Raw genomic sequence first — 71,067 nt, 5'->3', positions numbered from 1 at the left:
GGTGAATTTCTAATGAACTCCTGCTGCTCTGCAGAAACTATGTCCTAGACCAGTGTTTTTCAACTTTTTCTGAGCCACGGCACACTTTAACCTTAAAAAAAATCCCGCGGCACACCAGCATCCAAAAATTAAAAAAAAGGAGAAACTCATAGTCTGTATTGATCTACAGCCCCGCCACAATTGCACATGCATTTTTGAGATAATTGTTGCAGAAAAAGCTTGAAACTGCAGCTGTTTTTTTCTAAAAGATGCAATAAAAGTTAAGTTAGAAGATTTAAAAACAGTTTGTGTGTTCGTTAGTTTCAAGACGTTTAACAACAGATCTCCTTTTGCGCTGTCACTCTCACAACCCAATGCATCATGGGAAATGTAGTGCATAAAACGGCCGAAGATCGGTTTTCGGAGCTTCATTGTTTTGTTCACTTGTTCCACGGTCTGATACCGGATTCTGTGCAAAGCTACACCGCTAAAGACGAGCTTTAGCTGGTATTTCTGTTAGAACTGAGCGACTTTACGAGCTAAATCGGGACAAGGAAGTGAAGACTTTAAGCACTTCTGATTGGTCAGACCGATGACATGTGATTAACCCCCCCAACACGGGACTTTTCCAAAATACAGCCGAAGGTACAGCTGAATCGCGGTACGTCATTCTTATCAAAATGTCTTTAATAAAATAAAATAAACGCAAAGAAAAGGTATTTTACGATCTTTTACATTCCTAACTCCTCAGTGTTTTATCAGGATGTTTGGATGAACAGAGAGCTAAAATCCTGGAGATGGGAAATGTTTTTAGATCAGTTAATGAGGGCAATTTCCCACGGCACACTTGGCCATCTCCCACGGCACACTAGTGTGCCGCGGCACACTGGTTGAAAAACACTGTCCTAGACAATGACCAACGTTTTGGGATTTTGGCTTTAAACAGCCTGATCATAATTAAAAGACCACTGGAAACACTTTGACAATAGATCAATAGATGATCGGAGTTGGACTTTAAAGCTGTTAATAATGCAAAAGTGGTTGGAAGGTGGATACAAAGAGGATGTGCAGAGAGTGCGAGTACCTGACGTCCCAGTTCTCTGCGTCCTCCAGGGTGTCTGGAAGTGGTCTGTCCGCCGTTTCTGGAAGCGCCAGCGCCAGGAGAGCTCCCAGCAGTGGCGAAGTGCCAAAGATAATGAGGGGCGTAGCAGGGCTGTGGCTATCCAGCATGTTGATGATGGGAGCCAACACACCGCCCATCCTGGCAAACATGCTGGAAACACCTATTCCTGTTTGCCTGTGGGAATCCCAGGGACAAATAAGGCGGGGGGGGCTTTGCCTTCACAGGAGTCCACAGTGAACAGAAACAGCTACAGGTCCTACCTTACCACAGTGGGGAATATCTCAGCTGTATACACATAGATGATGGCAAAAGAAGCTGTAATACCGAACTTCCCTACCATTGCCAGACCAGTCAAGACATTGGGATGATCTACAATCACCAGGGAGAAAGTTATCCAACATTTGAGTCCTGAGGTATCCCAGGAACACTCAAGACCGTCAGCCTACCTTCAGGGACGGTGAGCATGAGCAAACAGGCCAGCCCCCCAACGGCCAGGAAGCCGCTCAGGCTGAGTCTGCGGCTGAAGGGCAGGAAGATGAGAACCAAAGAGCGAGCCGGGATCTCAATCAACCCAAAGACAAACTGGGTCATGTAGAGGTTGGTGCCCAGCCTGGATACACCAAGGGAGAGCCCGTAATACACCAGAACATTTACAAACCTGAGGGGGGAAACAGGACTGTGAGAGGGGTCGGAGCCACCACATCTACCTTAACCACGCCCACAGGACAACCCACCAGATGTAGAACAAGATCACTGTCCTCTTTCTCATCTGTGGCGTCCGGACCAGATCCACAGCCGAGTGACTTCGCTTTGATCCGCCTAAAATCTCCCACTTCTCAACCTGACGTCACAGAGAAATACAGATATTCATGTTTCTCAAGTTCACCTTGAGATACTTATTTATTATATAAAGGCTGGAAAATGAAAAAGAAATAAAGAAAAATTACATTTTAATAATTATATAAACAGTACAAATATTTAGCAACATAACATTTCTATGTTTCTTACAATTCAGGTTTTTTTTCTGATTTTCTCATTTAAAATAAAAGAAAAAAGAGGCTGTCTTAAAGTAGTTTGTTTTAAATTCTTCCATCCATCCATCTTCAGAACCCATTTAACCCCTGCTCAGTGATAGTCTCAGAGGTCTGTTTAAAGCACAAGAGAGCATCATGAAAAACAAGGAACACACCAGGCAGGTCCGAGACACTGTTGTGGAGAAGTTTAACACCGTATTTGGATACAAAAAGATTACCCAAGCTTTAGCATCCCAAGGAGCACTGTGCAACCGATAATATTGAAATGGAAGGAGTATCAGACCAGTGCAAATCTACAAAGACGTCCCTCTAAACTTTCCGCTCAAACAAGGAGAAGACTGATCAGAGAAGCAGCCAAGAGGCCCATGATCACTCTGGATGAACTGCAGAGATCTACAGCTCAGGTGGGAGAGTCTGTCCATAGGACAACAATCAGTCGTATATACTGCACAAATCTGGCCTTTATGGAAGAGTGGCAAGAAGAAAGTCATTTCTGAAAGATATCCATAACAAGTGTTGTTTAAAGTTTGCCACAAGCCACCTGAAAGACACACCAAACATGTGGAAGAAGGTGCTCTGGTCAGATGAAACCAAAATCGAACATTTTGGCAACAGTGCAAAACGTTCAGTTTGGCGTAAAAACAAACACAGCTCATCACCCTGAACACACCATCCCCACTGTCAAACATGGTGGTGGCAGCATCATAGTTTGAGTCTGCTTTTTTACAGCAGGGACAGGGATGATAGTTAGAATTGGTGAGAAGATGGTTGGAGCCAAATACAGCACCATTCTGGAAGAAAACCTGATGGAGTCTGGAAAAGACCTGAGACTGGTACGGACATTTTTCCTCCAACAAGACAATGATCCAAAACATAAAGCAAAATCTACAATAGAATGGTTCACAAATAAACATATCCAGGTGTTAGAATGGCCAAATCAGAGTCCAGACCTGAATTCAATCGAGAATCTGTGGAAAGAACTGAAAACTGCTGTTCACAAACACTCTCCATCCAACCTGTTTTGCAAGGAGGAATGTGCAAAATTGCAGTCTTTCGATGTGCAAAATTGATAGAGACATACCCCAAGAGACTTACAGCTGTAATCAGAGCAAGAGGTGGCACTAAAAAGTAGAAACTTAAGGGGGCTGAATAATTATGCACGCCCACATTTTCAGTTTTTATATGTTAAAATAGTTTGAAATTTCCAATAAATTTCCTTCCACTTCATGATTGTTTCTCACAAAAATGACTGAAATTTGAGCTTGAAATTTGGCAAAAGGTTGAAAAGTTCAAGGGGGCCGAATATTTTCACAGGGCACTGTATGAATTTCCCACTTTTCTTAATTATTTTTATCAATAATAGTGGATTTTTTCATCCAATTCTCAAAGTTATCTGAATTTATATTCTACTAAACGAAAAAGTTTTTCAGAAAAAACAAAACTAGCAAATGAAGGACAGAAAATTTTAGGCAACAGAAGGAGCTGTGGTGGTTTTAGAAGTAAATAACACACATAGGCACACAAATGAGCTGAAACAAACACACAGAGACACACAACAGAAAGCTCAGGAGGAATACAGCTCTGCACCTTTGGCCTTTTCTTTGAAGAAAAATCTCCTAAAATTATCAACAGTTTTGATGAATTTCTATCATGTTGTCTTCATCCCTACAAACTGTCAAGATTACAACCCCTGGGAACACGTTTTCCTTCAAACACCACTCTAACCTCCCAGAACGTCTTCAGACAAACAGACCAAACAGCCCAGGGACTTATCTGACCTCCTCCCGTCTGAGCATGCTCATCACGTACCGAGGGATTAGGATGGAGAGAGCTCAAACAGCCACTGAAGGCAGGTGCAGCAAAGGTCTGGCTAGGCATCACAAAGTCTCTGACCCAGCAGGAGCCTTACATCAACTGCGGTTATCAAGATTGTATTTGTTTACCCAGTTGTTAATAATCAAGAACCAGAAATTTGTTGTTCCATTTTATGGCCAAATTATTTGAGCTTTTACTACAGTTTAAAAAGAATAAATAAATTAGAAATGACAATGTGCTGGAAAAGTAAAAAAAAACTATAAAACTACAAACCATAAAAATACAAATGGAAAATAAGATCTAAAATAGTATAATAAAGAGGTTAAAGCAGCATTACAGCTGGTCATCCACAGGGGTGTACGCAAGAGAAGTAGTTGTTTTACCCCAGAAATCATAGTAGATCTGTTAGTAAAACAGAACAAGATTTACCAATAAGTGCAGGACTGGACGGGACACAAAACAAGGTTCAGAGGAAAACATTAAGTATCTCAGGATTTCCGTATGTTGAATGTATGGAAACACACTGCCACACCTGCACAGCTGGAGGTAGGACCCGGCCGTTCACCAGCGCTGCTTTGCGGAGGAGCGCGATGGCCTCCTCTGTCCGGTCGTTGGCCAGCAACCACCTGGCGGACTGTGGCAGCACCCTGACAGAGGGAGGGATCGTTTCAGCGTGAAGGAGGCCATCGCTCGCCTGAACTCTGATGCATCACTCACCGAATGTAAAAGATAAGCAGGAACCCTGGGGCGGATATGGCCAGCTGCAGTTTTCTCCAGTCTCGGATCAGGTACGCCACTCCCGCCAGGAGCATGTAGCCCAGACCGAACGTGTAGTCTGTGATTATGCCAGCCAGCATGCGCCTTTTGGTGCACGTCCACTCAGTACCTTATGGAGAAAAACAGTGGATTTGGAGGGGGGAGGACAGGAGGGGAGAAGAGGAATCACGGGCTCTGGGGTCACGTGAGGTGTTGGCTTTTAGGTTTGAGTGAAGGAAAGAGTGGCAGAGGTTTGAAGAAACAGCATTACATTTCTGAAAAGAAGAAAAAAATGCCAGCTGCTTGAATAATACTCTCACAGTACGCGCTACTCGTGGGAATTTGTCTTAGTTTTTATTAAGCAGTACATTTAGGTCAAAATGAGCTCATTTACTTTGTGGGTGGGTTTGATCTGCAGATGTGATGATTGCAATAACTATTCTAAACTCTCTGGAGGAAGCAAATATGACGAAAAGCAGAAAAAGAAGTTTACTGATGCAGTAAAGGAGACCTGGGATGTTTGTACATATTGACTGTATAGGAGAACTGGACTGAGTGATCCCTCCCCCGTGGCGTTTCAAACAGGAAGTACAAATTATGGCCAAAAGAGATTTTAGTGGCACTCAAGCTTTGAAATAATTCATCTATCACATCTAAACGTAATCCCTTTGGAGATTTACAGGGTTGATGGAGCCTATTCCAGGTGAAGGTAGGGTACGCCTATAGACAGTATTTATCAAACTGGACCAAACAAGTGTGACGTAAATTCAGTCACAATTTTTCCATATTATGGACACCGTCATTCGGAGCTAAATCAAACCAAAACATTTCCTGCTAACTTCACACAAGCTGTGTTTATCAATGGCCAGGTGAGTGCAACTATGTGTGCAACAAGAGTGTGCAACTATCATCCAATCCCTTTGTTCTCTTCATACTTGTATATTTTTAACTCTTTAAAGTCCCACTCTGATCATGATCATCTTCTGACCGTTTCTCAAAGCATTCCACAATATATCGGAAATTTATTGTTATCGTGATATCAAGCTGTGCAATACATATATCGCAAAAGATGGTGAAAATTGAGATAAATGATAATCCTTTATGTGCTAAAACAATCTTATGGGGGCTTGAAGTATTTAACAAATCAAATAAATTAATTTATGCTTTTGACCAATCGGATGGACCCCTTTTATTTTAGATGTTTGCCTTCTATGTAGACGAGGGTCATTTGAAGTATAATTTAAGGTATGTTGACTCTTATCTAAATTAAGCTTTCACAGTGAAATGGAAATGATGTATTTAATTGTTTTTTTATTTGCTCATTTATCGCAAGTTATATCATCATCGCATTTAATCTTTAATATTGCAAATCGTGAGTTTTTCTCATATCGCGCAGCCCGAATATAAATCTAGAAAATGTGAAGTAAAGATGAACCCCAAAACACCAGTACAGATATAAGACAGTAAGTTCAAGTTAAAAGTCTCAGAGTTGATATTGGACGATGCTGTGTTGGTTACCAAGAACAAAAGCATTGATGATGACTCCCGATATGGTTGTTCCAACTGCAAAGCGAAGAAGTACGTAGACCGGGAAGTTGGGGGCAAAGGCCACAGCGACCCCGAAGACAGTCTGCAGAGCGATGGACAGCAGGAGGACGAACCGTCGACCATACCTGCCAGAGTAAAAGAACAAGCATGAGCCTCAAAAGTGTAGCTTCAGTGTCACAGACAACGTTTCTCTCGCTCGTCTCATGTTGAAACTGCAAAGCTGCATGGCAGAATTCAGAGCACTTGCTCAGCTGTACCTTGACCAAACATTAAAGTATGGATCGCTGTAAAGAAATAAATGCAGTTTTCTGAGCGTTTCATGCAGTTAAAAAGGGATTAACAGGAGGGAAAAATATATATATATTCATTAGGAACAAAACAGAAAAAAGTAAAAAAAAGGAAACATCAAAAATCGAAATGTTTATAGCTTACATGAAATGTAGGAATAATAACTATTCGGTAATAATAATGAAAGCAGTAATTACTTAAAAAGATGTGTTGTTAGTGACATGCTCCAAGTAAAGTGATGTGTTCAAAACAGTTGGAGTCTTGTCAATTACAGCCAAAGTAGACAATGAAAAAGAGCTGTGGCATTTTTTATGTAAAGTATTTATGTTGAAATAAAAAACCAGAAGTGGGAAATGCATACAAAAGTGGGAAATACATATGGTATTGAAGTTTACATTGCATTTAAATAACAATAACAATTTGAGTAACATTTAAGAACAATTAATAGAAATTTAGTCTATTTAAAATAAGACATTTGTGCCAACAAGCTTTCTGTTCATCTGACGCATGCGCATTACAATTATATTGTTTAGTATAGTTAACTTTAGGGGATTTTAGTAAAAGGAACAAAAAGGTGTTCCATGGTGTTCAGCATGATTCATAAAATCAACATAACTAAAAAAAATCAACTGCACGGTGGCGCAGTGGTTAGTGGTCCTGCCCCACAGCAGCGGGCCCTGGTTCAAGTCCTTCCTGGGGACTTGAAACAGAACATCAGTGGGGGACCATTCTATGTGGAGTTTGCATGTTCTCCCTGTGTATGCGTGGGTTTTCTCTGGGGACCCTGGCTTCCTTCCACTGTCCAAAAACATGCTAGGTTCATTGGTTACTGTAAATTGTCCCTATGTGTGAGATTGTGGCCCTGTGATTGGCAACCTGTCCAGGATGTCCCCTGCCTTTACCCACAAGTGGCTGTTGGAATAATTGTACATAAGTTATCTCATATTTACTCTGAGATATTGACTGTGTGTGTATATGGCTTTTCTATGCGAAATGGGTTCACAGGAAAGCAGGACATGAGCCAGCGCAGCTGTCCTGCATTTGACCCGGTGACAGATGATCACCTTTGCTCTGAAGGAGATGAGCTCTGAAACCGCAGGGGTCAACAATGAAGCTGTATCTCAAACGAGCAATTGTTTCTTTTAAGATATTTATTTTGATTCGTTTCTTGACCTGTGTGGGCTGCATTGCCCCCCCCCTCCCTTTTAGAAGCAGACCAACACATTTGTATGTATCAGAATCAGAATCAGAATAGCTTTATTGCCAGATTCTGTACAGCGCACTTTACAGAACGAGGAATTTGACTTGGGGAAACACCCTGATTTTGAATAAAAACGAGGAGGCAGACCTTTGTAAGCTCAGAGCACACTTATAACTGTATGAGTGTGTTCCTGTCTGCTCTCTCCCTCTCTCGAGAAAAGATTTAAAGTGAGTCCATTTCCTTTCTTCCTGCTCAAATATAGTTGAGAATTGTTGGTTTAGTTTAGACCCAACAGTAGACTCTGGCAACCCCGAAAGGGAAAAATGGATTAGAAGATAAATGCATAAAAAATCAACACTATATTGTTTTTAAATTTAATGCAATAATGAGTAAATTCAACATAATTATTAATAAATGCAACGCAATAATGTTGAGTACATTTTAGTGGCACAATGTAAACGTACTATAACTGTGTACTTTAGTATATATTCAGGATAGTTTTTTAAATTTTAGTCATCCACTCTTTCTCAAATTTAAACAAAATAGTTTTGTGGGACCGGTTGACGATACTTTTTAAATTAAATCTAATGTTTCATTTCTTTGAGTGATATCTTATAATATATTATGAGAAACAGTTTTTGCAGTTAACAAAACCTTTTTATAAAATCATTTATTCTTACATCGGGTGCTGATGAGGTTATTTCTCTTTAAACAGCATAGTCTTATTACTTAATATTTACAATAGTTTTCCCCTAATTCAATGGTTGTCTAGTTAAAGGTGTATTTTACAACTGTATTTTGTATTTATTTTTTTGTTTTTTAAACAGTTATAGATCTGTGCCTGGACTTGATTCCTCTGTGATCCTAACAGAAGACAAGAATAGTACGGTACTTTGTCTCACAGTGGTTTCTTTGGGACTCATGTCCCACAGAGAGGATTTCCATCAGCTTCAACTTTGTTCTGAGTCTTTATAAGCATTTCAGGTTCCCTGCGAGGATCTGTTCAGGAGGTTGTTACAGCCTGATTCCCCCTTTTCTCTGCCTACAATCGTCCACAGAGCTGGACAAGATTCACCCAGATCAGCGTTCTACAAAACGCATGAAAGGTCAATAAATCAGACAAACGTAGTTTGAAAAACACTCCGAAATACTATTCAAAATACCAATGATCAATGGAAATTAAAAATAAAAAGTCTCTATTATCATCACTCATTACGAATAAAACAAAAAAAATGGGAAAAAAGGAAACCTCAAAAATCGAAATATTTGCAAAAACCTGAATCAAAACAGTGACACTAATGAAATACTAATGATATAAGTAGAACACAAACTCTCCATAAAAAAAGCTAAAATCTGGGCAAAAATTAGCATCACGGGTAGCATTAAATTTGCACATAAAATCTTCTTGCTAAAAATAAAAATACAGCATATAAAAGCAATGTGAAGGAAAAGATGGGCCTTCAGACTACCTTCGGAATCTGTACAGAGGCAGAAATATCCTCAGAGGAGCTGTTCCACCGAGCGAAAAACTGAAAGCAGGCCGCATGGTGGGCTTTTGTTTGAGCTTTTGTTGAATGATTGACCTCCGTGCCTTTCTGTGTAAGTATAGATCCTGCCTCCAGAGGATCCCCACCGGTTGGAGTTTGCCAAGACTCAACGCTTAGAAATAAACCTTCAAGAATGTCTGTGGATGTCAGTCATGAACTGTCTGTCATGTCCTCGTATGCTTCGTGCTGCTGTGTGTCCAGTCAGCTCTGTCTGCAGGCCGACATCTTTGTTGAACTTCTTCTTGTTTTGCTTTACCCTGCAGCTCCAGTTTTTGTCCTCCACTTGCTGCTCTGGGTTCATCTGCCTCCTGGTTTAGCTTCATGTCGTCCACTTCTGAAGAAATCAGCCTAAAGTTCAGGGGCTGACAATGGCTGTTGGACTGTAAAGTCAGACAGCATTTGATTAATGAGAAAGACGAAGACCACAAGGTTTGGAAAACTTAAATGTCAGAACATCCATGAGATCAGAGTTAAAAAAAAACACAGTCAGCATCTGCTCTTCTCTTTGCTTTTGTCAGTTTCCAGTCTTCTTTCCGTTTTTCTGTCCTTCAGCCCCTCCACACCTGTTTTGGATTCCGTTGGTGTGTCCTTGTCAAACACCTGTTTCCCATCAGTCAAAGACGCCCCGGCTCTGTTTTCATCACTTCTGCTTCGAGTCTGAATACATTTTTTGGCATTAATCAGATCAGCCTTCGATTTGACTCAATTCCCTTTAAAGCTTCAGGAAATGTACATTTGGGCCACAGTGTACAGGGGGATGGGGGGACGGGGGTACCACCACCCTTCTGTTCATTAGAGTAAAGGAACAACTATTCTCCCCATTCTTCAACTCCAAAGGATCAGTCAGACGTTGCCGACTCATTTTCTAAGCCTTCCTGTTTGGATGTGAAGAAGCCTCTGGCTGAAGACACTTTTGTGGAGTTACTGTGTTCTGAAGGCGATCATCTGGATTAACCATGATGGTTTTCATCCCCCAGAGAACAGAGCTGGTCCTCTTCATCAGTTTTGTTCAGCCTCTTTGAGTCCCTCACTCTGATGCTGCTGCCCCAACAGATGCCTGAAGGTGTGCTTAGACTCTTAACAGACTTAATTCAATTCAGTTCAATTTAATTCAATTTTATTTTTATTGCCTAAAATCCCAACAGCAGTCGTCACTTACCACACTTAAGGAGGAAATCTGATAAGGGTGTAATGATGAATCAACTTAAATTCCTACAATCCAACCAGATTGATCCATCTGAGGCAAGTTGTTAATCGAATAGACCTATACCTTTATAAAATAGTTTCCAATTGAAATAAATCAGATGTGTCAATCTTGGAAAATTCCATTTGGATTGAGACATGGCAGGTTTATTTTACTGAAAGGTAAAAACGACCGATTGCATAACAGCGGACAAAACACACGATGGGAGCAAATGATCAAACTGAACTTCAGAGGGCTGAACTTTAGGAAACTAAAATGTGAATGGATTTGACATTCATCCTTGTGTACTTGTTTGTTTGTACACATATTTAATTTAAACTTGATATTGAAGAAAACTTCACCTCCACTGCAGAATCATGAATTTATCTCTCAATCATGATTAAAAGGCCACTGAGAAAATTTTTACAATGGATCAGAAGATGATTGGCGTGGGACTTAAAGGAATTGCTGCAGGGCTGCACTGTGGTGTAGTGGTTAGCGCTCTAGCCTTACAGTAATTTGTTCTAATCCTGCCACAGGATTAGAACAAATTCTCATTCATCTTCTGAACCTGTTTTGTCCTTTTCAGGGTCACAGGGATGCCGGAGCCTATCAAGGCCACTCATGGGCAAAGGCAGGGGACATCCTGGACAGTCTGTTCCAGGGTCACAAATCACACACCCATTCAGTCTCACATTCACGCCTAGGGGCAATTTAGAGTAACCAATTGACCTATGAAGCATGTTCTTGGACAGGGGGAGGAAGCCGGAGTCCCCGGAGAGAACCCATGCATGCACGGGGAGAAGATGCAAACTCCACATAGAATATACCCTCACTGATGTGAGGGACCATTGGTGTTCTGTTTCAGGTCCCCCAGCCGGGACTTGAACCGGGGGCCTTCTTGCTGTGCCACCAAAGACAGCCAAATATATGCCTCATAAGTTCTTTAGTGTCTCTAAATTTACCCAAGGTGTGCATGTGAGCTTGTGGTCCAGCAACAGACTGGTGACCTATCCAAGAAGTATCTTCACCCAACAGTAGCTGGGATAGGCTCCAGCAACCCTGTGACCTCCTAAAAGGATTCAGCAGGTTCTTAAGATGGATGGATGGATGGATGGATGGATGGATGGATGGATGGATGGATGGATGGATGGATGGATGGATGGATGGATGGATGGATGGATGGATGCACAGACGTGATCTGCCAGTATCATGAGGCACCATGTGGTGTATTGGATCAGAGCAAACACATGGACCCTTCAGACACTCACACAGCTCGGTCAAATCACTCATATCAGAAAGAAAACAGTGTTCCATCTGTTCACGTTTATCTTCTATGGTTTATTCTGGTCACCTTCAGTGTCTGCTGACAGCTTTGTACTTCTTCTGACTATTTATTGAAGCCTAACATCAAGGGATCTCAGAAAAGATCTTAAATCTAGAAAGTTAGCATTTTCTGCTCTAAACCCCTCACAAACGCAGTCTGTCTACAGCACCAGATTCAGTCAGACAGTCCTGTTTATCTTCTCCCCACAAATTTAGCTGGGTGTTGCGTATCAGATGCTCTACTTTACAGACATGAAAGGAAACTGCCAGCGATTCCTTTGGTGCAAAGAACTGCAGCACTTGTGCAGCGTCTACACAAAGACAAAGGCTGGCTCCCGACTAAGCACTGTACCTGTCAGCCATAGCTCCAAACACCACAGAGCCCACCAGCAGCCCCGACATGTAAACCGACGATCCCAGGCTGTTCAGTCCGGCTCTGTTGCACACCAGGTCCCACTGAAGGATGGAAAGCACACCTACTGTTATTTCTCAACTGCTCCTGTTTGGCTGCTACCTGCTTCCAAACTGGACTTTTTTTTGTGGTCATAAATGAAACAGAGATTACAGTTTACACACATAATGCATTTGAAAGAAAAAAAATAGTCTTCTTTAATGACAAAAAATGGCAGAAAAACAGCTAAAGAAATATGCAGAACAGTTGAGACTGACTAAACTTTGTTTCTGCCATCCCTTTTAAAGGTAAAAATAGAAAACATGCAACTGCAGATGAACATAGATACAAGCAGACCAAAACTTCCTCACACAATGAACCTAAAGTGCTAATAATGTTCGAAAGCAAAGCAGCAGGCGTGTGAGGAACCCAGCAGCCTGAAGCCTCTGTGTGGTTTGTGGTTGCTGTGTCAGCCTGTTGGTGGACTGTGTGCCAGCAAGAGGCGCCCTCAGACATGAGACCAAACGTGGTTTGTCTTCATGTCTGAGTCAGATTTTCACCCAAACAATCTTCTAAGTTTTTTTCTGAGAGCTCTGATGTGACACATGGACACATTCTGGTACATTCTATATCCATGTTTCTCTGTTTGACCCTAATGACTCCACTCAGGAAAAGAACGCACGCCCTGCACTGATCTGAGGTGTACCTCTGTGACGGTGCTGCTCTCAAACACCTCACTGCTGTAGACCCATCCGCGGCCACACGGGACGCGCTCTGTCCGATTGCCCGGAGGCAGCGCGTCCGCGGAGAAGCAGGAGGCGTCCGGGAGGCTGAGGTTGAGGGTCTGATTCCCGGCTCCTGTGCTGAAGCTGTCCCTGCATTGGTGTGGCGGCGTGGCTCCGGTGAAGATGCTCACCATCATGTGGAAGGCGAGCAGGATCTGAGGCAGACAGATCCATATGTACAAGATCTTCTGGTATTTGCCGAAACCTCCTATGGCCGCGAGGATCTGATCGAAATTCATTGTTTGTTGGTTGGTTTTTCAGAGGGGATGGTCGTGGAGGCAGAACTGGAGACAGGCTTTCCCACGTGGAGAGGAGACGGGAAGGTGTTTGGCTTTATACCCGCCCGAAAACTGAGTTAGTGTGACCGCGAGGCTGCGGCGCGCCTCACGGTCAATAAGTCACAGGTGGAGCAGAATTACGCACAGACCGCGCTTCATCATCTTCCCGCCACCTGACTGCACGCGAGCCCTCAGTCATGCACGTTCAACCGGAGGAGGACCATTTCAACCAAGTTTCTGCGCGCAGGCTCCCAGCATCAAACTCGGGCGTGCGCATCAGCTGGAGGCAAGATCTGATCCACGTTTACGCGCAGGATGAGGAAGTTTTGCAACAGCTGCCGGTGGAATCTTGCTTCCCCGCACGACGTGAAATCTGGAGCAGACGCGCACAAATGGCAGCGGAGAACGTGACGTTTGTGCTGCTTACTGTAGCTATAGGGCAGGGCCATAGGATTGTTACAACATCACAGAGCAGCTCTGATGTAACACCACGCACGCCCCGCGATTGATGCAAATACACATTTGTAATTGATCATGTCCATCGTGTGAAAGTCTCTCTGTATAAAAGCGTCTGGAAAATGACAGCATGTGAGGATTTTCTGCTTCTTATCGATTTATTTTGGTAATGGATTAAACACGTGTGTGCTGCTGTGGTCGCAGGATCTCTGCTGCCCCCTGCTGTCTGAACTGAAAAGCAGGTTTTATAATCAGAGATATAGACAACAGGACGATTATGGACTTGATGTCAACAATCTTTACCTTCACTGCTCACTTCATAAATATGACCTTTTCTTTTTTTTACCCGTGTTGTCAGTTATTGTCATGTTTTAGACTCTGCCAATGTGTTTATGTGGAAAAATACACTTTTATCCACACAAGGGTTATTTAAAAGGACTTTTAAAATTATTTTTTCGCATGCTTCAAAATATTTTATACATTTTTTAAATATTTATATTTTACAAATTGGGTCTGTTTGCATTTTGTGATCCCTTCTCTGATTATGTATAGTTAGGGAAGGGTATATGATTATATATGATATGTGATTATATATCAGTGTGTATATCTTTTACCTTTTTTTGGGACACTCATAAAACCCATCAGTCCATCCATCCATCATCTGATCTAGGTGTATAGTTTTTTTTCTATTTGTTCTTGTTTTTGGCATTGGGTTTTTATAATGTAATAAGGGAAATTAAAGGATTCCTATAAACTGAATTTAAATGATTTAAAGTAACATTTTAATTATGAGTTTTGCATGTCGTTGAGCTTATTGATTAAGTATTCATTCAAAACCAAAGCTGTCTCCACGTGTTATATACAAAGTAAACATTAAGTCTAATTTATTTTCCACATGTTTACAATATTTTTGCAGCTTAATTAATTAAAAAAGTCTTTTAAAATTCTGAACTTTAAGGTGGACAAACAGACCGGAATTCTTGACTTTTTATCGTCTGAGGTGAACAAAGCGTTCAGTGGAGATTTTAAAGTAATAATGGAGCTTCCTCATTGGGTTAGGAAAGTTCCGGGTTCTGTGACGTCACAAACGCCGCTTGGACCAATGACCTGAAGGAGCTCGGTTCTGGTCCTGATGATGGTTGTCTCCTTGCATGGAGTGATTCTGGTGTTCTGATGTGTTTGACAGACTGCGGGTGAAGGCAGCTTGTCACGCGCGTGACCTGCATTAGGTTTTTTATTGTCTCATCGCGGATGCTTTTAATTTGAAGGTCACGCCCAGAAGCGCTGAGTTCTCCGTGGATGCTGCTGGGCTAAAGCTGCGTGGATCGTGACGCGGACCGGGAGGGGAAAAAAGCAGCTGACCGGCTCAGCGGCGGCGGCAGCAGCGAACGGTAGTGGACCGGCTCCAGGCCCGCCCGGCCTGCCCGCGGAGCATCCACGGAGGACGCAGCCGTGACACTCCGGACGTGGATCCGACGGCCGTGAAGGTGAAGCGCTGACTCTCATCCTTTCTCTTTTTGTGTTTCAAAACCACACTTGTCAGCTTGGATTAGGCCACGCCCTCTGGCTGCATGCAAATGTCATTGTTTTGGCGCATGCATGAATGAACTCTGACCTATTTCTCCCCCCTCAGCCCCCACCGTAGAGTCAGCTGTTTAACAGATAGTGTGTTTGACATGATTCTATCTTCATGGAGTTAGAATTATGTAAATAATAATCTGCCTCCATGAAGGGAGGTGGTTCATTTTCAGTTTTCTCATCATTAAAAAAAAAGTTAATCCCCACAACTAAGAATATCACCAAAAGCCCTATATTGTGCTTCCATTATTTATTATAGATATTAATTGAAGTCTTTATGTTCTATTTCATTATCTGGAAATCGGTATAACATTGGTAAGAGTGGTTTCACTTGAATATAGTACTGAAGGAGTTAAAGTGAAAAAGATTTATTTAACAATGGTGAAACAATTTGAAAACAATCTTTAATTTGAACCTATTATTTCTAATGTTTGGATCAGAAAGATGCACTTTTTTTCCTAAAACACACAGGTTACAGGTTTTTTTCTTTTAAGGTAGGCGCCCCCAGACCAAGGCCAACACATTTGACCCGGCCACTTGAACGATACCAGAGAGAGAGCCTTTTTTTTATTGCATTATTATTATTATTTAGCCTGGCCACGTGATTGAGACTCATGGGAGCATGGAAAACTGGAGTGTAGTGGGCTTGCCCAACAGAATCTCTGGAATTGTTTCCTCAGGTCAATAAAGCTTATTTGAATTGAAATGTTAGCCAACCTAAAAGTGTTTCTACTGCAACGTACCTCACTTTGCCCCAGTCATAGAACTTGAACGTGACCCCCCCCATCAGATTTGAAAATTAACAAAAAGTTCAGGGAAGAGAAAAAAATGATTCAGAACGCAGAGTATTTTGGACAAACAAGTGTTTTTTTTGTTCGACATACAGGCTGTTTGTCTCATCTGCCCAGAGACAGTGGCGGTATTCAAAGAATACAATCTACGCTGACATTATGAATCCCGTCACAGAGAGAAATATCATAGCTAGCAAGGGAAAATGCCAGCAGACAAACTCTCACAGCTAAAAAGTGGATTGTTAGCTCAGCAGAGTGTGTTGCTATATATTTCCTGACTGCGAAAAACCCAGAGAAGGTTATTTGTTTTTATTGATTTCTTAAATAGTGTTATTGTCATGACGCTCTAGCGTGAGGACCCAGATGCTGTAACCCAGAAGGAAGACAGGTGAGGGATTTGGCGAGAAAAGGTTTATTATTCCTGCTAGGAAGATGGTTGGAGTAGTAGCTGGGTGAGGTCCGGACTTGACAACGGCTGGTGGCGTGGCTGGAGGGCTTAGTGCGGTTAAGGAGAGCCGTGGGATCCTCAGGATGTCTCTGAGCAGCAGGAGGGAAGAGAGCGCTGACGTCACTCGTGAGGTGCTGGTAATTCTGAGACAAAAGGCAATAATTAGTTTGAGGCTTGGAACAAGACAAGAGTTTGCAGAGCATAAACTTAAGACCAGGCATAGTCACCATAAGGGGTAACGAACTGGCGTTGAACTGATGAGTAAGGTCTCCTTTTAAGCAGTATGGCCAATGAGGTGAGTGGCGTCAGCTGGTGGCAATCAGGGAGCAGAGCAGGCAGAGCTGGAGGGGGAGGAGTCTGACAGGCACCATGACAGTTATTATATATTTACTGATTATTATTATAATTTTTTTTTTTTTTTTTGGTGAACAACCCAGAGAGGATTATTTAATATCAGATTGGGTTATTTATCTTTAGTTATGTGTGGCTTTCTGGGAAACAATGCATGTTTACATTTAGACACCGCTGCAATCGTCACACTTTTTTTGTTTCAAACTGACCCTGGCTCCCAATCAGAGAATGGAAACGTCATGTGGCCCCCACTTCATAAAGCTTGGGGACCCCTGTTTTAAAGTCACAGAAACATTCATCAATGTTATTAGTTTTTCTGAGACACAAACTGCGGTAGTTTACCTGACAGCTTAGCTGGTTATGCTGCTGCTACATCTGTCTGAGAATCCTGCCCACACGACCCCCCCCCCCCCCCAATCCTACTGATGACAGGTAACCTGTCATGTACTTTACTTATGACTGAAGGATGGACCTGTCTGTGAACACCCTCCTAGAAATCCTGTTTAACGCAGCATAACTGCTTTATTAGATCAAACAAATGGGCCTCCATACCTTATCTGTGGATGACAGGACTGCGTTTCCTGATGTGCATCTTTAACACCCGTTTCTTCACATCTGCTGCTTCAGACAGAATCCTCTCAAAGACATTTTGGAACATTTGTAAACCTAGTTGGTGATGATATTTCTGTGTGCGCTCTGTGTCACTACATCTGCTAAATATTCCATGATTAAAGTTTAAGTTAACATTTTATCCTTTCGTCCTTTCCCTTTTTATTGTTTACCTGCAGAAATGACGTCAACCAAACTACTTCTGGGTTAACCTTCTGCTTCAGACATAATATTAAAAAAGGAATTTAAACGTTCATTATCCATTTGCTCCATTTTTGATTTAATATTTAAATGGGAAATACGTGGATTATTATGGGACATTGTTGTTTGGATGATAATATCCAGCATAGCTTCATTTATGTAAAATAACTTTCAGTTCAAATGATGGACAAACGTCATCATCCAATCAGCGTTGTCCCATAGTACCTACTTCTTCCTGTTCCTGAATTGTTTTTCATTTTTGTCATTTCATTTTGGTTCCTGAAATGTTTTTATTTTTAATATTTCAATCAATTTTAATTCTGTTTTCTGATTTTTTTTTTTCATTTTTTTTTTTCAAGTTTTGGTTTTCTGAAATTTTGTTTTGTTCAATACTGCCTTTTAACATTTGTATTTTTTTTTTTTTTTAATTGTCGTGATCCTAAAATGTTTTTGTATCGACTGCGCTTTAATTTTTTAGGGGCTGTAATAGAAAAAAATCGGCAGATGTAACATAGATTAAAACATTAACGAATGGCGAAGAACAAGGTAAGAAAGTGCAGCGGGTTTTATGTGCACTAAGTTTTTCTCATGTGAAAAATCCCTTTATTAGGTAAATGTACATGTACACTTTATAGTTAGCCAGAGACAGAGCTACTACACAACTCCAAATACAGGAAGTATGTATTAGCATATAGTTACCAAACGCTAACAATGGAGCAGCATCTCACCCATGTAGTATAGAGGTTACATATAAATTTACCTAATAGAGTGATTTTTCACATGAGAAAAACTTACAGCACAAAAAAACCCACTGCACTTTCTTACCTTGTTCTTGGCCGTTCGTTAACATTTTAATCAACGTTACATCTGCCGTTTTTTTCTATTAAAGCCTCTAAAAATCAAAAGTCCCGCCCCACTGCTTCCCCGGATTTGACCTACAGATTTTGGCCAGTCAGATCAACCAGAAAAGTTACCGCCCCCAAGTGACAAACACACCCCCTGATCACTGCTCCCAAACCGAGCGATTGCGCAGTTAAGATTGCAACCATGCAGTCGTATAAAGGCGGGGTCACTCGGTTAGCATTGTGTTCGGGCAGTTGTAAGGTTCACTCACTCAGTTCATGAATGCACTCGCTCAGTTTATCTTTGCGCTCGTTGAATTGATGGCAGCCATGAAACGCCATAGTCTACTTCAGCCTTGAGATATTGTAGGGGCTCAATGAGGTTTTTTTTTAGTGTAAGGCTTTGGTAACTCTTTAGACAGAGTAAACTTCAACCTTGATAATGTCTTAATCTCTTGTTCTTTCTTTGTGTGAATTGCTCTTAGTCTGGCCCATCCCTTGGCATCAATAGACCCAGGCAGGGGCTATTAAATGGGGAATTTCTTGGGCACGCAAACCCCTCCACCACGATAAGGTGGCAATTCAAGGAGGGGGAATTTTTTTGATTGTTTTATTGCTTTCTAATATTACTTTTAGGAATTAGGGGTTATAGAATTTGGGGGATTTTTTTTCTGACAGTTTTATTTGTTTTATTTATTTTATTTATTTCTTTATTCTAAGTATTAGGGGACTAGAGTTTAGGGCGTTTTTTGGACAGAGGGAGAAACCAGAGCACCTGGAGAAAACCTTGTAGTAAAAAACTGTTTTATTTGCTATTTATTTTTATTTTATTTATCTTTATTATTTATTTAATCTAAGAATTATGGGACTAGAGTTTGGGGGATATTTTTGGACAGAGGGAGAAACCAGAGCACCTGGAGAAAACCCTGTAGTTTAAAAAAAACATTTTTATTTGCTATTTTATACATTTTATGTTATTATTTATTTATTCTAAGTATTAGGGGACTAGAGTTTGGGGGATTTTTTTGGACAGAGGGAGAAACCAGAGCACCCGAAGAAAACTCTGTAGTTTAAAAAAAAAGTTTGTTTGCTATTTTATACATTTTATGTTATTATTTATTTATTTTAAGTATTAGGGGACTAGAGTTTGGGGGGGTTTTTTGGACAGAGGGAGAAACCAGAGCACCTGGAGAAAACCCTATAGTTTAAAAAAAAACATTTTTATTTGCTATTTTATACATTTTATGTTATAATTTATTTATTCTAAGTATTAGGGGACTAGAGTTTGGGGGGGTTTTTTGGACAGAGGGAGAAACCAGAGCACCTGGAGAAAACCCTATAGTTTAAAAAAAAACATTTTTATTTGCTATTTTATACATTTTATGTTATAATTTATTTATTCTAAGTATTAGGGGACTAGAGTTTGGGGGATTTTTTTGGACAGTGGGAGAAACCAGAGCACCTGGAGAAAACCCTGTAGTTTAAAAAAAAGTTTGTTTGCTATTTTATACATTTTATGTTATTATTTATTTATTTTAAGTATTAGGGGACTAGAGTTTGGGGGTTTTTTGGACAGAGGGAGAAACCAGAGCACCTGGAGAAAACCCTGTTTTAGACTCAAGTGTCAGGCATTAAGGGGGGGGGGGGGTAACTTTCCACAACACTGTTGCCTGACCTCAAGATAAATACAACAGTGCTGTCACTAAAATATTATCTTTTTATTTAATTAAAGGGGTGTTGTGGAAAGTTATGCAATAGAAAAAAATTGAATTGAAGACACATATTTACAAGATACACATTTAAAATAGAAAAAGAAAAAAAAGCCACACGAGTTCCTGTCACCAAACTAACAATTAAATGTTTAACTCTTTAATACACACACATTTGGTGTGTGTGTATTGGGGATGGGGTTGTATGAGGCCTGGTGGTGTATAAGGGTTGTTGGGGCTTTGGTGTGTGTGTGGGAGCTTGAAGTGTGTGATGGTTGTGTGGGGGGCTTGGTGTGTGTGTGAGGATTGTGGGGCGACTTGGTGTGTGTGTGTGTGGGTTGTGGGGGGACTTGGTGTGTGTGTGGGTTGTGGGGGGCTTGGTGGAAACAGGAGGAGGAGGAAACTTTCTCTCCAGTGTGGTCGGGGGTCCACTTAGTCTTTTTTTCTAGACTTTCTAAACAGGTTCAGGAACCTCCGACCAGCACTTTTCTTTGGAGGCTTCTCTTTCAGCTCATCCACCTGCTGCTGTAGTTGGACCATCAAAGCCTCTTGGCTTTCACTGATGAGGGTCTCGTTGTCCTTGACAACAACCTGTAGGTGAGTGATCTGCTGTGAAAGGGTGGACTTTTCTTCTTCCAGTTGTTGTCTTTCTCTTTCCAGATGCTTCTGGCCTTCCAATTCTTTCTGGACTTGGGCCAAAGCAGCTTTTAATTTGGTGGACTCTTCTACCTCCAGGTCAAAGCTGAGTTTGGCTTGATTTGTTTTGACCCTCTCTTGTTGAAGCGCTTCTTCCATTTGGTGTAATTTCAAGCCGAGGTCAAAATTCTTCTTGCGATAGGCCTTTTTTACCACCTCAAGCCGTTCGTCTTCTTGCTCCAGCTTTTTCCTCAAGATGACTTCAGAATTGTTTATGATCGCATCTTTTTCTCTGATGGTTTCTTTTAATTTGTCTATGCCCTCATCAATATGTGAGAGCAATTCCATAAAGGTCTTTTCCTTTTGGTAACATGCAGAGCTGTCCTCCTCATACTTTCTTCTCAATGCAGCCATGTCCTGCATGAGGGAGGTGTTTCTACTCTGCCACTCTTCTCTTTCTTTAGTCAGCTGATTTTGTGCTACTGTTAACACCAGCTGATGGTTATATAGAAGACGCTCTTTCTCCCTTTCAAATTTTCTGGTGAGCTCCAAATGTTCCTGCTGTTGCTGCATTTTTAGGCCTGCCATCTGATTTTGTAGCTGGACGATGCTTTTCTTGGAGACCCTTTCAGTATTGCTTATGATCACATCTTTTTCTCTGATGTTTTTTTTTAATTTGTCTATGCCCTCGTCAATTTGGGAGAGCAATTCCAAGAAGGTCTTTTCCTTTTGGTAACATGCAGAGCTATCCTCCTCATACTTTCTTCTCAATGCAGCCATGTCCTGCATGAGGGCGGTGTTTCTACTCTGCCATTCTTCTCTTTCTTTTGCCAGCTGATTTTGTGCTACAGTTAACGCCAGCTGATGGTCATTTAGAAGACGCTCTTTCTCCATGTCCAGTTTGCTCTTGAGGTCCAAATGTTCCTGCTGGTGCTGCATTTTTAGGTCCTCCATCTCACGGAGTAGTTGGACGATCTTTTTCTTGGAGACTCTTTTAGAATTGGTTACCTCTGTCTCCCTGTCCTCCTGAGCTGTCTTTAGCTGAGCAATTTCTTTTAAGAAAGAGGACTTTTCTTCCTCCAATTGCTGCCTTTTTTCTGTCAGGTGGCTCATCTGTTCTTCAAGGTGTTTAGTTTTCAGAGCAGCATCTGCTAGCATCTGATCTTTCTGCTGGAGAAGCTCCTTCAGATGCCCTACTTCATCTTTCAGAGCAGTGATCTCTTGCAGTGCCTCTGCATTGACCACTGAGGTTGGCTTAGAGGTTGAAGTTAGCTTATCCAAAGCAGTTGCACTTTGTTTTTCCTTTCCCAAAAGTTTGACTTCCTCCGGCTGAGTTGATTTAGGGACAGAGACCGGCTTCACAGGAAACAGTGAAGCTGGGCGAAAGGAGAAGGTTGGAGCAAAACTTAAGGGTTTTAAACCTAAGGTTTGGTTTTCCGGGCAGATTTTAGGCATGGGTTTTCCCCAATCCTGCTGTCTTTTTGGTTGAGGAGTTTCTGGAGTCTCAGGAAATTCCTCATCGTCACTTTTAGAAAGGAGAGAACAATCATAATGAGGAGTTTCTGGCATATCAGGAAATTCCTCATCACTATAGGAAAGGGGAGAGTCATCATAGTCTTCGTCTGTGTCATCCCAGTCCATGAAAGTGTTAAACTCAGAAGTGGGCTCCTTCTCCACAACAGATTCAAAATTGCTGAGTTTGATAGTCTTTCGGGTTTTTCGGACGGAACGGCGTGTTTGTGATTCCATGGTACAATTAATTAAGATTTCTAATAAGAGTTTGACAACAAAGATTCTTTGTAACCAAAGGCACTTCTTAAAAAGAGGACCTGGTCTTTGGTTCTTTGTGATCAGCGAAACCTGTGTGCAAAAATGGATCTGAGTGTGAAGTTTTGGGTCCTATATCTGAACTTTTAACAACGACTTCATGATGATGTTGCATCATATGACATCATATGACATCATATGTTGTCATATGATGTATCAATTACATTATATGACATCATATAATATCATATGATATTAAATCATATGACATCATATAATATCATATGATATTAAATCACATGACATCATATGTTGTCATTTTATGTCAGCAAAAAAGACAAACTTTTTAAATTGTTTTATTTATTTATTAAGCTCAAATTAAAAACGATAAATAAATTCAAACAGCAGCAAAAACACATTATGACTTTAAAATGATAAATATTAGCAACATGAACATAAATTTAACACAACAGTTTATCACAAGTAAACTGTCCTCACATCTAAATGGTGAAGTATAGAAATGTTTGGAGATATTTCCCCCACATTTTCATTTGTCGTCATGAATAAACTGAAGCACCTTTCTTGCTCTTCTTGAGACTGCTAACTGAATCCCAACATAAACAGGAAGTCACTGGAATCATGTGATCATGATGTTTGGTGCATTGACTGTATACGAAAACTGGACTGTGCACCGAAAACCAACATCTAAAAAACAAAAATGAAAAATAATTTTAGAAATAAAAAATAAAAATTTAGAGTAACCAATTAACCTATGATGCATGTTTTTTGACAGTGGGAGGAAGCCAGTGTCCCTAGAGAAAACCCAGTCATTCATGGGGAGAACATGCAAACTCCACACAGAAAGGTCCCCCATTGATGTTCTGGTTCAGGTCCCTCAGCTGAGCCTTTTAGCTGTGAGGCCAGAGAAAATTAAGAAAAAGTTTAGGGAAGAGAAAAAATGATTCAGAATGCAGAGTATTTTGGACAAACAAGAATTTTTTTGCCCAACATACAGAACAGGTTGTTTGTCTCATCTGCCAATAGACGGTGGCGATATTCAAAGAATACAATCTACACTGACATTATGAATCCCGTCACAAAGATAAATATCATAGCTTGCGAGGGAAAATGTAAGTAATCAAACTCTCAAAGCTAAAATGTGGACTGTTAGCTCAGCAGACTGTGTTCCTATATACTGTATTTCCTGACTTTTTATGTGAAACATCCAGAGAGGATTATTTGATATCAGATTGGGTTATTTATATGTGGTTATCTTTCTGGCTTTCTGGAAAACAATACATGTTTAGACACCCCTGCGATCGTCTCACTTTTTCTGTTTTTTAACTGACCCTGGCTCCCAATCAGCGAATGGAAACGTCAAGTGGCCCCCACTGGAAAAAGTTTGGGGACCCCTGTTTTAAGCAAACAGCTTGGACCGATTTGTCCTGAAAAGCTGAACGTTGTCCTTTTTGTCAAAAGAATTGACTTGCCGTACTGCACCCCTGGGGCTGTGCCAGGTCGTTTTTGGTGATTGGAAGTGTAAGATGGTTTGTGTGAAAGGTATTCATGCCTGCATCATGTGACCACAGCTCTGTTTTTATTGTCCTTCCACCTCAGACTGAAGGGTTGTCCTGGCAGATCTGCAGCAGCTACACCAGGAGCTGCAGCAGGCTGGAAGTCTCTGCGGGGAAACGCATCGATCGCTGTGGACTTTGACTTCAAACAAATCACTTTGTTAAGAAGTCAGCCCCCACCCCCAAGAGGTTTGCTGATTTACTGTCTGCGTGACTGAGCCGGTAGGAGCTCCAGCGGCCCATGGCCCCTGCCTCCCTCCACCTGTGACAGGTGAGCCAAGCTGGCTTCCCCAGCCACCTCCCCTCCCCCCACCCCAGACCTGGACCCCAACCCAGACCCCAGCCATCGCTTCACTGAGGAGGAGCAGTATGTGAGCGAGGGGGAGTGCTTACAGCCTGAAGTAAACCGGGCGCCGCCCCCCTGCCGGGACGCCGAAACAATCACAGGTAAAAGGATGAAGATAATAAAGCTTCCTACCGTACTTTACTGAAAATAAAGACGTACTTTTGGTTGAAGATTCTTTAACAAAAGACAAAAACAGACCTTTCAATAAATTATTAATGATGATGATAATGATTATACTTAAAAATGCTAAATCTGTTGAATTCTTCATCCTGTGTATCGGCTTTGAACATTTCCATCAAGCCCAACACAAGACAGAGTGGCGATTCTTCTTCTGAGTTGCTGTCAGTTGCAAAAACTGATGCACACATTTACAGCGCCCTCTAGTGGTTATTTATATTTATTAAAAACAAAATCTCACATTGTCACACCATCACCTAAACTGTGCAAAAACTGCGACTTGTACTCTGAAAAATACGGTATGTTTTATTAGGGAAATTAGATTTTCAACATACCTTTATAAAAAAAGACCTTTAGGTGTTTAGAGTGAGCGTTTATCATTCAGTCAGATGTTTTTCAAACCATTATTATGGTTCAGGTTTGCATCCAGAGTTCTCCATCAAGCTAACGCTCAACAATGTTGGTGTTCTTGACAAAAAAGTTGTTGACTGATCGACTAAAAGATCGACTAAAAGACGAACTCTGAACATATTTTTGTGAAGACTGGGTTGAAATCTTGCATATGAGAGCCTCATCACTTCTTTGAAGCATGACGGTGGTAGTATCATGGTTTCAGAGTGGACAGATGGACAGGACCTTTGATGCAAAACAATTTCAAAACTGTGACAATATCGGTCCATAGAGACAGATATGGGAAAAAACAGGTCATAACAGAGTGAACGTGGAGTCAAAGCAGATTTGATTCCAATGGAGAGCCTAGGAAGAATCCAGGAAGAGGTTTATGCGAAGAAACTTCAGAAAAAGCCTTAAACTTAACAAACATAAATCGATCTGACATAAAGCACCAAACAGAGGTTAACAGAAGAATTAACTGTGTTCATTCAAACAAAAACTTTATTTAAAAGAGTTTGAGTTATACAGACTTTTTTAGCCATACAAAATATTTTGTAAAAAGTGTATCACCAAACAGCAAAAATCTTTACTTTGAATGTTTTCAGGTGCATTTTTACATGTAAAATTAAAATAATTCGTCATTTTGACAGGCAAAGATGCAGACATCGCTTTAAAAAGGATTTAAATGTTATACATTGTAATAAAGCAAGAAATGATTTACATTATTGCAAACAAATCATTTTCTTCTGTGTTTGTCCAGATGTGTGCAACAGCACCGATCTGCCGGAGTTTGAGATCATCAGTCTTCTGGAGGAGCAGCTGCCGGTGTACCGGCTCCGGGCCGACACCGTCTATGGCTATGACAACGATGACTGGCTGCACACTCCTCTGGTCGCATCGGATGCCAGCTTGGAACTGACCTCAGAGCAGATCGAGGAGACTCTCAAATACTTCCGTAAGTTCAAAACTTTGCATTCGGGAAGGAAAAAGCCGAGCTGCACAGAAGCACCTTAAGCGTGTCAAGAACATGCTGTCAGTTTTTATCACGTGGTGTTCTTGCTCTTCAGTTGCTCTTTTTTTTTTTTTTTTTTTTTTTTTTTTTTTTTAACTTGTCCTGTCCAACAGCTAGGCAAACAGATGAGAGCTGAGGGCCTCTTGTGTTGGACATATTTTATTTTAACAAGAGGGGTTATTCATCTTCAGACAAACCAAAGGTATGTCTGAATAAACCCCTTTTGTAATTGAGGCCAAACTTTATTAATTTCAATCGTGTTTGAAAATCTTTGGTGTTGGACCGGACGGAAAAGGAAAGAGGGGAAGAAGAGAGAGGGACGTTAGAGAGAGGGGGGGGTAGGAGGGTGATAATAGGAGGGGAAGGGGGGTAAGACCATGAAGCAGCATAGAGCAGACAGGTTTACTGGTTGTTTATCGTTACGGTACGGTTCAAATGTAGTACAAAAAGGGCGGGACCTGTTCACACACACTCAAATATTATCAACACACCTGCTAGCCGCAAAAATGTCCACATGTCAACATGTACACAAAACAGATAGTGTTCACGAACGCATACCTATGCCTTTAAACCAACTAGTGTGAAATCTTTCATTCATTCAATCATGCAAACTATTAGTGCAAAGGTGAGCTAACACCTGTGCTCAGGTGAGTGTTTATGTTCTTCTAAAATGGATGGTGGAATGTGAAAAGAAGGAGGAGGAGCGCCCAGCCACCCCCACACCCATACCCCCGCCGCAGCAGCAGCGGCAGCCGGAATTCCCCCAACGCCACACGGGAACAGGCAGGGAACAACCGCCCCCCGGGCGACCAAGACCGCCACCCAGGCCAGGGCCAGCAGGACCGCCGCAAGGCCCCCAGAGCCAGAGAGCAGGGAGGCGCTCTTAGGTTGCTCTTTTTTTAATATACTCAGGGATTTTTTTTCAGCTGAAGCTATTGCCGTTAAAGGTGCCGTGCAGTATACAGAAAATAACTGATAATTAAAAAATAACTACTTATGAAGTAACATTAGAGGGGCATCTAGGAAGATTCAGCGAACTGAAGATAAAGTTCTTTGGAAACAAAGAAACCAACAGAACAGAAGCAAAACAGACGAAATATGGAAGAATATTAACCTAAGCCAACAGTTTGGCTGTTTATGGAACTCAGGGAAAGACAGGAAGTGATGTCAACACATGAGTCAAGTCAAGTCAAGTCAACTTTATTTATAAGGCGTTTTTAAAACAGCAGAGGCTGACCAAAGTGCTTAACAACACAGGATAAAAAACAAAACAACAATCTAAAACAAACAGCATAAAATCAATAAAATAAATAAAAACATCAACTCACCTTGAGTCAAAAGCCAGGTAGAAAAAGTGAGTTTTTAACTTGGATTTAAAATCATTCAGTGAACGGTCCAGCCCAACCTGCATAGGCAGTGCATTCCACAAGTTGGGGCCAGCAACGGCAAATGCTCTGTCCCCTCTGAGTTTCCGCCATGCCCTTGGCACATCTGGGAGCAGCTGGTCAGCTGACCTAAGCGAGCGGGAAGGGGAATGCAGCTGTAGCGGCCCAGAGAGGTAGGGCGGAGCCAGACCATTTAAAGATTTAAAAATAAATAAAATAATTTTAAAACAGACTCTAAAATGGACAGGCAGCAGGTGTAAAGAAGCCATAACTGGTGTAATAAGGTCTCTCTTCCACGTTCCAGATAACAAGCGTGCAGCAGCGTTCTGCATCAGCTGGAGACGGGACAAGGATGAGTGAGGGACACCAAAGTTAAGAGAGTTACAGTAATCTAGCCGAGTTGTAACAAAAGCGTGGATTACTGTCTCAAAGTACTTTCTTGATAAGAACGATTTGACTTTAGCCAGCTGCCTTTACTGAAAGAAGCTGGGTCTCACCACTGAGCTCATCAGCTTGTCCAAATTAAAGCCATTGTCCATCTTCACTCCTAAGTTTGTGACAGTAGATTTAACCAATTGAGTGAGAGAGCCCAGAGCTATAGGGTGTGACCCACTGTTGCCACTGGGACTGAAGACAATCACCTCTGTCCTTTCCTCATTGAAGTGGAGAAAGTTAAGAGACATCCAGGTTTTCAGTTCCTCCAAGCACTCAATTTGCTGATGGAGTAGGCATCCTTCTTGGTTATTGTGCTTTCTAATAATGGAACCCACGGGGAACAAGTAAAGGGAGAAGAGCAGAGGCCCAAGGACTGAACCCTGCGGGATCCCGTACAGTAGAGGAGCAGGGGAAGACTGAACATTATTAAGGTTTACACAAAATGTTCTATCTTTTAAATATGACCTAAACCACTTCAGAGCAGTGCCACAGATGTCTACCAGTTGCTGTAATCAGGAGATCAAGATGTTGTGATCTAGTGTGTCGAAGATCCAGTAGCACCAGAACCACATGGTCCCCAGCATCTGTAGCTAAGAGGAGGTCGTTAAACACCCTGAGCAGAGCTGACTCGGTGCTGTGTAGGGATTTGAAGCCAGACTGGAAAACCTCAAGGTTGCCATTTTCATTTAGAAAATCCTTCAATGGGACACCGACAATTTTTTCCAGAATCTTTGAGAGGAAAGGGAGTTTGGAAATAGGCCTTAAATTGGCAACACAGATGGATCCAGGTTACGCTTCTTGATCAATTGCTGCAGATGCTAAAGATCGAGCTTCACAAAATAAGACAAGAAGTCAGGAAAATTCTATGTTTTAATAAATGAATTGTTTCTACTAAATACATGGTTTGGTGGTTCAAGCCACATGGTGGTGTAGTGGTTAGTAGGGGTGTAAGAAAAAAATTGTTTCAGCGAAATATCGCAATAGTACATTTGACGATATTTGTATTGATTCAAAATGCTGTCAGAATGATATTTATTTAATTACTTATGAGCGTCCTTCAGCGTCTGACTCTTGTTTTTCACTTAAACCCTCGACCGCTAATTGGCAGTAGAGCAGACGCGGAGCAGCTCAGATAAGAACGAGTGAAGCATTGCAGCTGCACAGCAGCTAATGCACATAGCATCAACCAAAATGCTGTAAAACAGTATACATATCATATATATCAGGTATATATAATTATATTTATATTATTAACATTACATATATTATAATTATATATATATTAAAATACAGTTGCAGTGCTTAACATTGTGATTATTAAATATATGAAATTTTACAATTTTATTAAAGCGGACGACTTATTGAAATTCAGGTAGAGTTTTTTCTAGGTCATACTTTAAAAAAATAGATAGAAAATGTGTTCCGGTACAATATCGGGATACGTATCGTATTATGAGGAATCTAGCTTTGAAATAGTTTTGTCCACAGACATGTCAACCATGAGCTCAAGTCAACAGAAAAAACATTCAGTTACGTTTCTGTCTGGGAACATTAAACTGCATCCACTGCTACCTGGTATACCCTTTGGGTTTGAGGAACGACTGCTGTCTCTCTCACAGAAAGTATTTCAGTTCAAAATGTTATGAAAAATAAAAAAAATGTATCACCCACTGCAAAATGAACCTGTACACATTCAGACCGAAGTCATCAACTCCACACTGAAATGGCAACTATTGTGTCTGTTTTGATAACTGACACCTGGAATCTGACGAAGACGGAAGATATGTGAAAAAACACAACCGTGGCTGATAAAAGAGGAACATAAAATGTCAACAATGACTCTGCTTCTGAGTCAGACTCCAAGTTGGTCAGTGATCAGGTGGTGTCGTACACACTCCTGACAGTCACATGACTAAGTCCAGCGGTTGCTCAGTTTACTTTGTATCTTTTTAGGTTTTCTTAATACAGTCAATAGTTTCATTACATTTAAAGCTGTTTCCAAATGAAAGCGATTAAATGGACAAAGATCTCTGCTGAGATTTGAACCACAAACCCTTTTGTGAAGAAAAGTGCCCAGTGTGTAGAAAGTGCAGGCCAGCTTCTAAGAGTGCGAATGCTGAACAGTGTATAATATAGTGGGGCAAAAGAGTATTTAGTCAGCCACCAATTGTGCAAGTTCTTCCACTTAAAAAGACGAGAGAGGCCTTTTTTGGTGAGTTTGGGTTGGTCCTGCAGTGTAACGGCATGCACGCTGCGGGGAAAAGCTGCAGCTCCACACTACTGGTGCAGTGTTGTGATGGAGGATCTCTGAAGGTGGTGTAGTGGTTAGTTCTCACAGCGAGAAGGCTCTGGTTTGAATCCTGGCTGGGATCATTCTGTGTGCAGTTGTGGGTTTTCTCCGGTTTCTTCCCACAGTCCAAAAACATGCCTCACAGGTTAATTGGTGGTTCTCAGTTGTCCTTAGGTGTGACTGTGCGTGTGTGGTTGCTTGTTTCGGTGATGGACAAGTGAGATGTGCCCCAGCTTTGCCTGACAGTAGCTGGATAGGCTCCAGCATCCATGTGAGCCTGAACTGGAAAAAAACAGGTTTAGTAGATAGATGGAAAGATTCTCCAGAGTTTCAGCTGAGGTTTAATCTGCAGTCATGACGCGTTAGGACTCCTGGTCAGGAGTCATGACCAGTACTGCCTGAGGGCCCAAAGTTAATTGATCACTTCATGGAGAGATTATGTGAGTCCATTATTGATCTTTAGTTCCAAGAATAATAGAAATAATTGATCATCAGCTCCCTGATAGATAAATGTAAAAAGTTTATGATCACTAAATGACCTTAGACGTACAAACCTCATGTTATCTCTGTCATGTTTGGGTTAAAGTCCATCCTAAAGGAGTCTGCGGGTTTCTTTTTTTTCCCTTTGGCTGAAAGTTACTGTCATAAACAGAAAAATGGAAACAGCCTGATAACAAGCGGAGTACTAGTGACGTTTCAATGTGATTATAATTTAAGACCAACAATTTAATTTATTGTTAAATGTTTTCCTTGATCAGGTGGCTTCAAACATTTCAGCAAAAGCACTTTACTAATAAATGACTATTGTCTTAAATGGAAGTTTAAGTGAATAAAAATCAAAATATCAACAATTTATCTGGAAAGACTTCTGTAGAAAATGAATCTGACAGAAAATAAAATGGCAAAATTCTCTACATTTGATTAAATGTATCGAACTGTTGAATGTAAAACTGTTTCAAAGCTGAGCTTAAACTTCAGGATTTAAATTCTGAGTTTGAAGATGAGAGATTTTCCAGAACCTGCTGAGATGATGAGGGCAGACATTTCCGGAATGAAGGTTTGCTTCAAGAACATTTGATCAAAAAAACAGATAAAACGGTCAAATATAACTTTAATTACTCCTTAAGCTGTCAAGTCAGAACTTATCAGAAAATGTTGAAGCCTGTGGACATTAAGGTGGATCTTAGATTCAGACCAACTGTTGGCACAGCGACAATGGGACTGAAAATGAAGCCTGAGGGGGAGGGGCATATTGACTGGAGTTTCCTCTGCCCACCTCAGCTGTGTTCTTAAAATGGCAAGTGGGCAGGGCAAAGTAAATTTTGAAGTTCTGTTGGAATCACTGACTGTATTAGAGAACTGGACTGAGTGAGTGCGACATCTCCCGTAGAAAATGCTTAACTTCTGGCTCAAACCCAATGAAGTCCATTTTCTTACACCCGCAATACAGACGCTCCCATGTTGGAACCAGATGACGTCAGTAAGCAGTGATTGGTACAAGTCGGTCTGAGTTCATGTTTCTACGGCAACCACTCTCGCCGGTTGTTGGGAGTCCACACCCTTTCCACCTGAAAGCGGGCTACACAAAATCAAAAGTTTCAAATGTTCAACTTGAGACCACACCCTTTTATTGAGACACCTGATTGGTCAGTTTACAACTTCAGTGACTTGCACTGCAGAAAAACATTGCATAAAAATTGAGGATTAACTAGACTATATTAAAAAAAGCTACCAGAGAAAGTGTTTATTCTGACCAATAAAATGACTGAGTAATAGCTGTTTATTTCTCTATAGAGGTCAATGAGATTTTGGCTTCCTGGAACCAACAGTTACTTCCTGTTTGGAACACCAGGGGAGAGGAGTCACTCAGTACAGTTCTCTATACAGTCAGTGGTTGGATTTCTCCACCTCTTTTGTCTCAGTGCCTTTACCCTAAAAATAGACATGTTTGAGTTTCACTAAAATCAAAACAGATGGTTTAAAAATTGCAATTTTAATCAAAAAATCTTGAACATAGGTTGTAAATAAGTAAGTCTGGTCAAATCAAGTAGAAAAATAGTTTTGTTTATATCTTTAATGGTTGACCTGCTTCTTGAACTAAATCCTGCTAAAGGGAAAGTTGGATCTCATCTCCTTGAGGTGTTGGTTGAACAGTTTGTTGGCGTTCTTAGTTCATCTAAAAGCAGGACTTCTGCGTTTGCAGCAGACTCTTGTTCCAGTCTCTGTCCAGTTCTGTCAGGTTGACCATCAAACATAGATCATTAATGAATTCAAACCGTTTGCCCCCCCCTCCCCCCCCCGTGCTTGCCTAACTCATATTGGCTGAAGTGCCCATGTGGGCGGAGTTTGTTCAGTCTGTGTGGATCAAATAGAAGGTGAACCGTTTAGTGTTGTGAGGCAAGACAGTAGAATGGACGGTGAGAGCCGGGTAAAGGTGGTGGTGAGGGACAAGCGTGAGCTGGAGGACTGGTTCTGCCATGAAGACAAGAGCGGTAAATTGTCTTTTCCTTATCGACACATTGGTTAAAGTTCAGACCTCTGCTCTGTGAAAAGTGTCCTGCATGGGATTAGTTTTAGCCTGAATTTGCACAGAATAACCTTAAATCTTAATCTTAACCTTGACTTGGACCTGATTCAATCAAATCATCTTTATTTATAAAACAAGCTGCTGTCACTTTAATAAAATAACAGTGATTTTTCAGCACACCCAACACTTTATTGATCAAAGCTCGCAGGTCAATAATGGTCGACCCCTCGGGGGCATCACACCAATTTGGTGTGCGCCATGGAAAACAGCCTTTTCACCGTTACATCACAGCTGGAGGAGGCGTGGCATCACCTCACACTCGCCGTGTTCTGTGTTTCCACAGTGCTATGTGCGGACAGGGTGGGCCAGATGACGAAGACCTACAATGACATCGACGCTGTCACACGTTTGTTGGAGGAGGTGAGACGTTCTCCTGTGTCTTCTGTGAGTTTCTTCGTCGTAAAGGATCTGAAATGTCCACCAAAGTTCTTCTTTTCCACCGTAGAAAGAACGAGATCTGGAGCTGGCTGCAAAGATCGGTCAGTCGCTTCTCAAGAAGAATCGAACTCTGACCGAACAGAATGACTACCTGGAGGAACAAGTGGGACAAATCACAGAGGAGGTCTGACTTCACACACAGCGTAGATCGGGGATGCCCGATACATCAATTGCAATTGAGTAGTCGATCCTGAGGACATGTGGGAAGTAGATCACAAATAAATAAACAAAAAAAGTAAAAATATGGTGCCATTGGCTATATATGAGAACTGGAGTAAGTGTGACATCATCTCTAACCAAATGAGGTCAATTCAGTCACCATGTTCTTTTAAATACAGGCGCCGCCATGTTGGAGCCAGACTGTAATTGATTCTGAATCATTGTTTCTATGGCAACCACTCTCACCAATCAGGAGTGAGCTTTTTGGAGGGCCACACCCCTACCACTTGAAAATGGGCTCAAGAGAATCTGTCAATCAAACGTTTTGAATGTTTTACACGAGGCCACCTGCTTTTATTCAGGCATCTGATTGGTCCGTTTATATCATATTATATTTATATTATTATTTCTTGCATTAAAGAAAATATATCATTAAAAAAACACAAGGATTAGCAAAAATATGTTGAAAAAAGGTATCAGAGCGTGCTTGTTTTTGTCGACTGGCCCGCGGTCAGTCGCTCACAAAGAACCTCAAATAGAACTCACATAGAAAGTTTGGCACACTGTACGATTTGGCGTTGTTGACATGACAACTACTAACCCACAAGTCCAATTCAACAAGCTGTTGATGACAGAGGAATTTTTAATCATATTCAATCTGCTTTTCATAATTTGTCTCGTCTCAAAAGTAGCCCGAATGCCAAAAAACCAACTGTCGAAGCTTGTTCCGTGTGGTAAACTGTACCTGTGCTCCTCCAGGTGGCCCAGCTTCACCACGAGCTGAACCTGAAGGATGAGCTGCTGCAGTTTTACACCAACGCGGTGGAGGAGAGTGAGGACGAGTCCAGCAGCTCCCCCACGTCAGCTTAATGACCTTCTTTTTAAAAGGGAAGCATCATACGAGCGTGGAGGTCAGTCTGTGAGTCCTTTTATTTTGTTGGTGCCCTTTAGAGATAAGAAGATCAAAGCAGAAACTGCCTCAGGCGGCTTTGTGAGCAACACCCTGCAGAGGCAGCTGAAGGACTTGGAAGAGGAGAACCTGTCGCTGCGCTCTGAGGTGACTCTCCCCCGTCACATCCTGGTTTCCACGGAGTTGAGGGGAAATGTTGACTTTGACTCTGTATGCAGGCCAACCACCTGAAGACTGAGACGGAAACGTATGAGGAGAAAGAGCAGCAGCTCGTCAGCGACTGTGTCAAAGAACTACGTAGGTTTTTCTAGTAAAACATTTTCTATACGATTTGAAACATCTGTAAACTTTTTTTCAGAAAACTAAAAGAACAAGACTTGTTGAAAAACTATAGGGCACTCTTTCTCATCATGCATGGAAATATGATAAAATCATCTACCGAAATCAAATCTAACTATTTATATTGAATATTTTCTATACATCATATCTCACAATGAAATAGAAATCAAACACGAACAAAATATAATTAAAAAAATTATAATATTATTAACCAATAATGGGGCAGAAATGACCAAAGTAAAAGGTAAATTTCATTCCAAAAGGAAAGTGAATAATCAATTCATAAATGAAAAGCTTCCTTTAAAGTGCAGACATAAGTATGAATGTATCTGCAAAAATCCAAATATTATGGTAATGTATGAACAGTTACAAATAATAACTACAAAAATAAAAAAGGTAAGTGTTAATCTTCAATTTAAAGACACTCCCCAACTTACCCTTTAACTATTTTCAAAGCATTACCAGCTTTTTTTTAATTTATTTTTTTCAAATTACAGGTTTGGAGAAGTCATCCTCTGTTCTGTAATGAATAGGGATGAGGTATTTTTTAGGGAAAATCTTCACTAACTTCACTTTTTTTATCTGGAAGATAGACGGTTGTTCGATCGTGTCGAAGCGTTACTAAAAGAAAAATTCACTCAGAAGACTTCGCCCCCTTTTACCCACAATTTTGACCTCAAACAATGATGACTTTACCTGGCTGTGTTTGATTAGGTGGTAAATGTGAACCCATTGACATTTGATGCATTAAGCCACCCAGTGGTTACATTGCAAACTGCCCTTCCTCACAGCACTTTTCAACTTGTCGTGTATTAATGGACTGGTCCTATACTAAACACAAAATACAGCAAAACCAAAAACAGGAGGTGAAGTCAAAAGGTTGAAAGTTTCAAAATTATCCAATCAAAAATAAGGCAAATTTTCTCACAGACAGACGCTCATTAACGATGAATCCAGAGCCATTTCCAGCAGAAGAAAAGTCTTTGATTTGATTCTGTACAATCCAAAATTTTGTGGGGACTGACACACCCACCAGGATTTGCTTCGCCCACTTTAAGAACTTTCCAAAAATGGCAGTTAGGGATGAGAGCTTGCTTGTCTTTAACCAGTGGACTTTTTAGGAACTTCAACATTTGGTACTTCCTCCTTAGGGTTATTTTGGGAACAGAAATGAAGGGTTGAAGTATTAACAGGCAGGGAAACATTACTCATCGAGAACTTTAGGTGTTTTTCTGCTTCAAGATTTTTTCAGTAGTCGGTGTAAGAGTGAGATGCTGCACAGACTTTAGAGCGCAGTGTGAAAGTGCAGCAGAGCAGGTGACGGTGTGACACGTCTCTGCTTACCCCTGTTTTTGAGTGTTTCTTTCCCTTCCACCGCAGCCTGACTATCCCCTTTCCCTCCAGGGCTGTCCAGCCTGCAAATCTCCGTCATAGCCGAGGAGCTGGCTCGTAAAACTGAGGATGCATCCCGGCAGCAGGAGGAGATAACGCACCTCCTCTCTCAGATAGTAGATCTGCAGAAAAAGGCCAAATCCGTGAGTATGCTTGCACTCTCCTCCCCTGTGTCTTTTGAAGAAGCTGGCGCTGAAAACTAAAACGTCTGTGCAGTACGCTGTGGAAAATGAGGAGCTCTCCCAACATCTGCTGGCAGCTAAAGACGCTCAGAGGCAGCTCACCGCAGAGGTAGGTGCCGTGTTTGTGGATTGATTCCCCCCCGCAGGTTGGTCACTGACAGGTGTGATTCAACAGCTGCAGGAGCTGGAGGAGAAGTACTCGGAGTGTATCGAGATGCTGCATGAAGCTCAGGAGGAGCTGAAGAACCTGAGGAACAGAAGCTACCCCGCAGGGACGCCTCGACGCTATCACCCTCTGGGGCTGTTCCCAATGGTTAGGGGGTGCAGCTTTCATGTTTGTAAGAGTTTGTCCACGTCTTCCTTGTTCTAAAGGGTCTCTGGTGCTGCAGGATTCTCTGGCTGCTGAGATTGAGGGAACAATGAGGAAGGAGCTGAGCCTTGAGGACCCGGAGTGTGAAGAACAGAAGTGAGTGCAGTTTCAGAGCTTGGCTACCTGAGCCAGTGGAGAAGGAGCTGACCTTCGGTGTCCGCAGGATTCATCGGAAGCGCGTTTTCGAGACGGTGAAGAACATAAACCAGGCGGTGCGTCAGCGCTCTGAGACTCCAACCGGCATCCCAGGCTCAAACCAGTCCCTGTCGGCACGAACGTCGCCCCAGTCCAGCGGGCACTCCACGCCCCACTCCTCTGTGTACGGCGGGGACATCAGCGGAGACGGGGTTACCCTTGACAACCGAACGCAGAGCATCCTCATGGAGACAGCGTCCAACCAGGACAGGTGACGGGGAGAGGAAAGGTCACGTGGAGGAGGCAGAACTTCTTCTCATTATTTTGGTTTTGTGCCAACAGTGCAAAGAACCTGGACAAGAAGACGAGCGGCGCCGAGGACCTTCGGGTAGCCCTGCGCCGCCTCTCTCTGCGCCGCCAGAACAACCTGAGCGAGAGGCGCTTCTTTGAGGAGGAGCGAGAGAGGCGGCAAGGAGGACAGGTGGGGCTGCAGGAGAGCGTCCTGACCCCGTCCGACAGCATCATGTCCCTGGGGAACCTCCACCTGTGGGCCTCGCGGGGGCCCTACCTCCCAGACAAGCTCCAGATTGTGAAGCCGCTTGAAGGTGAGGGGGAAAGCGGGAAAAGCCGCACCCTGGAGAGAAGCTGGGAGGGAGAGCAGCGCCGCGGGGTCGCAGCCAAAAAGGGGAGCAAGCGGGGATGGGCCAGCGAGGAGAGTAGGCCTGACAGCCGGCACTGCCGACTGCTTGGGGAGGGGGGGGAGAGGGGATGGGGGTGGGCCAAGAGGACCGGGGCTGTGATAGAGAGGGAGAGAGGAAGGAGGTGGGCCAGAGACCGTGCTGGCAGCAGGAAGAGGAGGAGCGCGAGGGAGAAGAAGGAACGGCCTCTCTCACTGATGCTCTTTAACTCCCTCTGGTCTCTCATGAACAAGTCGGGCAGCTACTGCAAAGACACGCAGCCCAGAGAGTGGCTGTGATTCACATTTCCCCTCTATGTTTACCTTTTTGACTGCATCCATGTTTGCTCTCCCACAGGTTCACAGCTGGGTTTTGCTCGCCCCTTGTGGTTGTAATTAGTCTTACATTCAGTAGCTATGAAAGTCCCTCTGATCATCTTTTGATCTTTTGTCAAAGTGTTCCCAGTGGTCTTTTAATTATGATTTTGCCATCTTTAGCCAAAATGTGAAAAAAAACTGTGTAATTTTTTAGGACATAGTTTCTACAGAATGGCAGAAGTTTATTAGAAATTTACCTCCAAGTTGTGGGCGGGCCTGATAGCGCGGAGCAACCCCACTGCCCTTCCCCTCCCCAGAGTATTTTCTACTCCCCAATTAGCTCTTCGTCTAACGGCATTTTTTCGTCTGCACCTGATTTACATCGGTTTGAAAAAATACATACTCAGAGATGCAATTTAAAGCTTAATTCTCTTTATAAATGTCCTTCATCATCAGAAAAACGCCACAGGAACACGTTAAGTTGTTTTTTTAAAACAACGTCAAAACCAGACAATCTCATCCACCAAGTTTAGGTTTTTAATGTAAATCATTAAAAATGTGTTGTTTTTTATTGTTATTGAAATTTCTCTCCCTTTTTCATCTCCCTTCATTATTTCTTTCTGGCTATGTTGTAACCAACTAATAAAAACCTTTTCAACTTCACTCCTTTTCTTCTTTTTTTACTTCACGTTTTTATTTACTCTTCATGACTTGTGTCTCATTTGTTGGTTCTTTGTTGTCATCATAACCAAATACATTTGTGTGCTCATCAAAACCCCATTTTAACCCTGAAACAGTCATTCTTTAGGCGTTTGTCAAGTTGTAGGTTTCTACTTTTTCTGGCTGCTTTAGTTTGAATTTTTATGAGATCTTTGAGTTCAGTCATCCATTTATTTTAGTTTTCCTCCTTCAGTTTTCATTTGGTACATGTCTGTTCTTCCCTGAAACTTGCATCCACATTACCTTGTGGGTTCTATTATCACAGTAGTTTATTCTGCTTAACTGGAACCCTTTGACTACAAGTGTAGAGGGTTAGCTCAAATTTTAGCTTGGGTCTTAAAGTGGAAGATTTTTATGAATTAAACTTGTGTTTGGTTTCTTAAAAAGTAAAGAGACATTTAAATTCTCAGAAAATGCTTCAGGAAAGAGAGTTCTATTGCTTTAAAAAGAAAAAAATGAAATTGAAATAAGGAGTTGGGGTCCATGGAAAACGATCCTCCAAGAAGAAGCTTTGTGTGAAGTAAACGCGTTCCAGGTGAGCTTCAAAATGTCTTCCTGTTCTTCTGTTTGGTGTGTGTCCTTCAGGGTCCGCCACGCTGCACCACTGGCAGCAGTTAGCGCAGCCTCACCTCGGGGTGATTCTGGACGCCAGGCCAGGAGTCGTTCCCAAAGGTTACAGACCCCTGGAGCTGGAGCTGGAACAGGTGAAGCCTGTCCTCCGCTGTTTCCGGGCTAAAGCTCCAGCCGGTTCAGACCCTGAAGTTCAGGTTGTCATCTGCAGGTGCAGCCGTGGGGCGGCTTGGAGGAGGACGAACCCGGAGAGCAGTACTTTCAGAACCTGCCCACCTCATCAGCTTCAGTCTCTCCAGCCATGCCCCCCTCTTCTGACCCGACTGAGACCAGCTCAGGGCAGCCTCCACCTCGCCTCGCTCCTCCTTCTCCAGCATCCCCATCGCCGTCGCCTCATCTCAGCAACACAGATGCACTGGGTGAGAAAGGACTCGCTCATCAACAATCTGCTCTCAGTTTTTCTTTAACCCTCCAGAGAGGAAGTTTAGCTGATTTAAAACCAGTGTTTACTTTAATCCTAAACGATGCCTCCATGGATCTTTTTTCTTTCTCCGTTTAGCTTAATGTTTCAGTTGTCAGTTTCAGAGTTTTTTCTTTATGCACAGAAACACAAACAGGCGAGAAAAATTGTAAACAGGCAAACTATAAATTGCTTTTTCTGCAGTTTCATGTGAATTTATTTCACTACAGCTCTGAGAGACACAAGAGCTCTGAATGACTTCCAGAACAGCCTCTTAGAACATGGTTGTCTTATATTATTTTTAACTCAAAAACACAAAACCGTGACAGGATTCCTTCTTTTTAAACGATTTTACAGTGGTAAATCAAATCAAAGTGTTTAGTTTAAAATTGTTTTGCCTTTAACCCAAATGGTTTCAGAACACATAAAAAATGCTGCTTTAAGCTGCAGAAAATCTCTGCGATCGATGCAACCGAAGCATGAAACGGTCTGGATGTCCAGCACCACAGTTGGATGAAAGGACGTCCTCCTCACAGCAGCTCATCAAGAAAAGATGGGATGAAACCATCAAGAGAAGGATTTGTAAGATCAGAAATTTACAGATGAACACACGATGCAGGCCATTTCCAGGCTTTAAATCTTCAAAAAATCTGAAATGTCAAGAAAAGACAGCACAGAGTCATCTGTGTGGGAGTATATGGGATGCTGGGAGGACCTCCAGCTGCACGTGTTTATTGATGGTCAGGAAAGAAGCAGCAGGATCAAACCTGAGCTCTTTGCAGAGATAAAGCGGTCAGATTCTTCTGAAAGCAGAGGAATTGATTGGTCGTCTGTCCAAAGTCTTGACGTTCGGATGTGAAAGACTAGGAATTTTCTGCTCGAGCGTCAGTCCGAGGATCATCATCCACCAAACCCTGCAGCTTTATAAAAACATCTGACAGAAAGGTTCAGCAAATGACAAAGAATCATCTGATGTGCTGCTTATTCAGTTTTGTTCACAAACCAAAAAAAAAGACTTTTTAAAAACTATTTCCACATTGATAACATACAAATAGTCAGTTCTGTAGCTGCTTTGTGAAACCAAAAACTGATTTGTCTTCTGCTTTGGCATGACTTCCAGCTGCATACTTCCCCGGCAAATGTATGCCTCACACCAGCTCCACCTACACCTTCACCACCTGCCGGATTCTCCACCCAACAGACGAGCAGACGCAGGTCACGCCCAGGTATGAAGGCGGCCCCGCAGCTGCTGAATCATCTGTAATCCATGCGTTTATTTATCTGTAACCTTTGCCTAATTAGAAGCTACACAACATGAATTTGGGACTGCATGGTGGTATGCTGGTTAGCACTCTAACCTCACAGTGAGAAAGTCCTGGTTCCAGCTGAGCCCCTGCGTGGAGTTTGCATGTTCTCCACGTGCATGTGTCGGCTTTGTCTGGCTTCCTCCCACAGTCTACAGACATTCTACTTAGGTTCATTTGTGTGTCTTAATTGCCCCTTGGAGTGTGTGCTTCTGCGTGTGTGTGTGTGTGTGTGTGTGTGTGTGTGTGTGTGTGTGTGTGTGCGTGGCCCTGCAACAGACTGGTGACCTGTTCAGGTTTACTCCACCCAAAAATGACAAAAATTAAATTTTTAGAATTTTTTTATTTAAAAAAACAACACCATTTTCTTCCTATAACTGCTGTAGTCTGAATCCAACTCCTGCCGCCTCCTCCTGTGTGATGACCAGCTCGTTGTTGGCCACGCCCACTGGCACTCCCTGCACTCCGCGCAGACTCAGCCTCCGCCCGTCTGAGTCCTCAACAAACCTCAGGCAAGACGCTACACAGAGCTTTGGGAATCTGTAACGGTGTCGACTTAGTGTTTCAGAAACTGTCTTTGTCCACACAGAGATGCAACTCGCACCACCAGCACCTCACTGGGTTTGGTTCGTCTGCTCCAGGAGAGGGGCATCTCTGCAGCCATGTACCACCAGAGCCAGGAGCACAGTCAGGGAGGTGGAGGAGTCCTGCTCAGCACCTCCGTCGCTCCAATCCGAGCACCCAACCCTGACTTTCTGCGTCCCCCCACCCCTCCGAGCTCCCCCACCCGGCCGGCCATCTCAGCTGCCTCCTCCAGCGGGTTCGACTTCAAAAGCCCCTCTTATGACAACTTCCTCGCATCCAAGCCGGCTCGATCCATCCTGAAGGAAGTGACGGGGGGGGCACGAGGCAGACAGAGAGGGCGGGACTGTGAGAGCCAGACGGATGTCAGTGTAAGCGTCCATAACCTCAACCTGCTGGACAAGGTGAAGCGCCTAGGAGTGGCGGGGGCTCCAGGGGGCAGGGCCATGAGTCCCGGGCCCATACTAGGGCCGTTGGGGGGGCTCCGCAGGTCGAGCTCGCCTTTTGCTCCGGACAGAATGAGGAGGAACAGAAGTTACCCAGCCATGGTGTCAGCCAGCATGGCTATGAAAGGCCCGGGGCCACAGCCGTAGCCTGGACCTCCTCTGGCTGTGAGGACAGCCAGGAAGGTGAGGAGGAACCGAAACGTGGACTGACAAAGAGCTCCATGTGACACCACCAACCCCCACATCATACTCCAACTACACAAAAACAAACACAGGGTAGGAGTCATTGACTGTATATGGGAGCTGGAGTGAGAGAGTGAGTCTGACGTTATCCATAGAAAATGTCAGACTTCTGACTCCAACAAAAGGAAGTTTTCTACAGTACGGATGCCGCCATATTGGAGCCAGACAACATCAGTAACCAGTAATTGGTCCGAGTTGGTCTGAGTCATCGTTTCTATGGCAACTGCTCTCACCAGTCGGGAGTGAGCTTGTTGGTAGGCTACACCCCCTACCACTTAAAAGTGGGCTACACAAAATCTGTCAATCAAAGGTTTTGAACGTTGGATGTGAGACCACCTGCTGGGGGGTCACTCTATCCAGTTCTCGTGCAGTCAGTGGTCGTAACCCTGAAAATCTCAACCCTTTCTAGGGTAGTTTTGCTTTTGTGTGCTCAGATTTTAGAAAACCTTGTGTGTGTGTGTGTGTTTTTTCTTTTTTTTTCAGTGTTAAGCAATCAAACATGAAATGTTCAGACGCTGTTACTGATATGTACTGAGAAAATCCAATCATGCTGCTCAAAAATCAAACTCTTGCTGTGGATTATTTCACAAACCTGCTGGGGAAACTGAAACCACTCGTTAGCTTTTGCTTCAGAAGCACAAAAGTTAGTCAACCTCCTTTTTTCTGTGTAAATAATCAAAATTAAAAGTGTTACTTTTAGTGTTAGCATACAAATTTCCACAGAAAAAGAACCCCTCCTCCAATAATGCAATAATTGCTGTTCCCCCAAAAAAATCTTTATTTTAACTACTTTAGGTTTCAAAGGGAATTTAAATATAAGGTCAACTTTATTGGTAGCTGAGTTTTCACACAAATCCCATTCATGTTACTGAAATGAAATTTGCCTTCTCCTTTTTTCTGCCAGCAGAGGTCCCTGTACATTCAATGCAGATTGTAAGTTTTGAATCTTTAGACAGAAAGAAAGCAAATTTTATTTTGAAATCCCCATTTCTGTTCTCCACCTGGCACTGTTTCTTCTTCTGTGGTGCCATAATTGTCAATGCTTCTGGCATGAAAATGTTTTGTTTCAAATGTGCACTCAACGGTACAGGTTTTATTTTGTCCTTGTTTATTGTTTTGTTTTGCTTGTTATTATTTCTTTTTTTTGTCAAACTGCAGCTAATAGCCCCTTAGCAAAAAAGTACACTTGAAATAAGTATAAGTAAAAGTATACTTTAGATCATATATGTGTAGTGGAAGTACCGTATAGATAAATACTTCTTCAGATTCAAGTGGAACATTTTAAGTTTACAATATAAAGATAAAATGTGTACTTCAAGTATAGTGCCTTACTTTTATTATAGACTAAGTATACTTGTAGTACACTTAAAGAGAGTACTTTTTGCTAAGGGGTGAAAAAGTTGTGTGTTCATCATAAAGTTTGCTTTAGTGTCGCGTCTTATCATAGCAGAAGCTAAAGGTGACGGCAACACAAGATTTCTGCAATTACCAGAAACACACAAAATCATCTCAACTAGCTGCTGTGACCTCTAATAATTCCAAAACTGATTAGATGCAATCTGGGACCTTCTGAGGGGTTGATCTAAGGCCAAGATTTTTTTCAGACTCGATTCACTATGTATTTTATGCTGATTTCAAGCAGCATGGCTCCATTTTCTATCTTTTAGCAAATGTAGGAAGTATTTCTGCATTACCTAAACCTTTCAAAATAAGAGGATTCTCAATTTTGCTGAACACAGGGAGGCCTAACCTTTGCACACAACTGTAAAACATTAGCATGTTACCATCATAAATAAATAAGGTGCCATTTGGAGCATGTTAGCTGCTGTTGTTGGATGCAGATGGGCTGCTGAAACCTCAGACACTGTGGAGTTCATTTAATCTCTCAGAGCTACTCTGCTGGCTAGACGTTGCTCTCCTGCTCGCCATTATTCTCCATTTTGCTCTGATTGGCTGCGTAGCTTCGGTAGCAAAAATCTCTGCCTTTTTTTTACAGCTGAAATACAATTTTATAATGTAAATATTGTGAGATTATTATTTGTTTTGGAGGAAACGAAGGTAAAGTGTCTCACAGAGATGAGGACTTTAGACTCAAAGTTAACTGGATCTGACAGGAGAGGACCAGAACTGGATTTTTTAAACGTTCATTTGATTCTTGCCTCTTGGACATCACAGTGAGATCTAACAAGCGCTAAATCTTTGTTCCTGCCCTTCATTGCAGATAAAAGCCTGACTGTTATAGTGAACCGTCATTATTTACCAATAAGACGACTCCAGACTTGAACCTTTTGGTGTCGCTGGTCCACCTCGTTCCTCCTTAAAGACGTTTCCTAAAAGCATCAAACATGCTTGAGCTTTGTTTACTACTTTCACACACTGGTGGCAGCTCAGCTGCCAAACACTGTTCCCAACCTTCCACCAGAGGCAAGGTGGGGTTTGGTGTCTTGCTCAAGGACACTTTGACACATGGCAGGAATCAAACTCCGATCAGAGGCCGACCGCCCTACCGCTGCACCACGGTGGGTGGTAGGTAGTGATTGGTTTGATGAGTTTCCAATGAACTGAACAGATCAATACCCAAAGAGGAGCTGGTCAGAAGATGTAGAGGTTTTTTCCTGAAGCTTTCCTCTAAAGACCCACTCTGCTGAAAATGATGTTTTTGGTGTGTTTAACATGTTCTTGTGGCATTTTTCTGATGACTGAGGATATAAAGAAAACTAAGCTTCAAATTGCATTTCTGAGTATTTCTTTGTTCAAATCAGGAATCGGGAGCAGACAAGAAATGCAGAATTTGTTGGGTTGGGGTTGTGAGGGGCTGTAAAATAGCGGGAGAGGGTTTAAACAGGTAGGTGATGGAAGGTGGGAGCGGGTTTACTCCGAGACCCGCCCATAACTCAAAGGTGAATTTCTAATGAACTCCTGCTGCTCTGCAGAAACTATGTCCTAGAAAATGACACAGGTTTTTCAATTTTGGTTAAAAATGACAATCATAATAAAAAGAACGCTGGGAACGCTTTGAAAAGATTAGATCAAAAGATTATCGGAGTGGGACTTTGAGAAACCTTAAGCTCATGAAGTGGCCATGACCAGACTTGCCTGTATTTATATGAAGTTATTGGTTTGTAAACATGTATGTTGTTCTGCACACTCCACATTATAGTCATATCCACTGAAATACCATAAAGACGCTTTTAAAGGAATTCCTGTAAAAACGGAGAAAGCATGTTATCAGGGTCTTTTCAAAATAAACGTCATCAAATCTTATACTTTTGTCCACTGTATTATTTTGCTCTTTATAAAACTAATGATTCATTCCAGACAGACATGATGATTACAGGAAAGAGAGTCCAGACATGAAATGATTATTGATGCTCCTCCAGCAGATGGTGCTCACAAATAACTCTGAGAGAGGGTGAGGAACATGGAGCGTCCGTCTGCCTGTATCAGCTCCCTCATAAATCCATTACCTGCTCTCCATCTGCTTTAGGGGCTATGGGGGGGGGGGGGCACACAGGTGAGCAATAATCAAGAAATGCCACCGTGACTGGCGGCGAGGAGTCTTAATTGGATACAAGAAAATGTCACGGATGTCTTTCATACTGGATATCTGTCATCTTTCAATAACACCTGATCGTCTCATTTATCCTGAGAGCAACTTTGACACCTCCAGAAATGAAAGCCGACAAATGCTCTTGTGCGGTTCCTCCATGGATCCTGACGGAGCTGCTGAGCCTGAGCAGCACCACGGCCTGCGTCTGATCCAGATTCAGGTCTGCATTAATGCGGAACCTGCTGGTGGCGCACAAAAAACAAAGGTTACGATGGCTTCCAAACCCGTCCAGGACTCACAGGTGGTTGCTGGTTCCACAGCTGGTTCTGTCCTAGATCTCAGAGAGCAGATCTACAAACAAAAACATATAATGTTTTATTTTTCATAATTTATATGCTACCATTCACAAAAAAGAATTTTAACTTTAGGTTGCAATTCCAACGATCTATTCAAAAAACATTTTAGCTGCATGTGCTCTAACCCTTGTGCTATCCTAGGCACTTTAACATTGGGAGTTGGGTCATATAGACCCATTAGACAGTGCACTGAACCTTTTTTCTTCAATGATTTGTGATCTTCACTGGTGTCCATAGATTACATGAAATCTTTCCACCTTTATCCACCTTTGTCATGGTAGGGAGAACACGTCAATGTAAGGGTGGGGTCATCTAAGATAGCACAAGGGTTAAAAAAGTTTTGTTGCATTCGAAAAGACAATATCTGATTTAGTTGAGCTTCTAAATCAACGTTCTTTGTTTTTTTTTCTAGAGCAAATATGTTGCACAATGAACTAAACTACTGTGTAGCAGATTTATCCTCAGGAGTACCAGAGAAAAAAAAAATGTTTCTAAATCCATCAAAACCTACTATTCCCAGAGCTCCACCCTTTCTCATCTGGTTTCATGGAAACCCCCTAAATGTCCTCAGTAGATCCCGAAAGGAATTTATTCAGTAGTATGGAAGGGTTGGGAGATATTCAGGTTTAAAAATCTCCTTTACAGAGGACAATCATGCATTGCTGGTAAATGTTTGAGGTTAAAAAGGTTATAAATAGACTTCAGGAGCTGCTTACACGTGTTTTTAACGTAATAATTTGTGTGAAGGATTAATATTTACAAATGTGTAAACATATTTTTACTGATCCCACACCTCAGTGATAAATCTAGTATTTGCCCTTTTTTTGTTTTGTTTTTTTCTTCTCTCTTTTTAAGTAGTAGTATTTGCACTTTTAAGATGCTGCAATAGCTCCTGTTAGCCACTAGATGGCCAACATCCTCTGTTAGATTGAAGCCTCAAAGCTATGAATCTTTTTGGAGATTTATGAGGCTTCATCCCTAATTCTAGTTTTGTTTTTAAACATTGTGTGATTAAAAATGTTTGTCTCACTTCCTGTTTTCTTGTCTTTTCCACCAAACAACTTCTTTCCTTTTTTGTGTAACATTTTTTTAAATTCTCCGAGTCAACACTACGGTGGCCCTGAAGTGCAAATCATATAATCAAATAACTCAACACAAAAACATTTGAAGACCACAACAACAATTAAAAAGCAAAGCAAATAATCACAAAAACAACATTAAGATTTTAGAAATCAAAACCAAATTCAAGAAACAAAAACACCTAAAAATTGAATGATGAAATTAAGACAAAACAAACCAAAATAATTTCCAGAAAACAAATGATACTCTTAAAAAATGAAACAAAACGAGAAACCGGTAAAGGGATGTGTTATGGGAAATCACTATTGAAAACATTTGATTTTTGAAGAAGAGGGAAAGTAGAAGAATGTTTTGTCTCACTTTTTATCTTTCTCCTTTCCCATAATAAATTACTTTTTTTTTATTTTGCTTCATTTTTTGGAATTGAGATTTGGTTTCTGGAATTTTATTTTGATTTATAAATGTAACGTTGTTGTTTTGCCTTGTTAATCGTCGTTGTGACCTTTAATATGTTTTTGCGTTGAGTGATTTCTCAGTGTGAACTGCACTTTAGGGCCACTGTAAAAAAACAAGCAGAGCAGAGCAACAAAAGTGCTGAATTCCCCTGATGTTGCATACATCTTTGTAATCTTATTTTAGACGGAGGCAATTAAGATTATTTTTGATGCAAAAGCATCAGCAACATTATTTCACCCACATAATATGCCCATTAACAGAGCTTATAGTGTCAAGTAGCAAACTGGCTGTCATCATTGACTGTACACGAGAGCTGGACTGAGTGGCCCCTTCCCCTTGGCACTCCAAACAGGAAGTACCTGCTGATTCCAGGAAGACAAAATCCCACAGACTTCTATAGAGAAATAAACAGCTGTTAGTCATTCTAATGTTCAGAATAACTGTTCTTGCTTTGGCACATTTTTTAAACTGTTCTTGATAATCCTTTTTTTTTTCATGTTGTTTTTCTCTGTAGTGCAAAATGTTCAAGTTATAAACTGACCAATCAGGTGCCTCAATAAAAGTAGGCTGTCTCACATACTGTTCAAAACGCCTGATTGACAGATTTCATGAAGCCCACTTTCAATTAGTAGCCAGGGGTGGAGTTATGGCAAGGTAGGGGGGCCCCCCTCCCCCCCCCAGCAACCCCCCCCCTACTTTTGAGCCAAGATTTGTATCATTATTGACAAAGTTTAAAGGGGGGGGTTAAGAAAAAAGTCCTCTAGCTACACAGAAAAGCATTTGGTGCTGCAGTCCTGCAGCACCAAATGCTTTTCTGTGTCAGAGATCAGCTGAATCCTGCAGGAACTCTGTCTGTGATGCTGGTTTCATGCTACAACCAGGATGTTGGAGGAAAGTCCTTGTTTTTTCCATTTTTAATGGAGATAAGAAACACATCTGATCAAAAGTAGTTCTGCAGATTGTAAAGCTACATTTACTGTCTATCCTCCTGCAACAAAGATTGAGAGGAAAATCATTTCTAATTTTTAAGAATTTTGAAGTTTAAGGATCATAATCAATCAAAAAAAGACCAATCGGTCTAAGGACCATATAGCTACAGAAAGCTAACTTTATCACATGACTAGTTATCACCTATTTTTACTAGTTAATAGTTGAAAAAAACTTTCTAGTTGACAGTTGTACTATTTTTACCTCAGTGTTGAAACTATTTCCCAGACTTTCCCTGTTTGTGTGTTCAATGATAGAACAAGGTGAATAAAATAAAAACAAGGACCAGCCTGGATCAGTTTTTACAAAAGTATCACATCAGGACTCGGTATCACCACATACACAAAATCAAATGACTTGGAATTGCGGCAAAAATTCTGAACAGGACATCTCTAAATTAGAAAAGTGTAGTTTGTATGGACATCCATCGGGCGTCCTGGGCACTTCGGTGCCATGTGCACCCCCCGTACATGCAGCATTTGCGCGCGGTCAGTAGGGAGACAGTACTCACACCTTAATACTGGCTAAAGTGGCGTAAGGACACCGGACAACATCACTCGCATGTCATGAGTTGTTTTAACTTTCCATATTCTGACAAATACTTCATGATACACTTACTACGCACATGACAATCGAAATATGTTTACCATCTAAAATCTTCAAAGTGTCAAACGGTTTTTTCGTCATTAATCTACTCAAGTAAAAGTTAAAATAAACTACAAGGCTGTGAAAATATTTAAACTTGAAAAAGACCAGGGTAAAAACCCAAAACTTGTACAAAATTGTTTGCACCCCTTAAAAATAGAGGCTTAAAAAAGCCCTAAAAGATTGAAATAAGTGTGATATTTAGTTGTTACTGGCAGCATGTCTGATGTTAAATTTTTAACTGAAAATCATTTTTCTAGTGTTTTCAAAGAACACGTCCTTTAATTCGAAGATAAGAAGTCAACTTTCCCTGGACTTTCTCCACAGCCTGCAGGGGTCCGACTTGGGGGGGTAGCATTTAAGTTAACTCCATGTGGTTGTCTTTTTAAAAACAGTTAACAATGTCCTCATCAATAGTTTTTGATTGAGACCTCTCCTCATTCTAATTTAAAATGTGAAAAGACAAATGCCGTCTTTTTGTTGGAGAAGAAACCCAAATGTTTTATTTACCCGTTTGTGACACGTTCACTTTGTGACACAGAGCATCATTCTCAGCTGCATCATTTGCTGTTTTCTTAAACAGATTCATCCTAAATCCAAAAGTTAAACATTGGAGACAGATATGAAGGAATTAAAAAGAGGATAGAAACAGCCATCTGCCATCTCTATTGCTGGATCTTCATTACAGCCTCTCTACTGCTTTTTATGACTCTGTCTTCTCCCATTTGGACACAAAACTCCGGCAGACTAGGGATTTAAAAGATCTAGAAGTATTCTAACACATTTATCATTTTGACCTTTACTTGTTCATGTTTGTGCGATGCCAAGAATCCACACACACACGCATGCGAGACTCTTAAAGTGAACTGAAACCTTTTAGCTTCTGAAGTCTTTGCTCCTCGAGAGTTTTGAACGATTCCCATGGATGGCTATTAATCTCCAGTCTCTGTAAATTTCTCTTTCAAGTGTGTCCTCGGTCGGTGCCAGATGCTTTAATGTCCAACACACACAAAAACATGGCAAACTCGAAACCTCCCCAGGGCCGCTGCGAAGGGCCTGCCTGAATAATTCAGGCTGCTTTGTCCATTGATCCCTCTCTCCACCTCTCACTCACACAGACACTTCTTTCACTTACTGTAGTGGCGCCGCAGCGCCATAACCGTTCATTTGAATTCACGGGGACTGCTTACATCGGTCTTCCACTGACAGATGTCGTTTGAAATAGGCTATCAGCCAATTATCAGCTAAAGGAATGTGCAGCAGAGGGTCATCGGTCACAAGTGAGGTATCATCTCACATTTCAGTAAACTCGTAGTTGTATAAGTTTCTGTTTTCAGACTCAGTAAAGCAAATGAAATTCGGCTTATATATGCTCTGTTGACTGTTAAACTTCAACTGGAGCCAAAGACATGTTAATATTTATCTCTGAGCCCACTTTAATAATTCATTGAATGTGAGCTTTTCTGAGACCGCAGATGTTAAAGCTCATGAAGATCTCTGCTCTCATTTGAAGATATTTTGACCGTTGTTCAGGCCGATCTCTCAGCGATGCATCCACCCACTTTCCTTTGTGTGGCTGCAGACTGGCCTGATTCCTCAGCATCAAAAATATCTCCTATCCCATTTTTACCAAACAGAAATGGCATCCAACAGCAGGACGGAAACTCTTCTCTAAATGGAGGATTTGGCTCTGCATGAACAGTTGCTCTACTAAGTCTCTTTCTACAAGGCTAAATATTTCATTGTGATGTTTTACGTTTAGACATTCTTCAAACGTCTATTGTCACAGTTGGCTGTGTTTTCGACTGTTACTAACTGATATGCTCTTGGTTTTTTTTTTGGTCCATAAATGTCAGGTGATGCTCTGAACCAATGATCTTAACCCGTGTGTTACACACCAGTCTGGCCACAGGGGGGGCGGAGCAGCAGCACGAAGCAGGGACCTTCAACTTTAAGTGGTTATAGAGTTACGGTACTTCAAAGCGCCAACACTCCAGCTAAAGCTTTGGTGTTAAAGGTTTAAAGAGTGTTTGATGTCAAATGGTCCTCGAAAGACATAAACTAAAACACTATTAAAAGTCTTTAAAGTCAAGTCTATTCAGAGGTTCCCACGTCACAGAAATCTCTATCAGTTGAGGCTCCGCCCCCCCACCTGCTGAACTCGGTTTGTGTCCAAATTCCTTCCATACTCACTATATAGGGCGTTCGCCATTTTGTAGTGCTTTCCCAATCTACAATTCCAAAATCCAGTGCCCCAGAAATTTCCCAGAAGTCTCTGCAAAAAACCAGTGTGCATCAGTCCTCACTAGATCGGCGAATATAGACCACAATGCATTGCGTCGGAACAATTTTTACCAAAAAAATGTATTTAATTTTTTTTTTTGTAAATAAGCTATCAACGTTTTTATCTTCGGAAGACAGTGGACTCGTAGATAATCATCGCAAAACGCTTGTATCAATTAGATTTTAACTTTGTGAAATCGATGACGCCGTGTAACCCTTGTGCTATCCTAGATGACCCTATCCCTACATTGACGTGTTATTCTTACCATGACAAAGGTGGATAAAGGTGGAAAGATTACTTGTAATCCACGGACACCAGTGAGGATCACAAATCATTGAAGAAAAAAGGTTCAGAGCACTGTCTAGTGGGTCTAGATGACCAAACTCCCAATGTTAAAGTGCCTAGGATAGCACAAGGGTTAAAAAAAATAGTAGTGAGCATGGTGCCTGAATTGCTTTTAAAATTCAGGGCACCACATAGCCCCAAACTACATAGTTTTTTTGTAGTTAGGGGTTAGGGTTGGAATTTGGACACATCCTTGGTGTCCAAAGAGTAAAAATGGCTTCTGAAGAGTTTGCATGTCAACTGATAACAGAAAACCCTGCAGCACAGGTCACCTGACCTGCCTCCTTTCACATCATTGGACTTTGTTCCAGGGTCGCCCGTGGTGTAGTGGTACGGCAGTTGACCTCTGATCAGAAATCTGCAGGTTCGAATCCCGCCTTGCCGATCCATGTGTCCTTGGGCAAGACACTGAACCCCATCATGCCTCTGGTGGAAGACTGGCGCCAGTGTGTGAATGTACAGCTGGGACAGTGACTGTAAAGTGCTTTGGGTCTTGAATGAAAGTAGAAAAGTGCTTTACAAGTACACACCATACAGCAGCTTCCTGGCTTTTGTTTCAATTACAAGAAGTTTTGCTTTTGTCCAGACCTCCTCCCACCACCAGAAGATCAGGAAGCTCTGCGAGGTCTCCCTTTGAGGGGGATGTAATCAGTGTTCAACACATAAGGTAATTTTTTGTAATTCATTCATTCCTTCATCTACTGAACCCTTTGTTCCCTTTCGGGGTCACAGGGCTGCAGGAGCCTATCCCAGCCACTTGTGGGCAAAGGCTGCGGACACCCTGAACAGGGTTGTCGCAGGGCATTTTTGTAATGTAAATACATATTTGTTATATACTGCTAGAAACATCTATGAGGGAACAAAAATCCTAGTTTTCATTAAGAATTATTTATTTTGAACACATAGCAGAACTAAATTGCTTTTAAGCAAACTGTAAGACTCAGAAAGGACTGCAAACAGCTGCATGCAGGATTAAATGAGACATTTGAGGGGTTCTTCTACTTTTCTACACATTCCTACATGCATCAGATAGACATATTTCTATATTTCTAAAGCTTGACAAAAACTTTAGATGACTCCCCCTTAACTACTTTGCATCTTGTATACATTCTTGGAATGTAAACGTGTTGTACTCCCACCGTTTTTTGTGGGAAAATCTTTTTTTTTCCAGTAAAAAAGGTCAACCGAGTACTAAGGAATATAAAAACTAGTATTGATGAATGTGCAAAATTGTTGTTATTGATGTGATCATGAGGGGACCAGAGACCTCGGTGACTGTCTTTTAAATTCTAACAAACTACATAAAAACACGTATGAAAGCAGCGAAGCAGCTTTTGCTGTTTTATTCAATTCAGGTAATCTCACCACACATAAACCTTCTCCATCCCAAATGATTAAGAATCAAGAGAAACAACCCCCACACCCAACCCCAAAAACAAACAAACAAAAGAGAGCTTTCTGCAAAATTTGGCATACAGTAAGAATATTGCGTTATTACAGTTTTACAAACAAATTTACAACAATTACATCATAGACAGACCTTTATTTAAGACAGAGAGGAGCCAGCCAGCAGGGTTTTTTTCTGCCTTTTCTCATGCGCCTGCACGGAGGAAGGGGGCAGGAGCAGCAATGTCCCCTTATGAGGAGTACTCGTACTCTTCGGCGCTACGGCGACCAAAATCCATCCAGCCCAAGTAGTCCCTGTCTGCTATCCGGTGGTTGGCCCGCAGGACGCCTCCTCTGTTGTTTGCTGAGGAGTTTCTACGCACTGAACCTGGAGGGGGGGCACGGCAAGCAGGGGATGAGGGGAGAAAAGAAGGCCACACGTGAGCGTCATCAGTCTACATGCTCCAGGTTTGGAGGCAAAAGGGAGAAACGTGAGCTTTGAATGAGACTAAACACTCACAAAAAATCCTGTCAAATTCCTACATTTCAAAATAGTTTAGCTAACTTTATTAATCAAGAAGAAGTGTCATCATCAGTGTCTTTCACAAAACTCAACCAGTGGAGGCGACTTGTTTTGCTGTATTTTAATTGCCTGGTTCTGGTTTTTGCTTCATTAAATTTTCTTGACACTCACACATGTGCTCACAAACGCACACACAAATCCACCCAGGCCAAGCTCAGACTTGACCTAAAGACGAAGCAGCAGCAGCTCTGACACATTAGCCCCTCCAATTGCATGCATGTAATTGCATGTGCCCCCCCCTCCTCCTCCTTCACCAACCCCCACACCCATCCCTCTTCCTCCTTCTCATCTCCCTTTTTTTCCCTGGTCCTGATTTTTTTAATTCCAAGCAGAGCTCACGAGCAAAACTACACGCTCACAGAAACACACTTTCCCTCCACCCGCATCCTCCCCCGCAAAATGTGCACGCACACCGACACACCAGTGCGACTCCCTGGCACGCTGAGAGGATTGGCCGCAGAAGGCTTGACAACGACACCTCCCACACCAAAAACTTGCAAGTGAACAAACAGCGTGAACGCAGGCACAGACGCCCACAGAAGCACACCCAGGCACCCGATCCCTCCGGTAATAAATATTAATTTCAGCGTGCCCTTTGACTTTTTGTACATTTCTGTGTCCAAGTTTTTACTTTGTGTGAAGCAGAAACATTTCAGAGTTTGAGTGGGGATTTAGCAGATCTAATGGCCAGAATAAATCAGCCAGCTAAGGAAAGTTAAACTATGAAAATGGTAACATATAAGCTAAAAATAAATTAATTTTCATGCTAGATGTTTTGTTTTAAAATCAAATTCTGGAAGAAATCTTTTGAGTGGTGTCTGTGGGTTTAAAAAAGGGAGAATATTAGTTGTAAGATTTAGCATGAGATGATAAAAGATGCCAAGAGAAGATTAACCGGAAAGATGTACGCACTAATAAACGCTTTTTCAAACCACAAAAGCTTTTCAGTGCTACTAACTCGTTTTACAAAGCCGGCTTTGCACTAAGGAGGAGGAGTGGCAGGAAAAAGCACTCGCCTTTAAAATCCTTTACAGTTTTATCATTCTTTGCAGTTGCACAACAAAGAGTCTGCTCAAAGTTGCACACGTCCTAACACACCTTTCCTGGTGGAGATGAGTCTTGCCAGCAGCTCACTGAGGTTTGCCCGTGAATCTCCATCCTCCTCAGCCCCGGGAAGGTCTTTCAGCTGCGTGGTGGAACGGCTATGTCGGACGTGGGCGCCATCCAAACTTTTGGTGTCGGCCTCAGGAAGAGCAACTTAAAGTGCACACAAGATAAAATCAGGTGTGAAATCGTGACACAAAGGAAAGCTGTTTGTTCTGCATGAGAGTCGCACCTTCAGAAGGAGCTGAGAGGGAGTGCTGGCCCTCATCTGAGGGTGCTGAGGAGACGGGGAGCCCCAAGCAGCTTGTGCACAAAACTGCCAGCACCACACACACTCCCAGGCCAGCGGTCATCTGAAACACAGACAGAAGACGGAGCGTTTCAGATGATGTCCTCCACTCTGGTTCAACCTGCTCTGCCGTCCAGAGCTCCAGCTTCAGTCATGTGAGGAGCTGCTCGTCCTGATGGTCATTCCATCAGGTCAAACTGACCTGATCCTCAATGTTAAGAAAGCATTTTTCATGTCAGGTTTGCTTTTAGAAATATATGATAAAACCTCCAATTTTCATTCAAAAGAACATAAGAAAGTGTCAAAATATTAACAAATTCAATCCTTTCAGGAAATCCTCTAATGTCAGTATGTCATCCATCAGTTTAGAAAAAGAGTCTTCCTTACCTTGAGGAGAGAAGTTGAGCGTGTGAGCAGAGTATGAGAGTGAGGAGAGCAGTTCTCCGAAGAGCGGGAAGGAAGCCTCTTTTATACTCCCCGCTCAGCTCCGTCTCAGTGTGTGTTTATGTGTGCGCCTCCATGTGCATTCTGTGTAGTCCATCGAGTGTTTGCTAACGTAACACCACCACATTTGTTACAGCAGCAATCAAACAGCATCACCCTTTCGATTTTATTATCTGTTTGTTTGTCGTTTGATTCCACATCAGGAGCTGCCTGTTCATACCTCACCTGCTGTATGAGTGGTGAAACATGGACCTAAAGCTGGAGGATGGCCAAAAGTTGGGCTCTATAAGTGCAGCTTTGGTTCTAAAGGAAGTTATTTTTGATCTGGGGTGCTTGTTGATGAACCCGAATGGATGTGTGTGTGCAGTGACGGTGGGGGTCAGGCTTGTGTAGGTGTGAGTATGTGTGCACACCCACACAGGCATGATGCTGAAAAAGTAGGCGGAAGCACAAATGAAAATCTTCAGTTTTTCGACTGAGCTTGAAGTGAGACATCTGCACGATCCACCCACCGTCTCACACCCCAGTCTCACTCTCCAACGGCACAAGATTAGACCCAGCAACCGGGCTCCAGGAGATCAGAAAAGTCAAAATTGCTATTGATCACCTCATTTTATTAATGAGGGGGACCAGTCTGTCAGTGGGGAGCTGTTTCTAAAATTTTTAATTAAAAAAAATCAGGTCCAGAGAGTGTTTAAACAAAGGCAGATATTAAAACTACTTGAATGAAATTATTTATCTAAACAAAACAATCACACTAACATTTATGGTCTAATTATCCTAAGTTTGATTCGTCATTGTATAAATGGATAACTGATGATTGTTTTGTGTGGTATTCTTATTTGATTGCTTGAAATAAACCATTTCAAATCAAATCAAATCAAAAGGTAAATGATGAATTCATTTCCAAGCAATAAATAAAACCATAGAAAGAAAAAAGTGCAGACTTTTTTGAAAGCCCATATGGGCCGGCCCACACAATACAGGGGCGTAGCAAACAATCTGAGGCTCTCAAGATTTCATTTAACCCTTGTGCTATCTTAGATGACCCCACCCTTGCATTGTAGTGTTCCTCCTACCATGACAAAGGTGGATAAAGGTGGAAAGATTTCATGTAATCCATGGACACCAGTGAAGATCACAAATCATTGAAGAAAAAAGGTTCAGAGCACTGTCTAGTGGGTCTAGATGACCCGACTCCCAATGTTAAAGTGCCTAGGATAGCACAAGGGTAACAAACGATTCTCGACTCAGCGACTAACGACAGGATCAAAGATGCTCCAGTTGTGTTTTTGACAGTTCGTCTTCATGCAGCTTCACTGAAGTTAGTGGGTTTGACTGATGACTTGAGGTCATCTGCCCTGTTTGAGTCCAACTGTTTCAGCTTTCTGTTTCCATGCTGTGCAGAATGAAAACCTGTACTGAAGTTGACAAAAAAGGAAAAAATGTAAGATGAAAGTACACCAAGCAGAAGACTGGTTCATCTAGAAAGCAGTGTGAATGCTTTCTAGAGGAACCAGCAGGACTTGACTCTAAAGGTGCCAAACAAAACAATGAAAACCAAGAAACCTGGCAGGTTGTTATGTAACAGTCAGATCTTTAAAGACCCACTTCAATTATCTTTTTATCTATTTTCAAACATTCCCAGTGGACTTTTTGTGAGGAAACTGGTGATTCTAAACAGGACTGTAGATAAAAAAGGTTAGGTTCGTACCCATCAGTTTCCTGCACACAGAAACGAATGAATAATGACTCAGAGACAGGTACTTATATTTTGTGGAAGTTTTACTTCGTACAAACATGAAGGGGACAGACAGATGAACATGGTGCATTCAAAGTCTGAACACCGAAGGCAGGGAGATGGGCTTGGTATAAGAACCCTGCATTTGCATATTCAGAAGATCATACACTGGACAATGGTGTGAAAATCACACCCGCATGTTGTTACTGGAGAGGCGCTCCAAGGTCGCAATGGAGTTATCTCTGAGGCATCACACACAAAAAAAAGGGAGTATGAGAAGAAACTGTGAGAAAAATAGCTGGGCTGTGCTGTCTTCAAATGTAATATAATTGTGAGGCGATAATACATGCTTAATGAATTAAGTTTAAACCATTAGTCTAATAAAAAAGTTAAAGGCATTTTCTAACTATTCTTAACACTTTTAATTCTGATTATGCAGATTTATGTCGAACAAAAATAAAAATAACCTGTATTGTTTTCTTGGGCATAGTTTCTGCAGAGCAGCAGGAGTTCTTTAGATATTTACCCTTTAAATTATGGGATGGAGCAATCCATTGAACTTTATACAGTATGATAAAAACTGTATAAAGCTAAAATAACCTCAATGTGCAAACATGTATATATGTATATATATATATATATATATATATATATATATATATATATATATATTTCCTAAACGATGTCAGAAAGCTTCGGTTTCTAAATCTGGATAGAACGGCATCCCAGGTTTACAGGTGTTTTCTCAGAGGGTGGATGGCTTCTCCCTTCCAGGCAGGCAAAGCAGCTGCTGTGAGACAGTCTGTGTGCTTCTCAGAAATCCCAGAGAGTTTTGTTAACCACCTATGATGCTCTGTGGTAAAACTGTTCTCCTTCACTGGCACGTTTTCTGCAGGCTCTTCAAAAGGCCACAAGAGTAGGAGGTGAGGCCGCAGCCAGGCCAATGTATCAACTCCTTGTTGTGGGAGGAGGGTATGGGTCTGTCTAATGGACAGACTGCATGAATGTGCTGACAGAGTTTCACATGTGGACTGCCGGTTGTTCGGAGCCAGGATCTGAGCTTTGCTTCTCTGTCAGTCTGAATTCCTGCTGCAAACATTGAGCTGCTCTCAACGCGTCCAGACGCCAACAGTCCATCCTCTGCAGCGATCAACTGTGTGAAAAAAAAAAAGACGCTATATAAATAGACGTGAGAGACACTGAATGTTTGCAGCAGCTTAAGCATGCAGTCAGCAAACATGGTAAATTATTTATCCTCCTTTTAATACCATCATCAAACATGGGTCTCAGACATGCCTCCGAGGACGGACATTTTGATGTTTCTTCTCAGATCAATCATTATTTCTAGTCCACAGAATCACTGCAGGTTTTAGACCCGGGTAAGCTGTCGACGTGAAACCGCTTTTTATTCAGGTGCACTTAACTACGCAGAGGTTTTCTAATAATAAATATTTGGCAGAAAACATGGGGACTCACAAAAAAGACTGAAATCTGAGAGGTAAAAAAGAAAACTAGAAGACAAAAACGGAAATATTTCCATATTTCATTGCGTCTGAAGTCAATGCTCCTTCTGAAGTGTTTCAATCTTGACTAACAGAACACAATATCAGCACTTCAAATTTTGCGGTACATCGAGTCCTTGTATTTTTTCAAGCAAAAACCTTTTTTCTATTCACAAGAAAAACTCTAGTTTAGTTCAGTTTGTCAGTTTGTTTTAGACAGAAGTTTAACAAATCTTTATTTCTCCAAATTGTTGGATTTATGATGGACTCATTTTAGTATTTCTAATGCGATCCTCCATCCTGATATGGATCCCAAACATCTTTCAATTTTGCATCCTAAGAACCTAAAACATGAAGCAAAGGTTATTAAAACACTAATTTTCCTTTGTGTCTCTGCCAGCGGTGAAGAATTCATTTCCACACATGAAGCCTTTCCATTTCTCCTGCAGGCTGCAGGCGACGGCTCCTGTCGCGCGAATGAATCTCCCAGGAGATCGGACCCCGGTGCGGACAGGACAGGAAGACCTATTACATCGTGTGCTTCCCATCAATTGTTCTGACACATAAGTTGATGAGGCCGGTGTCATCTCACAGCTGCAATGGAGCCATTATGATGGAGATGGTCACACGTATTATGATGTGCAAATTGGTCAAATCTTCTTGTTCTTGTGCAGTTACCCCTCCCCATCACCTGTGACACACAAGCTGCTTCTTTCGTCCTCCACCTCTGTTCTTTATGGAGTCCACTTGGTCTGTGTGAATGTGAGAGGAGGACCTGAGAGACGCTGCTAATCATTCAGTGATTAACAGATAGTTAAGTGTAGCTGCTGCTGTGAGGGTCTCCCAGCTGTCCATGTTATTGATTAGAGTTAATTAAAATCATGTTTCACTTGCTGCTTAGCGACTCGACTCGTTCTTCAGCTGCAGCTCCAGGCGCTTTGTGAAATCTAGAGGCATTTCTATAGGTGGAAACTTGAATTTTTCTATTTGGTATGGATGACATTTTAACAGAAATGTAACTTTTTTTTAGTCATAAGCTGAGGCGGTGAAGAAAAATGTTGTGATGAACTGCATTGAAGGTCTGAGATAATAGAAGAGGAGAGCAGGGCAGATGCAGAAGCTGTGCCGGGGCCCCCCTCTCCAGAACCTTTGACAGGAATTTGAAGTTGGAAATCAGGAGGCAGTTTGACAAAACATTAGGATTTAGGTTTAGTTTTCTTGGATTTAAACACGTTTTTCTGCTTTAAATAGACAGAGTAACATGGCATGGAAAAGCCAACAACACCATCCTGGGCCCACACATCACATTTATGTGATCATTTGGGAAAATGTAAGCTTCCACAGAACAAACCAAAGCAGAGAGTGATTCTGCACCAACAGTAACCACTTTTTCAATATCTGTCAGCCACCCTACTCCTCTTTCCTGAACCCTTTAGAGGAGTTCTTCTCATCGTGGAGATGGAAAGTTTATGACAGACACCCAAACACTAGAGAGAAACTCCTAATGGCAAAGGAGTTGGCCTCTGTTGACATCCCAGTGCAGGCCTTCCAAGGATGGATTCGCCATTCCAGGGCGTTTTTCCAGGGTCCCTGACAAGAGGCAATATAACCTGCAATGTGGATGAGGTGATATGGCCCGATGCAGCTCAGTGACTGTGGTGTGAACAAAGTAAATAAAATAACTTCACACCCTGATCATGTTTTCAAGAGTACTGTTTTGTGCAATGGATTCTGTTTTTGCATTGAGTTGTGTTACAGTAGTGTACATTAGGGAATGGTACTTAGTGTTTTAGCAATTGGAAAAATCTTCAAAGAAAAAAATAACCAATTCAGTTTGTTTTTAAGTTACAAGCCGGAGTCATGGCTGTGATACTTTCTAACAGCTACGAAGTAAACAGAAAACAGCAGAAGTTACAAACACAAACCCGGTGGGATCAAGAAAAAAAGAGCAGGAGCAGAAACACAGAACATTTTAACTTAAAACAAAGGTCCAACATATCTGGTGAGGTCAAGATTAGCCACAAAAACAGTCTTTACATCTTCACTACATACTTCGTATGTCATTTTTTCCAATGATGGAGTACAGATAGAAAGAACATTCAGATGAAAACATTGCTCTTCTGAGTATTTATTTTTTCAAGTAGTTCTGACAATTGACAAAAAATGCAGTCTGATGTAGAAAACATGCTGGGCCCGCGTTGGGCCCTCCTGGCGCGGCGGGGGGGCTGCATTCCTTGTTGGGCCGGAGCTGCATTCTCTGTCCCCCCATGCCTCCCTGCTCTCTGGCTCTGGGGGCCGCCATGGCAGTCCTGCTGGCCCTGGCCTGGGTGGGGGATGTGATCACCCGGGGGGCGGTTGTTCTCTATCCGCTGCCGTGCGGGTGTTGGGGGGTTCTGGCTGCTGCTGCTCCTGCGGCGGGGGTCTTGGTGTGGGGATGGCTGGGCACTCTCCGTCCTTCTTTTCACATTCCACCGTCCATTTTAGAAGAACATAAACACTCACTAGAGCACAGGAGTTAGCTCACCATTGCACAAATAGTTTGCATGATTGATTGAAATATTTCACACTAGTTGGTTTGAAGGCATAAGTATGCATGTGTGAACAGTATTTGTGTTGTGTACATGTTGACATGTGGACATTTATGGAGCCAACAGGTGTGTTTATAACATTTGAGTGTGTGTGTGTGGACAGGCCCCGCCCTTATAGATTTGTACTACATTTGAACCTCACTGCAAACCTAATCCTGAACACAGGTACAATCAGATAGAATATTTCGTTTTTTTAGGTGTTTATTCTTGTACTCTTATCCTAAAGTGCGGCTGTTTTTTTCATTGGACGTCCCTCTGTCAGGTCTGTTAAATGGCACAAAGAAGTCTCTGTGACCTCGGCGGTAATCATCCATTTGGGTGAAAGCCATTCTTCCAAAATGCTGCTGAGCCACAACATTTCTTCTGAAGGTTTTCTTCCTGCTCCTTCACTGTAGTTTTATTCAGGTTTTAGATGCATAAACTCAGATTTTTATGGTTGCGGTTCCTCAGAGGACTCGTGTTTTTGCTCGAGGTGATCTTCAGACTTTTTCCGACTTGACTCGTTGTATAACAGCTTTGCCTTCTTATTTAAAGAAGCTCTGGTGTCAGGAGACCCAACCTGGTGGAAACAGGATTGTTGGTTTTCTACAGAAGCGAAGTGTTGTAAATAGAAACGTAGGATCTTGCTCTGCTGTTCTCTGGTTTCACAGGATCGGCAGCAGGGAAACTCGGGGATCAATACTTGGCTGTCCGGCAACATGTTCTGTTTCCAAATATTTTTTTTTTTTCAATCAGGGACTCTGAAAGCCACAGCATCTCGTGGAAAGATGTTAGGGGTGTCACCAGACGGTGTCACCTCCCTAACAGGAGCATAATGTGCAGAGAGCTGCTGCATTCTTGCCGACCTTCCGCTTCCAATTAGGTTGATAGGTTTCCATCAAAAGACTTCATCAGTTTTAAAACTGAAACCAGTTAAGAGGCTTTGAGGAAACAACAAAGGGAGAAAAGGGAGAAAAAATGAACATGCGGTCCATCAGCAGCAGGTGTTGCTGCCGTGAGTCCTCCTTCAGTGGAAGAATGGCAGCACCTGCATGTTTACACACATGCAGCAGGGAAGGAGGAGCCGGGTGGGTGCTCCAGGCTCTTAGTGGACTCTGAATTATAAATGATCCTGTGGTGTGTGGTTGCAGACAGTGGAGAGTTGATATAGGTTACTCCCACTGAGCAAACACATGAGAGGGAGGGGGTGAAAAAAAGCATCATTTTCCACCTCATTTTGAAATCAGCTCTGCTGCAACTGTTGCATCACTGAGTTGCAGTTCTCTCAACAAAGGCAGAGTTCAAAACTGTCTCTCTGCACATTTTTTCTCTTTTCATCTGGTGCTAATGTTGAAATCTTAATCACAGCGTTTGCAATCAGCCGTCGTGTCTCCATCAAACCTGGGGAGAGCAGGAACCCGCTGAGGCTAATCTGGGTTCGTCTTCACGCTGATGTGAGATTGACACCAAAGCTGCACCTCCCCCTGAGTATCTGAAGAAGAGGATGAATGGAGGAGTTAGGCTCAGTGTTGTGCTGCATCACAATATTTACAGAGGAGAAGTCTCTGAAGGAGGTGTGAGACGTGGGGCAGAAATGTTTCTCCTGGGGGGTCGACTTTCCTATTTCTGCACAAAGAAATTTTCTGTTTTGTTGACCAGCTCAAACCAGTTTTTCTTCTATCTCTTCCAGAAAAGGATAACAAAGCTTCATCTGGATGAAGAGGAAGTGGTTGTTCCAGTTATTTGCTTTAGAAAATTCACTTTTATCTGTTGCAATAAAAGCAGTTCAAACTTTTCTGCATAAAGAGATAAAAGATATAAATCCTGAACTTTAAAGTTCCCATTCCGATCATCTATTGATCTTGTGTAAAAGTGTTCCCTGTGCTCTTTTGCGGTTTTTAGCCAAAATCTAAAAAACTGTGTTGTTTCCCAGGACAATGTTTTCGCAGTAGTTCATCAGAATCTCACCTCTAAGTTGTGGGAGGAAGCTTGAGGTCAAATTCATTTATTTAAATCCTTTGTTTTGGAAAATTAACTTTTAGTTTTTGCAATAAAACCATTGAAGCTTTTTTTGCATAAAGAGATCAATCCTGAACGTGAACCACATTTCTTTTCTTTTCTTTTTTCTTTTTTTTCTTTTTAACTTGTCCTGTCCAACAGCTGGGCAGGCAGGTGAGACCTGAAGGCCTCTTGTGTTGGACATATTTTACTTTTACAACAGGGGTTGAACCACATTTCTGTATTCTTAGTATTCACTCTTTTTCTCCTCATTTAGAAATTTTAATGAATTAATTGAATAGCGCGGCCCTGTGACAGATGGATGGATGAATTGATGGATGCATAGATGCATGGATGGATGGATGGATGGATGGATGGATGGATGGATGGATGGATGGATGGATGGATGGATGGATGCATGGATGGATGGATGGATGGATGGATGGATGGATGGATGGATGGATGGATCCATAGATGCACAGATGCATGGATGCATGGATGGAAAATTAACAACTTTCTGTTTTAGTTGTGACTTGGTGCTTTGACTGAGCAGTTGGACAGTTGGTCACAGTGGTTGAACTGGAGACATTATTTGATCTAATCTAAAACATTTCTCTCTATTTTCTCCTTTTCTGCCGGTTGTGAAGATTTAGGTCTGTCATCTCTGTTTTGCCATAATATTAGATGTTTTTTTTTAACCTGAATATAAACATTTAACCAGAATAGTTGAAGCAGTAGCAAGAGGCACACTTTTCCTCTATTTAAAAGTTTGAAATTTAGGAATTTTTGTTTTTCTTTTACTGTTTTAACTTAGAATAAGTGTAATCAAACGGAATCAAATAGGAACACAATTTAACACGCCACTCAAATGTAAAAAGAGGACAAATTGATTTCTTGTCCTCAGAGGAATCCAGTTCTGTATGCATTTTAATAATTTTTCTTTTTTAATTTCCACTTGATCGTATCGCTGTTGACCTGCTCAGAAAAACTGTGGAGATCTGGGCTGCAGAATGCCTGAGGTGTGCACATTTTCCACAGTTTTCAATTATGCATACAGTTTGTGTGCAGGCAAATGTGCAAATACAGTTTTTGTGTACATGCATTATTCAAACATGTCCTGCTGGTTTCACACTACCCTACCCCCTCCCACAGCTACACATTTATTTGCATACAGAGCAGAGAAGTGGACTCCTGTCAGCAGAGGTGTAAAGTCACTCTATTTCCATTCAGTTGTGACTGATCTTCCAGTGTACACATTAACGATGGCAAATTATGGAACAAATATGTTCTGACACTTTTTTATCTGGGGCCACGTCGGTCAGAGAGTTTGACACTGGCTGCACTACACAGATTTCAGGTCACTGTGACATCTCAGAGCAGCATTCCTAAGGAGTTATCTCTCCATCTGTATCGCCTCTAAGAGAACGTTAGAGCTGCAACTGAAGTTCACAAAAGGACACAACAAAGCTACTGTGTTATAGAAAGACAGTTTAATAACAGTTTATTTGATAAAAATAAAGAAAAATATTGAAAAGATCTGCTGTAAAACCATTAGCAAGTAATAAAACGAAGTATGCATCAATGATAAACATGACTGTGAACGGTCCAGATGGTCCTGATGCCTAAATATCTGCAACAGACACACTTGGTGCTGTCCATGGTGCTGAACCCTCTCATCTACTTTAGGTTTCTCTCTTAGTTGAACCCTTTTGCATTTCCTTCCTCTTTAACACATTTAGACTTTATATTCATCACAATAGTTCATTTTTTTTTATCATCAATATCACTTTTTAGAACTTTCATTCAGTGATGAGCCTCCTGTTGATAAAGTCTTGGGTCCTTCCAATCCTGAACCAGCTTTTGGTTATTTGAGATCCTTCCTGTAAACATTTAAAGTAACTGAAAAACAATAAACATTTAAAAAAAAGACAACAACAAATAAAAATGTAAAAGGACCAACAACATTAAAAGGATATAAAACAAAAAAAATAAAATAATAAATAATAATAAAATCACGAAACTGTGTGCTTCCCAGAAGAAAAATCCTAAAACACAACAGTAATTAATATATTTAGTTTCCTAAAATATTTGTTCAAAATGTCTCATTTGATGTGTTTTGTCATGAACTCATCAGATGGGTGCTGTGCATTTTTATGTTTTATGTCCCACACACACCACCACCCTCATTAACATCAGGTACTCCTGTTCAAGAATCATTTTTCTGGCTTCACAGCCTCTTTATTGCATTAATACTTTCCAGGTTTCAGGTTTTGTCCAATGATCCTAAAGGTTTTTAGAAGAAATTAAAATAGGATCCCAGTGGTTTTTTCATTCAGCTCAGATGAGGAAAACAAAGATGTTCATGGATCAATTTGTCTGATAGTGGATGATCAGAATGGAGCAGAGTAGGGAGCTTGTGGCCCACTGATTGTAGTACCCACATGCTACAAGCTTTTTCCAAAGAAATTTTTTTTATCTGCTTTTCCTTCTTTATATATGTCCTCCATCATCAGAAAAATGCCACACGATGTTAAAAACACCAAAAAAATTATTGTCATCAGAGTGGATCTTTAAGCTTTAGCAAATGAAAAAATGACTCTTCAAAGTGTGATAATGAAGAGAAATTCACACAAAAATGTTACAACAAACTGCTGTTTCTCTAGAAGTGTCAAAGAAAAGCTACTATATAAAACCAGGAAGAGAGGTGGAATAAGATTTTTTTTTAAAGGGAGATTGTGTTGAACTAACGTCCAGAAATGATCCAATATAGAATAGAAACTCTGAGTTTGCTCAAAAGTTCTTGACAATTCAGAGAACAGGCTTTATTAAATCCCTTTTTTTTCACAAACTCAACAGATTTGATATACTTTTTATTTAGGATTTTATGAGTTTATGCATCTTTCTTTAATTTCTCCTAATGTTTAAACTGTAGCTCTTTATCATGGCTAATTGCACTCAAACAAATTCATTCGAAAGAATAAAAGATTAAATATTAATCAGGAACTGAGTATGAATTAATTGGGGAATGTTTCACAGTAAATCTCTGAGTAGGAAAGCGTCTATAACTTCTTTGTTTTGTGTGATTGTGTTGGTGGAAAAACACGAATGATAATAGGAGATAAGCAATAATCAATATGTGGCATTAACAGGAAACAATCATCCAGATTGAGAACCGGTGTGCGGAAGCTGTATTGACCTCTGAGGTCCTAATTATTAGAAGCAGATAAACAAACAGAAGTCACAAGCGATCATCATTAGGATCACTGCCTGTTTTCATCGGCTGAAAATAGCCCAGAGCTCCCCTTTTCTTCTAATTTTTCTGTTTTTTATTACTAAACTGTATCTCTAAATGCTGAATTTGGGAACAATTATTTTTCTGAAATTTACTGCTACTAAAAAAACGTTTCCAAGAGATTTATAGTGTCATGTTTTTTAAGAGATCAAATCCTCCATAAGACACCAAAACTAGAAACACCTGCAATTATTATATTTTCCATGTTACAGTATAAGGTGCACTTAAAAGCATTAAGTTTTCTTAAAAATTGACAAATTGCACCATATAATCTGGAGCGCATTATATACGTGTTAATTCTGGTTATGTTTACTAATGTTAAAGGGATTTTAAGAGACACAACACTCATGTGACACAAATGTTACATTAGGTATTGTTGTTAATATGCTAACGTGTAGCAGTGTCCGACCGTGTTTTTTTTACACGTTACAAAAATAGACAGATATCTTAAAACAAACGTTGTGAATGCTCGAACATGGCTAATGCTTCTAACGTGGCTAGCATGTAGCCTATTACAAACAAGTTATTAATGCAATTACTAAAGACTGACTGACTGACTTATCTCTGACTCTTTTGTTTCACTTAATGTGCCTCACACCGGGCATCCGACCCATGTTAAAGGTAAGCGCTATTCACGCATTTTGAATGCTCGGTGTTCACATTGGTCAAGCAGGGAGGGGCTTCTTTTTCTACTGTTTGCCAGCGCATGTCTGCCACCTACAGTTGGAAGAGGCTTGGTGTGACATGTCAGACTTTCAATGAGTGTTCCATGGACACGTGTTTTCTACGTAGAAGCCAAAGAGGGTAATAAAAATGTCTACAGAAAATGCGTGAACACAAGACTGCTGAAAGTAGCAGCCCGAAACACGCATATATGCATTTTTACATTGACTTTTAATTGGAAGTGGTGGCTTAAACATGCGTTTCTGAGGCCTGTGTGAACATAGTTTTATAGTCCAAAAGTAAACCATTCATTGACGGTGCACCTTACAATCTGACACACTTCATAGTGCAGAAAATAGGGTAATGATTGAAAACTTGTTTGCCACAAAGCTAATACCAACTAATACTAAAGGGAGATATTGATTTAAAAAAAAAAACAGAGACCAGTTTTACAGCAAAAGTCGAGGATTCACTGCTCTGACCTAACATCCTAAAATGTTCCTTTGTTCCTTTAAACTGAATAAATGTTCTGCAGCCGGACAAACGACTGAAGGTGCGACTGTGGTACATTTCTGCACCGCTCTGTTTTTCTCACAGCTGATCTCAGAACTTTCCTGCAAGTTTGGCTTATTTGAGCGAGAGAAACACATTCTGTCCAAAAGTAAAACGTGTCTCATACACAGGAATGAATGTCAACTCATTTAGCCACTTTGCTCCACCTGCCGGATGTCGGATTCATTAGATGTTGGTGGGGGCTGCAGCTGGCGGCTCAGTGACAGCTCAGGCCACTAATGTGACACAAATTTGGCAATTACAAAAAGAGAAGCGTTGAAGTGGACTCTGATAGGCGACATGCCATGTTCAGAGTGAGAGATTGTGTGTTTTAGATCAGAAACAAGTGCCAGCCATGCGGATGAGGATTTGAAAATCTAGGAGACAGCTGGAAGGATGTTCAAACTGTCCATCTGTCCTATCTGACAGAGGTGTTTATGGGATGCGAAGACGTTCTCGGTTTGTGGAAATCCATTTTCACATGTCCACTTCACAGATCAAAGCTAAAACAACAGAGTCGGACTCGTGAATTTGAAAACAAAATGTTTCCTGGTGTTGGCTTATGTGTTAAAGAATGAAGGGAAATGAAAGGAGCGGTGAAGGAAATGGTGGAGTAACTTGAGTTTAGAAGATGAGCTTGAAAATCAACTTTTCACATTTTTGACATAGGAGTTTGTCAACAAAAAAGGGAAGAAATATTTCGGAATTATGTTTAAAAAACACAAAACAAATGTAGAGCGGACGGATAAACTCTGACCTCAATTTTTATGTTCTGAAGGCAAATAGTAGAAGTGGAATTTGAAATAACGGCTTATAACGGTTATCATAAATACACTAAAGGTAGTGACGAATTATAGTTCTGGCTCTGTTTGACAGGCTTCACATTTAGCCTACACATTCTCATCATTTATTTATACTTTTAAACTGTCCAGGAGGGATTTTTTTAAATAAAAAAAATGTAAAAAACACCTGAAATTTTTAAAACACCTCCCAAGAATAGATCATAACTTCTGATAATTTATCAGTGGTGTCAAATTCATCTGTTTACTTCATGTCCTTACCATTTGGGTCTGAGTAATACACCAAAATACTCAAAAAAGTGACATAAAAATTGCCAAGTACACATGAGACATTACCGATTATTTACGATGAGGCAGCAAATGTGTTAGTGCTTATAGGTTCACGTCTTCTAGGTATTGCCGTTCCTTCTGTAAAAGTGAATATTTTATTTTAATAACCATATTTTTCTGAATTATAAGGCACACCGTCAAGGAATGTTCCATTTTTGTCATATTTAATGTATTCACTTTAGCAGCATTTATGTTCTGTTTCAGGTTTGTCCTGCAGCAGGTTTTTCTCTAAGAAAACTGAGTGATGAGGAATGGCATGCAGGAAGTGGCCACACAGCCAAAACTGCCACGTCCTCTCACACGTCACCAGCCTCCCATTCACACACATGCTGACATCCACATCCAGCTTACTCCTGACGGATCCCCACAGCCCCAGGCTGAGCTGAAGTACAGCTAAAAATCTTAATGAATATTTCATACTTGGCATGTCTTGTCAGCAGATGGTCCCTCTTCAGCCCTTCCTCAGCACACCTGTAGCCTACTGACGCATTACCTCTTTCCAAATACTCACTTCCGAGAAAAACATCCCAAATTGGGTTTTTATAGCACTAGTTCAGCTGCTCAATTATACCCAAAAAATCCAAACTATTTTCTTTCATTTGAAATTTAAGAGGAAGGAACTCCAGTCTGATGAGAACATTTATTCATAAATGGAACAACGTTTGAGATTAAACCGGCTCCATCAGGCTGTTTCGTAGCTTTTATGTTTGCATTTGTTCTGACTAATATATTTCTGTGTCAGCTGATGCTCTGGAGCTGTTGCCAGAAGTTAGAAACAGAACATCTGAAAGCAGAAAACCCAAAGTTTCTGTTTAGAAAGACCAGGGCAGGAAACCAGAACCAGATGGCTACACCTGAGGCTGGTCTTATTTGTTACATGACACATAAGGACATTGATATTGCTTTTTTTTTTCCAGGTGACTCATGGCCACTTAACCCTATAAAGACCCACTCCATGAAAATGGCGTCTTTTGTGTTTTTAACATCTTGTTCATCTTGTGGCATTTTTCTGATGACGGAGGACATGTATAACAAAAATTAAGATTAAAATTGAATTGGTTATTTCAAAAGGGGCCCAAGTCCAAGAGGTTTGTTTTTCCAGGAAAGGTTTTTAATTGCATAGCTTAAAGGGAGGCTACACCAAATGATTAATACTTTACCCAGATTTAGCACCAGTTCATAGCTTACAAATGCTATAATATGAAGCACCACATTTTTATCATTTCAGAGGACTAGCAAACTAAAGTCTCTGGACTTGGGCCCTTCTTGAATTAAACAGGGGCGCTGCCATGTTGGATAACTAGTGCTGCCATATATGGGATAAAGCAAAACCCATGCAAGAGAGGCCCAAGTCCAGGAATTTTGCACTTAATGCATTTTAAATGTCAAGCATAGTCAATACATTACAACTGACTTGGAACTTTTTGCACATAATCAGATAGCTTTTCCCTTGAAGACCACAGAACATATAATATCTCTATTTTGAAAAATTGTGGACTTGGGCCCCTTTAGAACTAACCAATTAATTTGCATTTCTGAGGATTTCTTTTTGTAAATCGTTGTGAATCAGGGGCAGACAAAAAGAGGACAAAATAATGAACTTATTTGTGACGTGGAAAATTTGCTGGGTGGGTCACCGATACATACATAAGGAGAACATGCAAGCTCCACCTAGAAAGGTCCCAGTTGAGATTTGAACCAGGGCCATTTTGATATGACGGTGCTAACCACTACACCATTGTGTAAAGGAAATGATAGAAAGGGAAATTAGATGATAAAAACAACTAAAGAAAAGGTTTTGTGTACATTTTTTGGGGAAAAAGGAAAACTATGCTATGCAACCACATAGTTAAAGCATGATATTGCTTTATCCTTTGATAAAAATAAACTTGCTCTTTTAACTTAACTTTTAACTTTTAACTTAACAATAGCGAACATTTACAACAAAACAGGATCTGGGTTGATCCAAAACATGTTCTTAGGAATTCATCCCAAACACCTAAACATTTGGTTTGCTCCTCTGGAGAA

General features: G+C 41.4%; 4 protein-coding genes across 5 annotated transcripts in view; 1 reads left to right on the top strand and 3 right to left on the bottom strand.

Moving 5' to 3' along the window:
- LOC101165571 (solute carrier family 22 member 13) overlaps positions 1–14,462 on the bottom strand; it is a 19,187-nt gene extending 4,725 nt beyond the window's left edge. The window contains exons 1-9 of the mRNA XM_011480895.3: positions 12,898–14,462; positions 12,153–12,256; positions 6,226–6,380; positions 4,669–4,837; positions 4,484–4,598; positions 1,837–1,943; positions 1,549–1,760; positions 1,363–1,471; positions 1,064–1,276 (exon numbers count right to left, since the gene is read on the bottom strand). Of these exons, the coding sequence (XP_011479197.1) occupies positions 1,064–1,276; positions 1,363–1,471; positions 1,549–1,760; positions 1,837–1,943; positions 4,484–4,598; positions 4,669–4,837; positions 6,226–6,380; positions 12,153–12,256; positions 12,898–13,215 (1,502 nt within the window). The 5' untranslated portion in view covers positions 13,216–14,462. The remainder of the gene's footprint in view (positions 1–1,063; positions 1,277–1,362; positions 1,472–1,548; positions 1,761–1,836; positions 1,944–4,483; positions 4,599–4,668; positions 4,838–6,225; positions 6,381–12,152; positions 12,257–12,897) is intronic.
- Positions 14,463–20,572: 6,110 nt separating this feature from the next.
- LOC111948233 (myosin-9-like) lies at positions 20,573–22,516 on the bottom strand. The gene has a single exon (XM_023960218.1). It carries the CDS (start codon positions 22,514–22,516, stop codon positions 20,672–20,674), a length of 1,845 nt encoding a protein of 614 aa, XP_023815986.1. The 3' UTR covers positions 20,573–20,671.
- Positions 22,517–24,501: 1,985 nt separating this feature from the next.
- On the top strand, positions 24,502–45,349 carry LOC101156988 (trafficking kinesin-binding protein 1). Of its 2 annotated transcripts, XM_020707142.1 has the most exons (18): positions 24,502–24,663; positions 25,893–26,087; positions 33,125–33,201; positions 33,287–33,403; positions 34,198–34,298; positions 34,390–34,495; positions 34,567–34,645; positions 36,092–36,222; positions 36,296–36,370; positions 36,437–36,574; positions 36,651–36,727; positions 36,795–37,037; positions 37,109–37,371; positions 39,066–39,184; positions 39,262–39,469; positions 40,631–40,736; positions 41,201–41,326; positions 41,404–45,349. In XM_020707142.1, the coding sequence occupies exons 3-18, from the start codon at positions 33,151–33,153 to the stop codon at positions 41,987–41,989; spliced, it is 2,526 nt and encodes an 841-aa protein (XP_020562801.1). In that variant the 5' UTR covers positions 24,502–24,663; positions 25,893–26,087; positions 33,125–33,150; the 3' UTR covers positions 41,990–45,349. The 2 variants fall into 2 exon arrangements, with proteins under 2 accessions (XP_020562801.1, XP_011479193.1); XM_011480891.2 differs by lacking the exons at positions 24,502–24,663; positions 25,893–26,087 and adding an exon at positions 32,638–32,746.
- Positions 45,350–53,102: 7,753 nt separating this feature from the next.
- cck (cholecystokinin) lies at positions 53,103–55,673 on the bottom strand. The gene is made up of 4 exons (XM_004073873.4): positions 55,538–55,673; positions 55,094–55,214; positions 54,856–55,014; positions 53,103–53,562 (listed from the first exon to the last, which is right to left on the bottom strand). Exons 2-4 carry the CDS (start codon positions 55,212–55,214, stop codon positions 53,426–53,428), a joined length of 417 nt encoding a protein of 138 aa, XP_004073921.1. The 5' UTR covers positions 55,538–55,673; the 3' UTR covers positions 53,103–53,425.
- Between the last annotated feature and the right edge of the window lie 15,394 nt (positions 55,674–71,067).

Source organism: Oryzias latipes, chromosome 11 (assembly GCF_002234675.1).
Source record: "Oryzias latipes chromosome 11, ASM223467v1".
Classification (NCBI taxonomy): domain Eukaryota; kingdom Metazoa; phylum Chordata; class Actinopteri; order Beloniformes; family Adrianichthyidae; genus Oryzias; species Oryzias latipes.
The sequence above is the reverse complement of the archived record's forward strand: the minus strand, read 5'-3'. Positions and strand labels throughout refer to the sequence as shown.

Excerpts from the sequence above, each read along its gene's own strand:
- cck (XM_004073873.4), bottom strand. The coding sequence starts at position 55,214 with ATGACCGCTGGCCTGGGAGTGTGTGTGGTGCTGGCAGTTTTGTGCACA. Across the intron at positions 55,015-55,093 it reads CCTCTCAGCTCCTTCTGAAG|TTGCTCTTCCTGAGGCCGAC; the intron begins GTGCGACTCTCA and ends GTGCACTTTAAG. Across the intron at positions 53,563-54,855 it reads ACTCATCTCCACCAGGAAAG|GTTCAGTGCGTAGAAACTCC; the intron begins GTGTGTTAGGAC and ends CCCCCCCTCCAG.
- LOC111948233 (XM_023960218.1), bottom strand. The coding sequence starts at position 22,516 with ATGGACTGGGATGACACAGACGAAGACTATGATGACTCTCCCCTTTCC.
- LOC101156988 (XM_011480891.2), top strand. The coding sequence starts at position 32,665 with ATGGACGGTGAGAGCCGGGTAAAGGTGGTGGTGAGGGACAAGCGTGAG. Across the intron at positions 36,223-36,295 it reads TGCAGAAAAAGGCCAAATCC|TACGCTGTGGAAAATGAGGA; the intron begins GTGAGTATGCTT and ends ACGTCTGTGCAG. Across the intron at positions 36,728-36,794 it reads CCGGAGTGTGAAGAACAGAA|GATTCATCGGAAGCGCGTTT; the intron begins GTGAGTGCAGTT and ends CGGTGTCCGCAG.